At 35.9% G+C, this 72,089-nt stretch overlaps 1 protein-coding gene and 1 non-coding gene across 7 annotated transcripts; one reads left to right on the top strand and one right to left on the bottom strand.

Annotated features, from left to right (window-relative positions):
- Positions 1 to 18,100: 18,100 nt before the first annotated feature.
- Positions 18,101 to 18,206, top strand: LOC140893961 (small nucleolar RNA R71). The gene has a single exon (XR_012153519.1). It is a non-coding gene; the product is annotated as a small nucleolar RNA R71 (small nucleolar RNA).
- Positions 18,207 to 28,533: 10,327 nt separating this feature from the next.
- LOC140892479 (6-phosphofructo-2-kinase/fructose-2,6-bisphosphatase) lies at positions 28,534 to 44,008 on the bottom strand. Of its 6 annotated transcripts, none has more exons than XM_073301381.1 (23): positions 43,687 to 44,006; positions 43,482 to 43,545; positions 43,105 to 43,400; positions 42,387 to 42,605; positions 39,875 to 40,084; positions 39,687 to 39,782; positions 39,363 to 39,461; positions 39,230 to 39,259; positions 38,136 to 38,189; positions 37,079 to 37,132; positions 36,930 to 37,007; positions 35,957 to 36,048; positions 35,827 to 35,884; positions 35,660 to 35,734; positions 34,327 to 34,374; positions 33,997 to 34,094; positions 31,712 to 31,787; positions 31,185 to 31,247; positions 30,977 to 31,068; positions 29,883 to 29,951; positions 29,726 to 29,789; positions 29,579 to 29,644; positions 28,534 to 28,927 (listed from the first exon to the last, which is right to left on the bottom strand). In XM_073301381.1, exons 1-23 carry the CDS (start codon positions 43,870 to 43,872, stop codon positions 28,853 to 28,855), a joined length of 2,262 nt encoding a protein of 753 aa, XP_073157482.1. In that variant the 5' UTR covers positions 43,873 to 44,006; the 3' UTR covers positions 28,534 to 28,852. The 6 variants fall into 6 exon arrangements, 5 of the variants coding, with proteins under 5 accessions (XP_073157482.1, XP_073157483.1, XP_073157485.1 ...); XM_073301382.1 differs by having other exon boundaries at positions 43,482 to 43,609; positions 43,687 to 43,823; XR_012152840.1 differs by lacking the exons at positions 28,534 to 28,927; positions 29,579 to 29,644 and adding an exon at positions 30,641 to 30,729 and having other exon boundaries at positions 29,725 to 29,789; positions 43,687 to 44,008.
- Between the last annotated feature and the right edge of the window lie 28,081 nt (positions 44,009 to 72,089).

Raw genomic sequence — 72,089 nt, 5'->3', positions numbered from 1 at the left:
AAGAAAGTAGCATGCGAATGGATTCTAGTTTAGCAATAGGCGCATAAGTTTCATCATAATTTATGTCTTCTTCTTGACTATATCCTTTTGCTACAAGTCTAGATTTATTTCTAGTGATAGTACCATGCTCATCAAGTTTATTCCTAAAAACCCATTTAGTACCAATAATAGATCTATCATGCGGCCTAGGAACAAGAAACCATACATCATTCCGTTTAAATTCATTTAATTCATCTTGCATAGCAATAATCCAAGAATCACCTAATAATGCATCATCAACACATTTAGGTTCAACAAGAGAAACAAAGGCAAGATGATTGCAAATATTGTTAAGAGAAGAACGAGTGGTTACTCCCTTTTAAGGACTTCCGATGATAAGATCCATTGGGTGATCTTTGTGAAGCGTCCATTCCTTCGAAATTGGTGTTTCCTCAACAGAAACATCTATATCATTTAGTCTTGAGGAGACCAGCTCTTCTTCGAGTAAATCTACGTCATCAATGTTAATACGAGAAACTATAGGCATAGATTCATCAAAAATTACATGCATGGATTCTTCGACAAGTAAGGTGCGCTTATTAAATACTCTATAAGCCTTACTCATAGTAGAATACCCAAGAAAAATACCTTTGTCGGATTTGGGATCAAATTTGCCAAGGTCGTCCTTACCATTATTATGGATATAGCATTTAGATCAAAAAGCCCGAAAATATGAAATGTTAGGCTTTATCCCTCTCCATAATTCATATGGAGTTTTCTTGAGAATGGGTCTTATTGATACACGATTGATGATGTAACATCCAGAGTTCATTGCTTCAACCCAAAAATATTTTGGTAGAGAATACTCACATATCATGGTCCTTGCAATCTCTACAAGTGTCCTATTTTTCCTCTCAACGACCCCGTTTTGTTGAGGAGTCCTAGGACAAGAAAAATTATTACCGATGCCTTTTTCTTCACAAAAATTTGTAAAATTTTCATTTTGAAATTCAGTCCCGTGGTCACTATGGATCTGTTTGATAGAAAGATTTTTCTCATTCTCAACTCGTTTGACAAGTTTTAAAATAATCAAAGGCATCATTTTTGTGGGCTAAAAACAATGTCCATGTGTAACGTGAGAAATCATCCACAATGACAAATGCATAAAGTTTCCCTCCTAGGCTAGCGTTCCTCGAGGGACCACATAAATCTAGGTGGAGAAGTTCAAGGGGCATAGAAGTTGATATAAATTTTTTGCTTTTGAAATATTCTCTTGTATGTTTGCCAAGTTGGCACGCATCACAAATAGAATCTAATTTTAAATTAAATTTTGGCATACCAACGACTAAATCAAATTTCAAAAGTTTTTTATGGTACTAGGACCAACATGACTTAGTCGTCTATGCCAAAGAATGTTATCATCAACATTCAAAGATACAAGGCTTTTGATGTTTGATAAAGATAAATTATTTAAAGAAACCTTGTATACATTTTCACTTCTATATCCTTTGAAATTTATGGATTTGTCAGTCGTGAGTGATATAGTGCAGTGTTGGGGAGTGAATTTGACTTCATAACCTCTATCGCACAATTGACTTATGCTTAGTAGATTATGTTTAAGACCTTTCACTAGGAGTACATCATCAATCAAGCAAGATTTAGATATACCTATTGAGCCGATTCCTTCAATTACTCCTTTGTTTTTGTTTCCAAAGGTGGCAGTTCCCTTCTCCTTTGGTTTGACGGATTGGAGTATTTCCTTGTTCCCGGTCATATGTCTAGAACATCCACTATCTATATACCATATGCTAGGAAGAATATTTTTCCTATTTTCCCGCAAGAATTGATTTTGGTACCCTTTAGTTCTTTTGGGTCCACAGTGTTAGAAAGAGAGATACAACATGGACTTTTAAGAGTTCAGTATCCCATAGCAACATCATCGCCATTTTTCAAGAGTGCTCCCAGTAGTAGGTAGGGCTATGGCCTCTTTAAAAACCTATTTCCTTGGACAGAGCAGCATTCATCAGGAAGACCAGTCGCAAGTCAAGGCAGTTTAAACCGGTCTATGATGAACTTCCTTAGATCATGATCTCATAATGCCGACTAATGAGTTGTTAAGTACTCTTAGGCCTCCATTTCATATAGCTCTTTTGATCATATTAAAATTTTAAAGATCTACATTTATGTCTAACATGACCAATTTTACAACACTAAGAGCATGTAGGAGGTGATCTCATTTTAGCTTTAGAAATAAGACTAGTAAAGTCTATTGATTTCTTTTCATACCCTAAACCGCCTCTATCAAAGCTACATTTTTGCATGCTTAGTAAGTTATTCAATTTATTGCTACTAACATTGAATTTGTCAAATGATTTTTTTAAGTGAGCTATTTTATCCTTTAATCTTAGGTTTTCATGCTTCTTAGATTCTAATTCATTTTTAAGGTTTTTATTTTCCTTTCTAAGAGATTTTGTCATATCATACATGAGTTGATATGCATGAAATAGTTCATCATAGGAAGATACCTCGTCATCATCGTCAGAGACGATGTCATCATCCTTAGCCATGAGGCATATCTTGGCTTTCTCATCATCGTCATCGCTATCGCTCCAAGTGGCTATGAGTGTTTTCTTCTTGCCTTTGTCATTTTTCTTCTTGAGAGGGCATTCATTTCCATAATGCCCTTGTTTTTGACAGCAGTATCATGTCACTTCCTTGTCCATCTTCTTGAATTTATTTCCTCGCATGAATCTTTTGAATTTTCTTGCAAAGAGCACCATGTCATCATCATCATCATCTTCAAATTGGCTAGATAAGGCAATCCCCTTTGCCTTGATCTTTTCATCTTCTTTCTTTGCTTTTTTTCTTGTGGATACTTCAAACTCATGGGTTTTTAGGGTCCCATAAAGTTGTTCAAGATCATAGGATGCGGTGTCACCTTTGTTGGATTCGATGATGGCCGTTCTCTTTGCATCCCACTCCTTGGGTAGGACGCATAGAGCTCTCCTCCATACTTGCTTGGATGGATATTGTTCTCCAAGTTGAGCTAACTCATTGATGATTTGAGTGAGCCTTCGGAAAATGGTGTCAACATCCTCATTGACTTCCATCTCAAATGTGTAAGGCCCTGAAATTTATTATTTTATTATTAGAAGAGTTGATTATTATTTATTTTGGAATTAGTGGAGATTAATTGAGCCGGGATTGAATTGATTTAATTTGGAGTTTCAGGGATCGAATTGCAAATTGGTCGGTTGACTAGTCTATGGGAGTGTTATATTATTATTATCTATCTTATCTCACCATCACTCCTCTCCTTCCTCCATGATCCCACATGCCAACCGAGACCGAAAGAAGCCATGGACGATTCTCCAAGCTTTTCCTTCCTCTGATTCGCACAATCCGACCGTCAGATTTTTGTTTTGTGTTGAGATTCATGATCACCGCAACAAGGTCTTCGTTTTGCCGTAAGTTTTGCTACGATCTATGAACTTTGATTTTTGTTGGGTTGTCAGAAATTGATGATTTTTTAGTATGTCGTTCTTGAGCTAGCATAGACCGTGTATTCGAAGTCGGTTCGGAAAAAGAACAAAGTTTGGATTTTATATGATTTTTGGAGCATAATTTTGAAAATGGGTTTTGTGATTTTGGCTTGGATTGAATGATATGAGGGGTTGTGAATGGTTTTGAGTTGATGAATATTGAGTTGAGATTTTTGGTTTGACCTTTTATAGCCGTTATGCAATCGAAATCGAGTTTTGGATTATCGTTTGTATTGTTTCGATTTGATTTCCGGGTTTGTTTGAGTTGATGAATTGATAGCGAATCCGTATGTTCTACATTTTTCAGATTTGGGTTGAAGATTCGGGTTTGGAACAAACTTGAGAGTTGAACCAATTCGAGAGTTGAAGACGGTATAGTATTGAACTTCCTATAATGGTTTGTTTTGATTTGATTCGATATTGATTGAGCTCGTTGTCATTTTCAGATTTGAATCCCCGACGAACTTGAAAAGGTAAAAGACGACATTGAATTGAAGAGGGTTGAATACTCGAGTTCGATTGATTCTTGAGTCCCAAAAATCATATACTGCATGTTTATTTGTTGGTGTGAACTTGATTGATTTATTTGTTTACACTTGCATTCATATTGAGCCAAATATTCAATTCGTTTTGAAACTAGACGATTTAGGGAGCTATATTGAAGTGGCCTTGGATTTCGAGTTTTTCCAAGTGCTAGAATACTTCTTATAGTTGCTCTGAAGTTTAGGGGTTTGAGTTGTGCGACATCCACCCCGAATAGGAGTGTAGGTGGGTTGTTTGTAATGACTTGACCCCGGGATCCCAACCGAGTACCGATTGATATTTCGATTATCTAACTTGATAATCTCGAGTTTTGAAGTCATGCATACATCCACCCTCATTTGATTTATTGATAATTGATACATTTCAATATGAGGTGTTTAATTGATATTGTATGTATGTCTCTTTTACTTAGAAATTATATTTTTAACCGGGTTATCCGGCTGTTGTTTTTGTTTGTATGTGTAATTGACTACATGAGGATCAGGAGCTGGACTGAGTCGTCTGGGTTAGCTCGGGGAGAGAATGATAGAAGTGAGACACCGTGTTGTAGGATTGAGTCTGTTGAACCTGTATTATTTTGATTATTCGAATGAACCCTATCGTCGAACTTGATATGTTGTATTTTTGGCAGAACCTTGAATATTGTATGTTCTAAATATTGATATGCATGTGTTCTTGAGTTTAGATTTGATTGGAGTTGCTTTTGGAGTTGTTCCCAGGATTCTACACTTTTTCTGCCCGATTGGCCTATGAAAGAAGCCTGGAGGGCTCGGGTATTTTTGCCCGCGCGCGCGCGAGCAATTCCTCTCGTGCGGGCGCGAGCATCCTGCGAGGCCTCTGGCCGCGTTGCCTGCGCGTGCGCGAGGCGATAGCTCGCGCGCGTGCGAGGCTTTTATTTAAAAAAAAATTTGGCATGCCTTTTTTTTTTTGCTTCGATTGTTTAAACCCGAGTATAGAAGATTAGAAACGGGGTCTCACATTAAGTGGTATCAGAGCGATAAGATTCTTGGAATTGAACTAGAGTGAGCGGGGTAGATCGAGTCCGCATGAATTGAATTCTCGCATGTGATTGATTTATTTAAATGATTATTTTAAATACGTGCGAGCATGATTTATTGATTTTTGAATTAATTGAATTACATGAGTTGTCATTTAATCTATAAAGCATGGATTACGTGATATATTTATCTGCCTTGTGCTATTATCTGTTCTCGTATATCCTTGAGATTCATGAATACTCAGAGCAGAGTTTTGGACACCGAGGTTATGAGATTGAGATTGAGTTTGAGATATTGTGTCCTAACCCTTTGATATCAGATGGCACCTCGACGATATGTGCGAAGAAATCAACCACCTTTGGTTCCTCCTTCTAGTGAGAATCTGCCGCCGGTAGTGTCTCCTTTGAATGATCAGGGTAGTACTGGAGTAGATCAGATGGATGCTACCGCAACCCCTATGGAGACTCTATTGAAGAGATTTCGATCGTTCCGACCGCCGACCTTGACGGGTACCGAGAACTCCGTCGATTGTGAAAGTTGGCTAGAGGACATTGATCAGCTCTTTGATTCCCTCGACTATACCGACGACCGCAGAATCAGGTTAGTCATTCACCAGCTACAGGGTGTTGCTAAGAATTTGTGGACTACAACCAAGAGAGCAAATGAGAATCGAGGCACCGTTGTCACTTGGAATTTGTTCAATACTGAGTTCTATAAGTGATTCTTCCCTGTGTCATACCAAAAGGAAAAGGGTGCCGAATTTGCGAATTTGAAGCAAGGGAACTTGAGTATCAAAGATTATGTGAGCAAATTTGACAGTCTCTTGAGGTTCGCACCTCGCATCGCAGATAACGAAGAAGCCAAGGCCGATCATTTCATCGACGGCTTGAACCAGGAGATTTTCACTTTGGTCAATACCGGGAGACCCAATAACTTCGCAGATGCTATGGATCAGGCTAAGGGAGCCGAAGCTGGACTTTTGATGCAGCGAGGAAATCAGATAGCTCCTCAACAGCAGCTGAGATCTTTTCAGAATCAGCCTGTTCAGTTTCAGCCTCAGCAGTCTCAGTATCAGTACCAACCTTCTCAGCAGTCGAATCAGTCTCAGAGGGTTGATGGAGGTAACAGTGGCAAAAACAGGCGAGATCAATATCGACCGAAAGGGAAGCAATTGAAGAAGTCTGGGAGCAGTTCATCGAGTTCCAGTGGCTCTATACAGTTCAGATATGGACAGAGATCAGGGTTTTCAGGAGCATTGTGCAGTAAGTGTGGATGCCATCACCCAAGTGATCAGTGTCGAGGCATGTTTGGTAGTTGCAATATCTGCCAGCAGCCGGGTCACTTTGCTAGAGTCTGTCCTTAGCGGGGATCCAATAGAGCTCAGAGCGGCAGTTCTTCTCGACCGCTAGCTCAGCCCGAGAGATCAGCTTCTGCAGTCCATTCTTAGCCCCAGCAGCAGTCTCGTCAGGGAGGTAAATAAATGCGTAAAATAAATAAAGCGATAAATGAGATAGAATATGTTTATGGAAGTTCGACGATAAATCGTCTACGTCTCGCCTTCTTGGTTAAGATCGATTAACCAAGGATCCACTAGCACTTCAACGTTTTGGCCTTGATGGCTCCAAGGATAGCCGTACAACTCAACACGATCACCGCGTCGATACAACTCGAACACTTGGCCTTAAGGGCTCCAAGGATAGCCTCAACACAACACACTTGACATCACACTCAAGTGTTTACAACAATTGTACAACACACTTATCTTCACACTCAAGTGTTTACAACAATCACACAACCAACTCACAAATGAGTTTTACAAACAACTCTCGATTTTTGAATATGTCACACAAACACTTTGATATAGAGAAGATTGCTTGCAAAGGAGAGAAAAAATGAGTTGGGATATCTCCAAATGACCTTGGAAAGCCTCTATTATTATTTGTCAAGGATTTGAATCTGATTTTGGTGCATGGAGCGTGTGTTGGGAAGTCAAGGAGTAGACAAAAAAGTGTTTGGCGCTGCTGCCTGCTTCCACCCAGCACTGAGCGGATTTTGTGGAAAAATCATATCTCACAATCTAACCGTTGGATTGATATGAAATTTTGACTGAAGCTTTAAAACATCATAATCTTCATTCTGAATCATGGAGATTTGATTTGAACAAGTCAAACATTTCCAGTAATTTTCGTAAGTTGCTTCATCATGTTTTTGCTTCTTGTTCTGCGCGACACATTTGAAAAAGTTATATCTCTCAATTTATTCGTTGGATTGATCTGAAATTTGGACATAAGGTGTATAACCTCCGGATCTTGAGTTTGATAGGTGGAGATTTTATTTGGATGTTTCAACCATTCCCCGTTATTTTCTTAAGTTAATATTTATGGTTTCGTTCCTTGCAGAAGTAGGTACTGTGCAACATATTTGGAAAAATCATATCTCTAAATATGGCCATTGGATTTCTCTCAAATTTGGAAAGATGGTTTAACATCCTCATCTAAATTATGACTGGTACAGATCTGGTTTGGAGTCATATAAAATTTCCAGTAATTTTTGGAAGTTGTTGCTTCATACTTTTGGCTTCTTCTTGTCCTTTTCTTCATATCCTCATAACAATGTTTCATGGCATCCACATAACATTGTGTCCATTATATGAGCAATATGATACTTCATAAATACATTGATAGCTTCAAAATAACTTCCAATAATTTATTTGTCAATAAATCTAATCTGCAAAATCTCACTTTAAATGGTTAGTAACAATTAACCGAGTTTTGTAATCATCAAAACATAATATTATGAGACTTGTTAATGCATTAAAAACATTAATCTCACAACATGATATTTGTATGCATTTAAGGCGTGACAGAGACGCCTGCCAGCATGCTTGTATTGATGCTTGGAAGAGGCAGATAGAATATTGCACGTTCAAGATCAGCAGATACCAAGATAGGTATGACGGTCGAGTTGTATAGGGTATCATAGACACAATGTAAAAGTTTCATATGTATTTGGATTTTAAATACTGTATTAAGGTTGTTGTAAACAGTATTTCAATTGTAACTATTGAATCATTTGTATTAGCGATTCCAGACGATTGTTGTATTGGGAAATATTATCATTGTGCATCTTTCGGTGGAAATTGAATCGGTTAATTGTTTCTATTACATGGGATTACAATAAAAATCGTACAAAATTGGGACCAGTGATTCTGATATCTTAATCTTTGAGAATTTTTTTGAGGTTAATCTAGTGCTTAGTTGATCAGTGTTCAGCTACACTGTCTTGCTGGGTAATGACATGTTTCCCAGTTGGTTAGTTCTAGTTGTTTCCCTAGGATGACTGACCAAAAATTTTGGTTATGAATAAATCTAGCAATCGCACTAGGCCAAATAATAGTATATGGACAATGAGTCCAAGTATCGATCTAATAGATACTGTAGTTAATGCTCAAGATTCAAATATTTTACTTAATCTAGAATAAATAAATAAAAGGGATTTGATTCATTCAATTCAAATTCGGCTAATAAATAAATTAACAAAAAAAATTAAATTTAACACAAACTCAACTAAAACTTGGATTATAAATTCAATTAAAATAGATAACTGTTGCGTGTTTTTTGCTCGCAAGCGCACGATGTCAAGTTATAATATAGGAATTAAGTCCAAGTCGATCCCACGAAGAATGAATAAATGATATTATATCAAATATTTGCAACTAATAAAATCATAATCCTATGTAGAGCTACGAAAATGGTTTGATTTTTATAAAACTAAAATTTGCAAGAACAAAACTAAATAACCACGAGTTCACGAGAGAAATTCAATAAGCGATGAATGCTAGAGGTTCGACTTCACTTGACTGTCCACTACAATTTATTTCTAATGATTGTTCAATTATTAATTCTTCTAGTTTATTAGTCAAGAATCCCTATTATTTTCTACTACCTCTCTTGAGTGTCAAGCAGAAATTCGTATTCAATAACAAACTCAATATCTCAATCAAAATTCAATTATAAAATCCGATAAAAAGCACAAGAATTCTTCTAATGACTTCTATGGAGTTATATGCCTCTCGAACAGTATAAACACCATAGATGTATTTTCCTATGTCGTATTCAAAATCTCCTCTCTCGAGTGATAAATTCTAAATAAAATATCATTCAATCTATGGCCAGTAAATTGAAAGCATTAAGATCAGAAAAACACAAATAAACTGTGCGAAGAAATTTAAATATATAAATCAAAATATCTCAATCATGGTTTCCAGTCAAGATCCGTCTACCTCTAGACTAAGAAATTAGTTCATAACGCAATTCAAAATCAAATAAGACATGTTTTTCCAACAATCCATAAAATAAGAAAAGTAGAGTTCAAAGAAAAACTAGAACGGATTAGAATGAAGCTTTTCCGTCGCCGGATGCCACCGTCTTCAGTCTTCGTACCAAATTCTCGAGCTCTTATGCACTTCAAAACTCTCAATAGTCATCTTATGCTCTGGAAAACTCTCTAAAACCTCGTATCCTCCAGAATAAGTCATAAAATCCCTTTTAAAACTCGATTAAAGACTTTCCATATTTTTGGAGACTGCGCAGCGCTGGAGCGCAAATTATTTGGCGCTGGGGCGCTCAAGTTTCGTATTTTATTTTTCAACGAAAGACGTCTGGCGCTGGAGCGCTCAAAAGACGGTGCTGGGGCGCTCCGGACATGATTTTACGGGTGCTGGAGCGCTGGAAAACTAGAGCTGGGGCGCTACTTGTTCTTTCATTTCACCATCTGCGCAGCATTTTTGTAAAAATTATAACTTAAGTTCTAGCCGTCGGATCGAGCTGAAATTTTGACATCAACTTTAAAACATCCTAAACTTCAATTTTACGGGGGAAATCGAATTTAGATGTCTGTAACATTCCCAGTAATTTTCTGAAGTTTGATGTCCCGTAATTCGGCTTTCCGCTTCTTCTTGCTACTTTTCTTCAAATCCTTGCAACTCACAAAAACAACAACAAATACACATAATATTCACTCGATACATCACAAAATCCAAGTCAAATCATATATAATTAAGTGCATAAAATTCACTTATCAAATCCCCCCAAACATAGACTTTTGCTAGTCCCGAGCAAAATAGTAATGAGAAATATAGTCGACCTCCGAATTTATACATTCCAAGATTCAATACACATATCGGCTAATTTTCTCAAGAGTTCTCGTGTGTGTGTGTGATTATCCAATCTTGTCTACCCACCTAACTTTCAATCAAATCATGCAATCAGTAAGCCTCAAAGAATCATTAACCCCGCTCTCTAGTTTCAACACACTCTCTACCAAGTTCAACCGTTACTCACAAAGATCAACAAGACTTATCAGGTAGTTCTATTAGGCAATCACTTTTTATAGCAGAGAAGTATCCAATATAGATATTCAATGTAAGCATATAGGATTCAAGTAAAGGAAATTGGATATTTATAATTTTCTGCGGTATTGAGTAGGCTAGGTTTATCAGTTGCAGGGCATTGTCTGACATTTGTCTGACTCCTCTACTCCATACATTCTACACCTTTTTGCATTTTCTTTGGACTCTAATTTCAATCCATTTTCAATGCCTCCCCTCACCTTACTTTCTCCATATTTTTCTATCTTTTCTTTCTTTTTTTTTTCTTTCTTTTTCATCCAATTGGATTTTTTGCTTTTCTTTTTCTTTTCGGCCTTCTTTCAGTTTTGGATTTCTTTTTTTATCGCAAGGCTACAAATGAAAGACTAACAAATCAAAGGCTTGCAGGCTCAAAAACAAAGTTGCCTAAATCATTTTTCTGTTTGTAAAAATCTACCTCAGTTTCGAGTATGTATCACCAAAGTTAAGAATCAAATCAGCTAATATTCTCACAAAATCCACACAATTTTCTCTACTTATCAGGAGTATCGATAGTCAAGGCTATAGTGCAGAAAAAGTGAGAACTCAAGATCCAATGTCGCCAACACTAGATTATATTTTCATTTTCTTTTTTTCAACTTCATCGTCATAGGCCATTTTTCTTTTTCTTTTCTCATTTTACACATTTTTGTTTTTGTTTTCTCAAATAAACAACCACACAAACGAACACAGACAACATAAAAAAAATGACAAACTGAACAATAAAACTGACACAAAACAAAACAAGCAAAAACATAATACGAACGAGAAAACTAAAAACACAGATGCAGGAACTAGTGACTAATTTAGCATGCAACAACCCATCAAACTCGCAACTCAACTTCGCTTCAGCTTCAACAACAATCCATTCAACAAACAGCTCAACAAAACTCATCTAAAACAACAAACAACATCCCCCCAAACTCAGATATGTGCAATGTCCTCAATGTGCAATATCAATAAAAACAAGGAACAAACACATACCTACGACAATGACCATCAGTGGTCATCGTCCATGTCGTCATCCCGAGGGGGCCAAGTAGGAGGTGGGTGAAACTGCGGATCCTCACTGGAGCCAGGAAAGCGCTGGGCTAGAGTCGTCGTGAAATTCACCATATAATCCATGAAAATATCAGTCCGACGACAATGAAGGTCTAGCCGCTGCACCACTCGCGTCAATCGCTCATCAAAATGCTCATACGCTCCAGTAAGTAGTAGTGGTGGTGGCTGGCTGCTACTTGCATGGAGATCCCGAGGCGCTGCTGCTCGCGGAGGTGGCGGTACATTCTCACGTGTAGTCCCAGTAATCGGTCCTTGGACCTTAAAAAGCTCTTTCTCGGCACCCCATGTAACCCCAGCATGTGCACAAAGGGCAGTGATCAATGATGGGTGCGGCAATCCTCCAGTAATAGCGCCCCTAACTGCTGCAAGAATGGATTCTTGAATGATATTTCCCAAGTTTATCGTCTTCCCAGTGACGATACAGTAAGTCAAGACAGCCCATTTTTTCGTCACCTCAGAAGTGTGACCTGTGGGCAAAACACGAGCAGCCACCAAGAAAAACCAAGACCTCGCATCTTGCTTCATTTTCCCAGACGGAAAATGCACCACCTTCTCATCTTTCATCTTCCACTGCGCCCCTTCCTCACACAGGGTCGCTAGAATCTCATCATAGTCTATCTCACCGGCCTGGAACTCCGAATAGTCATCCATATCAAGAGATGGCATATGGAGGAGGGTGTTAATAGAATGTCCATCAAATGCCACTCGCTTACCTCGCACTAGAACATGGTATTGCTCATGCTTGCATTTCAGATTGGCATAAAATTCCCGGACTAAAGAAATCACAGCATCACCGGGAGGTTGGACAAAACTCGTCCATATTCGCTCATCAGCTGCATGTCGCACATCCCACAATGGTAGAGGGGAATTAGGATCAAAAACTCGTTCTCTAACCATGCTCTTGCTCACCATGAGAGGATAATTCTTGGCGGCCTCTTCATCCCAAAACCGATGAGCATCGAAAGTACCGGACGAAGATGCCCCCTGCTTTTGTTTCTTTCTTGGTGCCATTACAATCCAATTAATCTTCCAAGCCGCAAATTTCAGAAACTAATCTCAACAATTCCATCAATTTACCTTGAACCTTGCAATATCTCTGAGTCGAAGGTCAAGTGAACGAGCGAAGTGATTCAAAGAGAATACGACCAACAAAGATTCCCCTGTCTCCGTTAAATCAAACCTGAGCTGCTACAGCCGAAAATTGGATGGAATCCCTTTTTGCGTGGAACCCTAGTTGCGAAAATATTGGAACTCGGATGACTAAAATTCGAACAAGATGCTAGGAAAGGATGAATACGTGCGATTGATGGTGTGGCCGAGATATTCAGGGGAAAAAAAATTTCGATTTGCCGGGGTGGATCGCGTGGAGGCTAAGATGGAAAAGGTGGGGTATGAATGAATGAACTCTGCGATCCCCTTTTATTTTTCAAATATTCTGCGATAGCGCTGGAGCGCTAGGTTCAAAGCGCTGAAGTGCCCGTTTTTTTTTCAGAGAGAGCGCTGGAGCGCTAAAGAAGTAGCGCTGGGGCGCTAAACCTTCGACTTTGCACGTATAGAGAAGCGCTGGAGCGCCTGGAGGATAGCGCTGGAGCGCTAAATCCTCGACTTTTCTAAAAAACAAATTTCAACGTAAGAACAGCGCTGGAGCGCCGCATAGAGAGCGCTGGAGCGCCAAATTCTTGAATTTCATACTCCAAAATATGATTTTGTGAAGAAAATAACCTGCAATAAACTCCGAATTAGGACCAAAATTAATAAAATAAATACAAATAACTGAAATTCAATAAAAGTAACTAAAAAAAATAAAATAAAATAAAATAAAACGAAATTTAAAAATTTGGGTTGCCTCCCAAAGAGCGCTTGGTTTAACGTCGTCAGCCCGACATTCCTGGTGTTGTTACGCATGCAGGTTTGATCAAAGAAACTTTCTCCATGTTCCGCACTTCATTACCAAAGTAATGTTTCAACCTCTGCCCATTGACTTGGAATGTCTGACCATCTTGACAGCTCAGTTCAATGGCTCCATATGGATGCACTTTAACCACGGTGAACGGACCAGACCAACGAGATTTCAACTTACCTGGAAATAATCTAAGATGAGAATTAAACAATAATACATGCTGTCCAGGCTCAAATTCTCTTTTTAACAATAGTTTGTCATGCCACTTTTTGGTCTGTTCTTTGTAGAGCTTGGCATTTTCGTATGAATGATTACGAAACTCCTCGATCTCATGCAATTGCAACAATCGCTCTTCGCCAGCAGCTTTCATATCAAAATTCAACTTTTTCACCGCCCAATATGCTCGATGCTCTAACTCCACTGGCAGATGACATGCTTTACCAAAGACCAACCTGTATGGCGACATGCCAATAGGAGTTTTGAACGCGGTCCGGTATGCCCATAGTGCATCGTCCAACTTGATTGCCCAATCCTTCCGGTTTGTATTGACCGTCTTTTCCAGAATTTGCTTGATTTCCCGGTTGGATATTTCAGTTTGACCATTTATTTGCGGATGGTATGCACATGTCACTTTATGCCGAACACCATATTTTGTCAGTAATGAATTAAAGATTTTATTGCAAAAATGCGTACCTTCATCACTGATAATGGCCCTTGGAGTTTCAAACCTCGTGAAAATATGTTTCTGCACAAACTGCACCACTACACGAGCATCATTAGTGGATGTGACGATTGCTTTCACCCATTTCGAGACATAATCAACAGCCAATAAAATGTAAGATTGCCCAAAAGATATAGAAAATGGTCCCATAAAATCAATTCCTCACACATCAAATAATTCAACTTCTAAAATATTGGTGAGAGGTAATTCATGACGCCTCGATATATTTCCCATCCTTTGACATCTATCACATGATTTTACCAAGGTATAACTGTCTTTGAATAAATTTGACCAGTAAAAACCAGACTGAAGTACCTTGGCGGCTGTCCGTGTGGCTCCAAAGTGACCACCATACGGTGCAGAATGACATTGTTCCAAAATTTCTTTTGCTTCAGCTTCCTCTACACATCTTCTTATCACTTGGTCCGAACACTTCTTGTACACAAACGGATCATCCCACAGATAAAATTTGACATCATGGAAAAATTTCTTTCTTTGGTGATGATTAAGATCTGGAGGCAAAACACCACAAGAAAGAAAATTAGAAAAATCAGCAAACCAAGGAAGTTTAGAAGTTACCTCAAAAAGATGTTCATCAGGAAATTGCTCCTTGATGAGGTCATGTTCAACTCTTCCTTCTAACTCCAAGAGAGACAGATGATCCGCCACTAAATTCTCACTCCCTTTCTTGTCTCTAATTTCAAAGTCAAACTCTTGTAGTAAGAGTATCCACCGAATCAATCTCGGCTTGGCATCCTTCTTGGCAAAGAGATAACGAATAGCTGCATGGTCAGTGTAAACAATTACTTTTGAGCCAATGAGATAGGACCTGAATTTGTCAAAAGAAAACACCACAGCCAACATCTCTTTTTCAGTAGTAGTGTAATTTTGTTGGGCTCCGTCAAGAGTGCGGCTGGCATAGTAAATTGCCCGAAACATTTTATCTCTTCTTTGTCCCAAAACTGCTCCCACAGCATAATCGCTAGCATCACACATCACTTCAAACGGCTCTTTCCAGTCCGGAACAATCATAATAGGCGCAGAAATTAATGCCTCCTTGATCTTTATGAATGCCTGCAAACACGCATCATCAAAAATAAAAGATGTATCTTTTTCTAATAAATTACACAAAGGCTTAGTAATTTTAGAAAAATCTCTGATAAAACGACGATAGAACCCAGCGTGTCCCAAGAAACTTCTAATGGCTTTCACATTATTTGGCGGTGGAAGCTTTTCAATCGCAACCACTTTTGCTCGATCCACCTCAAGCCCATTAGATGACACTTTATGCCCAAGTATGATGCCTTCTTGCACCATGAAGTGACATTTTTCCCAGTTAAGCACTAGATTTTTCTTTTGGCAACGCTGCAAAACAAGGGTCAGATTGTGCAAACAATGATCAAAAGAAGACCCAAACACAGAAAAATCATCCATAAAAATTTTCATCACTTCTTCCACCATGTCAGAAAAAATTGCCATTATGCACCGCTGAAAAGTAGCCGGTGCATTACACAAACCAAATGGCATTCTCCTAAAATCATAAGTAACATAGGGACATGTGAAAGTTGTTTTCTCTTGATCCTCTGGCGCTATAGCAATTTGATTGTAGCCAGAATAGCTATCTAAAAACAGTAATGTTTATAACCTGCCAACCTGTCAAGCATCTGATCAATAAAAGGAAGAGGAAAATGATCTTTTCTAGTAGTCTTATTCAACCTTCTATAATCAATGCAAACTCTCCAACCAGTAACAGTACGAGTCGAAATCAACTCATTTTTCTCATTTTTTACCATAGTGGTACCTCCTTTTTTCGGCACAACCTGTACTGGCGACACCCAAGAACTGTCAGATATAGCATAAATAATACCAGCATTCAATAATTTCAACACCTCAGCTTTTACTACTTCTTTCATCGTAGGATTTAACCTCCTTTGATGATCAACATAATGACTATACGACTCCTCCATTAAAATCTTATGCATGCAAATATTGGGACTAATTCCCTTGATATCAGAAATAGACCAACCCAAAGCAGATTTAAATTTTCTCAAGACTCTTAATAATTTATCCTTTTCATCATGAGTAAGAGAAGATGAAATAATTACCGGGTTAGTCGAATTTTCTCCCAAAAATGCATAAAATAAATGACCAGGCAGTTCTTTCAATTCAAGAGTAGAAACTGGTACCTCTTTTTCGACTTCCTCAGACAATGCTTTAATTTTGTCGTGGCCATCTTTTCCTTTGGCAAACTTTCAAGAGCAAAAAATTGCTCTCTAAGTTCCCAATCATCATCATCCACTTGATTTATGAAATTAATCAAGCACCTAGCCAATGCGTCCTCCAATTCCATTCCTGCACAAAAATTATTCTCATAAGAATTTGATAAATCAATGTGATTATAAGAATGTACCTCATCTTGGTATTTCATGGTTTTATAGATATTGAAAGTGACAGCTTCACCACCAACTCGTAGAGTTAATTCACCCTCCTGCACATCTATTAACGCTCTGCCAGTTGCCAAGAATGGTCTCCCCAAAATTAGAGGGACATCTTGATCTTCTTCCATATCAAGCACTACAAAGTCAGCAGGAAAAATAAACTTATCTACTTTTACCAAGGCATCTTCCACAACTCCTCGAGGATATGTCAAAGAACGATCAGCCAACTGCAGAGTAATCGTGGTTGGTTTCACCTCGCCAAGCTCCAAAGACCTGAAAATAGATAAAGGCATTAAATTAATACTTGAACCTAAATCACATAATGCCCTATTAACAGTCGCACCACCAATAATACAAGGAATAGTGAAAGTCCATGGATCTTTCAATTTCTGTGGCAATTTCTTTTGCAGGGCTGCACTCCTCTGTCAACTTCACTGTTTCGAACTCTTCAAGCTTTCTCTTCCTCGCCATCACATCCTTCATGAATTTAGCATAATGTGGCATTTGCTCCAAAGCATCAGCGAATGGAATATTTATATGAATTTTCTTGAAAATGTCAAGAAACTTAGAAAATTTTTCATCCAACGCTTTCTTCTTGAACCGCTGAGGATATGGCAGAACAGATTTTTGCACATGCGGTTTCTCAGGCACAATTGCAGACTTGCTGGAATTTTTGCTATCAGAATTTTTGGACTCCACCACAATCTCTTCAACTTCCTCATCATCCACTGCCTTCGGATTATCTGTTCCAAGTTCCTTGCCACTTCTAAGAATAACAGTCTTGCATTGCTCTCTAGGATTAACCTCGGTATTGCTAGGAAACACACCTCTCTGCTGATTATTCAATGCATTCGCCAATTATCCAATTTGCGTTTCAAGATTTTTTATAGAAGCGCTCACATTGGTCAAGAGTTTCTCCATACTATCCAGCTTACTCTCATTCCTCTTAAATCTTGTGGAAGACTCTGAAATAAAATTATGCACCAAATCTTCCAAAGATGCCTTACCCTCACCATTCTGAGTATTGAACCCCGGTGGAGGATTCAACACATTCTTATTGTTTGCATAGGAAAAATTCTCATGATTACGCAAACTAGGATGATACTGATTGGGTACAGGATTACCTCGATAATTGTTGTAATTCCTGTTGTTCACATATTGCGCTTCCTCCACACTCTCAAATCCATCAGCAGAATTTACTGCAGTCGCCAGTGATGTTGTCTCAGTAGAACTTTGATTCCCTTTGGTCAGTGCAGCCAACTGTGTAGAAATAGTAGCCATCTGAGCAGTTAAAGCAGTGAATGCATCAACATCATGAATTCCAGCAGGCTTTCTTATTGCAGATCTCTCACTTGGCCACTGATAACTGTTAACAGTCATTTGCTCAAGCATCTCATAAGCCTGTTCAGGAAATTTAGAAAATATTGAACCTCCAGCTGCAGCATCCACAGAAATACGAGTTGGCCCATTCAAACCATTGTAGAATAATTCGATCTGTTCCCAATCTGGAAAATTATGGTTTGGACACTTCCTAAGCAACTCCTTGTACCGCTCCCAGGCTTCATACAATTGCTCAAAATCTTGCTGTTTGAATGTAGTGATCTCTATTTTCAACTGAGCAGACTTAGCAGGTGGGAAATACTTAGCCAGAAATTTAGAAGCCATATCATCCCATGTAGTGATACTCCCAAGAGGTAGTGATTGCAACCAACTACGAGCATTGTCCCTAAGAGAAAACGGGAACAATCGTAGTTTGATGGTGTCTTCAATAACACCATGAATCTTCACTGTGTCAGCAATCTCCAGAAAAGTACGCAAATGCAGATTTGGATCTTCAGTAGCTGCACCCCTAAACTGATTCTGCTGCACCATATTAATCAGATCTGGCTTCAACTCAAAATTATTCGCCGTGATGTTCTGCCGAGCTATCCCAGAATAATAAGTATTGATTACCGGTCGAAAGCGATCTCTGATCGGCACCAGAGCATTATTGACATCTCTTTCCCTTTCTTCAGCCATTTGTTGCAACTCTTCTCTTCTAGCTTTTCGCAAAGCTTTAGCAGTTTTTTCGATTTCCGGATCAAAGAGCAGTGACTCGTAACTTTGGCTTTTTTGCATAAACTGCATAGACAGGAAAAAATTAAAATTAGAACCAACAAAAGAAATAAAATGCTCTTAATCAAAATTAATACTAATTAGCACAATTTAATATAAATCAAATAAAATTCACTCCCCGATAACGGCGCCAAAAACTTGTTGCGTGTTTTTTGCTCGCAAGCGCACGATGTCAAGTTATAATATAGGAATTAAGTCCAAGTCGATCCCACGGAGAATGAATAAATGATATTATATCAAATATTTGCAACTAATAAAATCATAATCCTATGTAGAGCTACGAAAATGATTTGATTTTTATAAAACTAAAATTTGCAAGGACAAAACTAAATAACCACGAGTTCACGAGAGTAAAATTCAATAAGCGATGAATGCTAGAGGTTCGACTTCCCTTGACTGTCCACCACAATTTATTTCTAATGATTGTTCAATTATTAATTCTTCTAATTTATTAGTCAAGAATCCCTATTATTTTCTACTACTTCTCTCGAGTGTCAAGCAGAAATTCGTATTCAATAACAAACTCAATATCTCAATCAAAGTTCAATTATTAAATCCGATAAAAAGCACAAGAATTCTTCTAATGACTTCTATGGAGTTATATGCCTCTCAAACAGTATAAACACCATAGATGTATTTACCTATGTCGTATTCAAAATCTCCTCTCTCGAGTGATAGATTCTAAATAAAATATCATTCAATCTATGGCCAGTAAATTGTAAGCATTAACATCAGGAAAACAAAAATAAATTGTGCGAAGAAATTTAAATATATAAATCAAAATATCTCAATCATGGTTTCTAGTCAAGATCCGTCTACCTCTAGACTAAGAAATTAGTTCATAACGCAATTCAAAATCAAATAAGAAATGTTTTTCCAACAATCCATAAACTAAGAAAAGTAGAGTTCAAAGAGAAACTAGAACGAATTAGAATGAAGCTTCTCCGTCGCCGGATACCGCCGTCTTCAGTCTTCGTACCAAATTCTCGAGATCTTATGCACTTCAAAACTATCAATAGCCGTCTTATGCTCTGGAAAACTCTCTAAAACCTCGTATCCTCCAGAATAAGTCATAAAATCCCTTTTAAAGCTCGATTAAAGACTTTCTATATTTTTGGAGACTGCGCAGCGCTGGAGCGCTAATTATTCGGCGCTGGGGCGCTCAAGTTTCGTATTTTATTTTTCAACGAAAGACGTCTGGCGCTGGAGCGCTCAAAAGACGGTGCTGGGGCGCTCTGGACATGATTTTACGGGCGCTGGAGTGCTGGAAAACTTGAGCTGGGGCGCTACTTGTTCTTCCATTTCACCATCTGCGCAGCATTTTGGTAAAAATCATAACTTAAGTTCTAGCCGTCGGATCGAGCTGAAATTTTGACAGCAATTTAAAACATCCTAAACTTCAATTTGAACGGTGAAGATCGGATTTAGATGTCTGTAACATTCCCAGTAATTTTCTGAAGTTTGCTATCCCGTAATTCGGCTTTCCGCTTTTTCTTGCTACTTTTCTTCAAATCCTTGCAACTCACAAAAACAACAACAAATACGCATAATATTCGCTCGATACATCACAAAATCCAAGTCAAATCATATATAAATTAAGTGCATAAAATGCACTTATCAATAACCAAGACACACGAAGGTATCGAACTAGTTTTTGCATCCACGTGGCACAGACTGAAAATTATGTTTATTCCAATCACGGTGAATTTTCCTATATTATTCAGCAATATATTTTTAGAATTGATAAACCTATTCATGTTGGACAGATTAACTATTTCTAATTAATTCTAATCAAACTTAAACGCATTCAATATTTATGAAAATTCAGTTTTCACCTAAAACCGCATACTGAAACCAAATATTATTTCTAGTCGGTTTAAACATATGTTGATTGATATCTTTGAAACTATATTTAATCATGTTGAGTCGAGTCTCCTTCGAGATAGCCTTTGTAGTAGGGTCGCTCAGCCCTATATTTCTTGTTATATTGTGAGACACCGGGAGACGTCGTGTTTACGGGGACTGACGCTACAGTGATCTTGACGAGTGTGTGGATGTACCCAACAGAGTTGACCCAAGATGATAATACATACTCATTGGCGCCTATACTGAGCAGAAATTGTGATAACCAGTACCCAATCATTTGCATGAATCATACTAGGTTTGTATACTCATTCTTATCGCATTGAGTGTAGTCGCTCACATCCAGTGTTTTGTTTCTTGGATACCATATTCGACGGGGCAAGTCTCAGGAAGGACGACATCGATGGCTTCAGATAGTTTTGAGAGTTGGTGTTGTGGATGCAGTGAGTTTTCGTTAGTTCAGTAGTTTTATCATGGTCCAAGATAGTTTCAATTTATCAATAATAGTAATATTTAGTTGTTCTCTGAAACTGCTAGTGTTTGTTTTGGTATTTGATTGCATAACATATATTGATAGCCCACTAGCAATTAATATGGATGACAACTTAGTGAGCAAACAATTGAAAGATTGTGCTTTAAGAGGCCTAATTGAGGAACAGGAGAACCAGCTTACACCAAGAAAAGAGGAGGACAAATAAGAAGGAATCAGAACCGAACCAGAAGAATCCAGAAGAAGAAGAAAACCCAATTGGATGCACTATTACGTCATGTGAGGGAGAGTCATGCTTTTGTGGTTTCAATAATCAGTTATGTTCTTGTTAGTTTGCTTCCTTTCGGTTGTAATCATGAGTATAAAAGAGGGAGATGTGAGCAATTGTAAAGCATCGAGAATTTTACAGCAATATATAAAAGTTACTAGAGTTTGGCACAGACTCCAAGTGTGCATGTTTGTATCATTTGGTGCTCTCGTTCTCTCACGATACAAAATGAAGAGATCGTCGAAGCCATGCGGCAGTTGGAAATCGATTTCGAAACTCATTATGAATCCCATTTGATGACTTATACCAAGGTGTTTGAGCAATACATGGGTTCTAGGGATCAACGATTTGGCCAATTGCACCAGATGGTCCAAGATCTTTCGCAGGAACAAGCACCCACAGTGAACTCTCTCCGTTCTGAAGGGGAAAGCAGCAAGAAGGGGGAGGTTTTGGGGCTGATCTCTATGACCAGCTGAGAGGCTGGGGATGGTTGTCACAGAGTCTTGCCGATTCAATGGCAAAGGGGTACATGACTGGATCTACAAGGTGGAGAAATACTTTACCTTACACTACACCCCTCCTGCGATTCGCCTACAGGTGGTAGCCTTTCATTTAGAGTAGGAATCCAGCTCTTGGTACCAGTGGATGGACCGGAATGGTGCCCTTCTTACGTGGTATCACTTTGAGAAGGGGATCAGGGGACATTTTGGGGTGTCGGTATATGACTACCCATTGGGTAAAATTGCGAAGATGCTGCAGATAGGGAGTGTGAACCAATATCGCACTGAGTTGAATGTTTGATGAATAGGATCAAAGGGTTGAAGAAGCTCTTTTTCTAAAAATTTTTTATATGGGGCCTCAAACCCGAGATTCGAAGGGAGCTGCTAATCCATCCACCAAGAATCTCACCGAGGCCATGAACAAAGCTCAAGTATTTGAAGACAAGAATGTTGATCTCAAAGGGATATTGCAGACAGGAGGCATGACTGGTAGCTCAGCGGTCCCTCTGCCTCCAACATTTAACAGGTCACTAGGACAGAAAATGGGTCTCGGGGTGATACCCAAACGCCACCCCAAAGCTTCTTATCAAACGACGCATAGTCGCCGAAATGAAAGAAATAATATAAAAAGCGTTCGGCTTCAATTGTGACGAGAAGTTAACGCAAACCATCTCTGCAAAAATCGAGTTATGGTTTTACTGGGAGACGACTGAGATGATTACCCGGTAGGAGTGGATGTCTATGGGGAAAAATCATTACCAGAGGTTGATGAAGGATTCACTGGGGTTAGTTTGCATACACCGACTGGCTCAGCCAACCCACGCATCTTCCGCATTACGGCAAAATTTCAACAAATTCCAGTCGAAGTATTAATCGACACCAAAAACCACAATAATTTTATGCAATAAGGGCTGGTCGAGAGGCTGGGGATGGTTGTCACAGAGTCTTGCCGATTCCGAGTCTACATGGGCAGTGGGCAGTATTTGTGCTCTCAAGTGCCTTTAGTCTTGCAAGGACATGAGTATTGCATTGATCTTTATGTGCTGCCAATTTGGGGTTAGACATTGTACTGGGGATGCAATGGCTTCAGACATTGGGCCTTTGTTTACATGACCATGGGGCCCTCACTATGGAGTTTACATGGAAGGGGGAGAAGGTCTGCTTAGTAGGTAACAAACTTTCTCCATCCACATGCATCTCGTACAACAGACTGTGTGTGCTCTTGTAACGAGATTCCATTAGTGAAGTGCCCTCTACACCCTTATTGAAGTTCGAAGTAATACACCAGCAAGAGGAGGAGAACCAAGTGTAAAGCTAAGCGATGGGAAAGGGTTGGTTCCAGCAGAAGGGAAGGCTCTCTTGAAAAATTATCAAGCGGTCTTTCAAACTTTTAAGAATGTATGTTTAGTAGCTTTTTCAAGTTTTGGGACGTTACACTCGTAGTCCCTATGTGAAGGCTGTTGTTTTGGTTTACAGGGCACAAGTAGTGACCTTCAGGACTCAGTTCGGCTTTGTTAAATTTTTTGATGTACACCTGCAAGAACTCATCCCTTGTCTGCTTCACCTCAAATAAGCTAAAAATGGTCTTCTTGTACCTCTTACTGTTACTGAAGTGGTGCAAGAAGACCTCTTTGAATTCTCCAAAGGATCGATGCTGCGAGGCTTCAATTTCTCAAACCACCTCTGGGCCAAATATACCAGGGTGGTCAGTAAGGCCTTGCACTTAAGAATGTCTTCGTAACGATGTAACATAGCTATATTCTTGAACCAGACCAGATGCTCCTCGGGGTCAGTGCTCCCATAATATTCTCGGACCTTAACGTATTTATAATGTGCAAGTAGGGGCTCATTCATCATTTCATGTGAGAATGGACAGCCTTGAGCTTTCACCCGCTGTATCCGCAGTTTTCTTAGTTCCTCGGCCACAATCAAGGCTTTGGAACCTGTATGGAAACTCTCATCTTGTTCTGGCTCTCCTCCTCGAGGCCTTTTCGAGGGTTGAGACTGGCCCCAATCTTCCCCCTCTTCCAGGATAGGACTTCTATCTCGTATGTTCTTCCTTGCCAATGTTTTTTCATGGCAGAGGCCACCAGCTGCGCATGCTCCACCATGGTCAAAGTAATCATCTCATATGGGCCTCCATTGAGCTGATCTTCCAGGTAGCCCTCTTTAGCTTAGATTTTTTTCGATAGAGTTTTACTGTTAAGATTTTAATAAGGTAGCACTTGAATCACGATGAAGATAAATATGATAAAATAATATTTGCAAATATTTGATTATATTATTTTCTCCTATACATAAATTTATTGAGTTCAATAAAAATTACACTTAAGTATTGAGTCTTATGAATTGTTTCTATTAGTCTTTCTTTGTTATGGTTTATAACAATTCTCTCTTATTCTATAAAATATATATATATATATATATATATATATATATATATATTAGGAAAAAAATCACTTGTTATGCACGTAATATCAGGTTGTTTTTAGTCAATTCAATCAAATATAATGTTAATGTTTGAATATTTGCATTTCACAGTTAATATGCAATTAAATTTACTTATCCTGGTCAAATATGAATAGAAAATTATATCAGTTAATATTGAGTTCTCTACAATATAATATGATGAAATAATATTTTATTATATATAAAATTATACAACTACATATAGTTTACAATTAAATCGTTATTTTTTAAAATCTAAATTTATTAAATTAATGAAGTATATTTGTAAATAAATGAAAACTACAAAATAAATAATAAATTAAACCAAGTGAAACATTTAAAAGTAGAACAATTATGTTTTATATATTAACCCTATTAACTTTTCAATACTATTTTAATCTACACCAATGATTTTGTTATATATACGTATGAGTGAATAAATCATAAAAATCAAAAAGACAATTGTTCTCTAAAATTCAATTTATACGTAATCTGATGCGGATATATTGAAAATTATTTATACATTTAATTATTTTTTTCCAACTTAAATCCCTAATAATAATTTCAATTAATGGACCCCGATAATTATATACATAACATGGTAAAAGGATATGTGAAAAATTATTTTTACATTATCCTTTCCGTCCAATTTAAATACTAATGATAATTTTAAATTATGTACTTATAACCATAGAGGGGTATGAGTAATAATGAGTCTCTATAACTTAAATTGATTATTGTATTACATTTCATACATTAATTTTTTAATTGGTAAAAAAAATGAAAGACAACGAAACACTTTTTTAAAATGACAAAATTTAGGAGGAGGATATAGTAAGAATTTAATATGTTAGTTAACATAATTAAAGTTAGTATCTTAAAAGTTACTAATAATTTATAATTAAATCATCATTTTGTAACAAAACTTTATTAAACAAATGTAGTATATTCGCAATCAAATGAACACTAAAAAATAAATAATAAATTAAACCAAGTGAAATATTTACAAGTAGAACAATTATATATTATATATTTAATTATATTTACTTTTTAATATCACTTTAATCTATGTTTAAAGGTTAATTTATGCATAATATGGAGGATCGCAAAAGGAATTAAATTTTTTTATACAATTAAAATTTTTATTCTACTTAAATTATAATAATAATTTTAATAAATGATCAATTAATTTTATACATAACATGACAAAGAGGTATGAGAAAAATTAAATCATTTTTAAGTTAACCTTTTTCCATCTAATTTAAATACTAAAAATAATTTCAAGTATAGACTTATAATCATAGAAATGTATGAGTAATAATGAAATCTTTACTAAATATTATACTTGATAGATTTACTTTTTTAATTGGTAGAAAAATGATTTTTAATTGGTAGAAAAACGAAAGAGAACGAATTTTTTTAAAAAATTATAAATTAAGAATGAAGATTAAAATAAAAATAAAAATTAAACTTATTAATTAATGTTGGGTACAATAATTGTTTCTGCTTGGTAGAGCGATCGAACCATGGTATTTGGGCTGCTGTGCGGTTTAAAAGATTTGTGTTGCACCATTACCACTAGCTATAGCTTTTGGTAAAGCGGCAAACACTCGATCCTACAATTAACATGAAATAATACTTAATTTTTTATGTTTATTTATATTTTTACTTATGTTAATTTATTTATATTTGCTCTTAACTCTTTAAAATAAATAATAAGTAAAAAAATAAGTAAGATTTGTATCCACTTAAATTAACATGTCATTAGGTGTCAAAAATTTTGAGAAAAATCTTATAATAAGAAAGCATAATATTTAGCTACTATTAGAAATATAATACATCTCAAAATTATTGTCTACAAAATTATTGATCATTAATTAATTAATAAAATAATTAGGAAAAACTTTCGGTTATTTTTACTTTAAATCATTTGTATCATTAGTAGTCAATGACCTTTTATTTTTATTATGGAGTATACATAGTCTATCAATAATTAATTTTGGGATGATAATTGAATATAAATAAAAAAAATTTAATACATCTTCATCACTCATGATGCTATAAATCACTCATTACGGTTTGACTAAAATCTTAATCTCCTTTTTCCCCTTGTTTTTTATCTCATTTTTTTTATAATTGCCCATAAATATTTTTTGATCCATACCATTTGAGGACAAAATTATAAATTCATAATGAAAAAACTTTGCTCACCATTCATACTTTTATAGTAGAGATAGATTTCCACCTATCAAAAAGTAAAATATTTCACTATAAAAATATTGTGTCCAAATATTGTGTGTGAAATTTTATATTATATAGTATACGTAGTCTATCAATAATTAATTTTGAGATGATAATTGAATATAAATAAAAAATTAAATACATCTTCATTACTCTTGATGCAATAAATCACTCATTAAGGTTTGACTAAAATAATCTCTTTTTTGCCCTAGTTTTTTACCTCGTTTTCCTATAATTGCCCACAAATATTTTTTGATCCATACACAATTTGAGTGCAAAGTTATAAATTGATAATGAAAAAATTTTATTCATCATTCATATTTTTGTAGTAGAGAGATAGATATATTTATGGAATTTTATAAGTTATGACCCAACATTTTGGGGGCACAACGGTTGCCTCGAGTTTTTTTTTTTTTTTTGACATGGGAACCCGCAGCCGCTATTTTTGGTGCGCAGTGGATAAACCTCGGACTAACGCAATAGCTTGCAAACTATATTAGCCAGATAAACCACACTAGGCAAGTGTGACAAGCTAATCCAAGAAGGTGTTGGTAAGGGGAATCGAACTTCTGACATCTGGTCAAGAGTTCACCTACTCTACAAACTTGGACACTCCCTTAGGGTGCCTCGAGTTTTTTTAAAAAAAATATATATTCCTTGCTATTTTAATTCTGGTCGTTACGAATTATACGTGTAATATAACAAATTTTAATTATTTACGTAGTTCTCAACATGAATCTAATATTTCGTCTACTAGTATCATTCATTTTTTGTTCACAGTATTGTTTATGATATACGATAAGTAATTTACTAATTTTAGATAGACCGATATAAAACTGATTAAATAGGAAAATGATTTTATATTTTCCTCTAATTATAGTAGTTTTGTTCACGATATAATAATTTTTTACATCAGTTATTGGCAACTAAAACAATATTGATGTGGTAGCATTTTTTAGATAGAGTCTGAGACAATCAGACAAACAAATTCACAAGACATCCAACAGAGTAATGATAATCTGTTTTACTTAGGTAGCATTTGAGAGAGCTTCTCGAAAATACTTTTCGATTTTTCAGTGTTAAAAAAAAGTGCTTTTTAGAAACTCTCTCAAACACTACCTTAATATAATTTACTTTGGTCAATAGGATTTGCTAGGGGTTTTCTTCTCCGAGTTTTAAAATAATTAGATGAAAGTAAAGCAAGATTATCATTTATCAAATGATGGAGTCCAAATAACATTCCTCTTGTTTAATATTATTTCTTTGAGAGTTTCTTTTTTATAATAACTATATTGAATTTTCATTAGGTACCGTATGAACATCGTTTGTATAGCTTTGCAAAGTATAATAGGAAGAGCTTCTTCCCAACTACAACTAGTCCTAACTGTCAATACATGTTGTGCTATTACATGAGCCACACCATTAGTCGAACGAGGAGAAAAGAAACCCGTGGTTGCTGTTGCCAAAATTTGCGAATACTAGCGATGATAGACGCCTCAGGTGCTCAAGGCTAGCATTCACGACATTGATGGCATCCGATTCCACAATCACTGCCCTCCAAAACAGCACAAAACTCCGCTAACTGCGGATGGAATTGACCTGTTAGTAAGTGCCCCAAGGCAAAAATAACCACTCCATGTGCGTCCCTCCCCACAATACCAACACCAGAGAGATTAAGCAACCTGATTCGGTGTAACCCGATCGGGGAGAGGATTGCTAAAAAGATAGCTTCCCCATAGGTTAACACTAGCTAATATATATCTTGCAGAGACAGATCGCTCCTCAAAAACCCAATTTATTGCGAGCATTCCATAACCCCCAAACAACCATAGCAAAAGTGCCCAAATCTTGCACCTCCCCTTGTTCCACAACCCAACAAAACAAATCAAAGTTCTTTGCGGGTTTTGGTCATGAATATTTGATGTGATAATAAATCGTGTCCTTTTATTTGACGATTTTCCAATATGGGTTTGTAACCCTTGCTTCCGCAAATTATCGTGTAGGAGATAAGCTTGATATTATGTGGATAGAAAGCTACAGTTTACTTTAGTTCAGCCAACTAAAACAAACTATTTTATCAGTATCACGTTATATGAGTATTGAACATTAGAACTCAATCTATACAAATTTTGTGGTTTCCCACTCAATTTTATTGCTTTGAAGTGGGATCGTTACAAATTATTTTGCTGATATATTAGTGCCATTGATGCTAAAACTCCTTTCATGCTCTATACTTGGTTATGGAAACAATTCACCTGAACTACATTAGTGCCAGTCATAATCCTTCAATTCGTGTACCCGGTCATGAGTTGCCGATACTGGTACTGCACTGGATTATCACATGATCTTGTACCTTTTCTCCTGGACTCCAGTGACTCCCATCTGTATCTCTATAATCGTATGGAGCGGCATCTGCCAAGATTAAAGATCAAATCTGTGCTCAACAATTAGATATAAAAAACGGGGGTTTTGCAGTTCTATTCCCTTGTTATGGTTGTACCCAAAAGTTTTTTTGAGTTGCACTATGTTGAAAGCTGAAATCAGATGATACCAAAAATTTGAAAAAAGAAAAAGAAAAATCGATCTCTAGCAGACTTTACATCTGCTAATGGATACAACCTCCAGCAAGCAAAGAAGGCATTTGAACCGTTCACACAAAAATGAAATCACGCAGCAGGCTGAGTGGTGCAAATATTTTGTACTCAATTTATTTCTCATATGATAATACAATTCAATCATGGTGAGGCCCCAGACTCCACATGCATGTTACCAACCATATAGATGAAGTACAAATATATTCAGCCTGCTTGTATCCTAAAAAGACACGGAGTTGTTTGTAGTTATGTATCACAATTCCAAATTCAAACTTCTGTTCTTTGATTCTATTCATTTCAAGAAATGACCAAAATGGCTGTTCACTTGGAATAATTAGCTCATAATGAGAGAGAGGATTCCAATACTGCATCATAGATCATGTGGATTACTTGATTCGAGTAAAATAAATAGAAAATACACTACTCGGTTTCTACCTCATTACAATGAAGATAATTAAGGATCATATACCTCTATGTGGGGAATCTCTTTCAATGGCCTGTCTGCAAAGTATGCATACAGAGCCCTCAACACCGCCTATATAAGATTTTTAAAAATTAGCTTTTGAATTACAAAGCATTTTTTTGGAGAAAGGTAAATTCAGTTTAAATGTATAACCTGGTGAGCAACCACGACGACAGGAGCTCTTTGTCGTTCAAGTTCAATGATCACGGGTTCTAACCTGAAAGAACATCAAAAAGGCAAATAAAAGTGAGCATTATAAAGTTTGGACCCTCCCAAAACAAATATTTCATTGGAATTGCAGAATACAAACCTTTGTATAACATCGAGATACGATTCCCCACGAGGATATCTGTACCTCAACTTATCCTTTTTCCGTGACCTATAACCAATGGAAACTGGTTAATCCCAGGACAGCTGAGCAGGAGATGATGAAAAGATATTAAAATAAAAAAGAAACACAAAATGTGATTCAAGTAATTGAGTGACAAGCATAATGAATGCATAAGATGGGGGAAAAAGTGGATGCCAAAACAAACTCATTTCTTCAATAAAAAAATTTGGAATTCATGAACAATCCATTATATTTTATTTAGTGATAAAGCACATTAATTCCGTCCGGATGCAGCACATGCTACACATTTTGGGTTCAATTCATTCCAATTCGGTTGTTTAATTTCCACTGCATGTGGGCACACACACGAAAAAGGTACGTGGAAATTGAATGCGATGTTTCCTAGTTAATTAAGTTATCAAATTCAGTTTACTATTTGTGAGGGCTCTATGTTTCTATTTATCAGCTAAACCCTGAATTCTCCAGGACTTGCCTTGCGAAATTCCTTTCAGATTCATGTGTTTTGATCAAGTCTCAGGGGTAAGCAGTGGGATTTACTAGCTTGAAAAATCAAATAAAAGCAACGAAAATGCTATATAAAGGGAGAGTGAAAAGAATTTTCTGATAGTCATAGATGAGCGTTTAAAGAATTAGGGAATCTAGAGGGACATGTGCTTTTGTAAATATTAACTTAAAAAGAATACATAATGGAGGAATATATTGGAGGAGACACGTACCAAACAAGGGAAACAATGGCTCGCATGTTGAGCTACTAAAGTCAAAGGTGAGGGAGGGCATGTTGCTATATTACGGTAGATACCATCACCTAAATGATCAATCAAGTATATGTGACATGATGTAGTTAGACAGTCCCCCGGAAAAATTCATGTAAAAATCAAGGCATCCTCCATAAAAATCATGTACTATCACCTAAATGATCAATCACCTATATGTTGTGACATGTTGATGTAGTTTGACAGTCCCCAAGAGAAATTCATGCAAAAATTTATGACTACCAGGAAAGAAATTCTGAAAAAACGTAAAAAAATTAATCCTTTAAAACTGAAGTATACTCGTATTCCTCGGGCATATTTTTCTTTATTTCTTCATATGTCATCCCGTCACAGACACCGGCATTAATTTCATCAAGTGCACGCCATTGTATCTACAAAGTAAGATAATGAAAAGAATCGCCCAGATGTCAGTTTAAAGAGACCATAGAATATCAACAGCCAATGTTGGACTTTGTTTGGCCAAGTAAACGGGCAGTATCATACAAACCTTTGGGAATCCAACTATAGGGCTTGCTGTTAAAATTGTTCTTTGCAACGTGCTAGTCCATATCTAAGATGTGAGAAATAAAAGTCAAACGAATAACTACATCTTAATAGCTGACGAACAGCAGATCTAGACAGAATAATACTTTTTTTCCTGTAAATGTACGAACACAAGCTCTGTGCATAATTATGTTTGCATAATTATGTTTTGTTGAGAGGAAGCCGTAGTTCTTAATCTTATCAAAAATCAAATATGAACATAGAATCAAATTTAATGCAATCAAAAGTGTGATAAGATATAACTCTATTGTAAGATTTAATTGAGAAAGTCATACCTCATGTATCCCTACTATATTATCTAACCTATACGATGGGATTTTGATGGTCATACTCAGATAGATTTATAAAGAATTTTCTTGTTTAGGTAATTGCATTGCTGATGTAGAGTTGTATCTCTCTCTCTTAGCTGGCATGCTAATTCAACAAATTTAAAACAAATTCAACTAAATTTCAGAAATTGGAGAAACTTACGGATGCTGCCCTTTCACTTTTCAGACGTTTTTCAACAAAATTGGCAAGTTTCTTCGCATAAAGCTCCCCAGAATCACTGATAAAAGACAATTAACATCACAAAAAGGGCAATAACATGAATCACAACAAATAAGCCTAATTAAAGCACTTTGCATTGATAAACTCAAATAAAATACAAGAAAAATCAGTCTCGGACGGACAACATTTGAGTTTTAAATTTTAAAATATGATGTAGCATCGTAGAAGAGACGCGTCTAGGTCCAACAACATTCCAATAGAATTTAACCTTCACAACGCTCTCTTTTCAAAACCACAATCTCACTTCGAGGCGGTCACCGCCCCCATCATTAAAGCAATGCACTTCAGTTTTAATTTTTTTCCCTTTTTTTATTAAAGAATTATCTCTTCCTGCAGGCATGAACTTGCGATAAAAACTGTTAATTAAAGGAAGCCTAATCAAAGCAGGTAAACAAGAAGATCTGACTGAGTGAGCAAACTTTATTCATCAGAGAATGTGTTTATAGGCTATAGCCATGAGAGTAGTTCACTAAAGGTACACCAACATATATGGTTTTATATTGACTGTTCTTTACATCAAAATTAAATTTTTATATATCCATGCTCATATATATAAGATCTTAACTTCAAATAATAAAATTGTTTAATATCAGCAATCTTGGCATATCAGTTTTACATGTATCATGCCCTCCCACATTTTTGTCCTCGCTTACACAAAAATCCTATATCATATAAACATCTTACATATTTTTGTATCCACCAACACCTACGGATTCTAAAAAGAAAGGAATACTGAAATGGCATAAATATATATATATTATATATATATAAAGAGAGAGAAATTTTCAGCTGCCCAACCATGTTTCTCCACTTGGTTCGCGACCACTAAAACTCGGTAGTGGGTTTTAGTGGTTTTTAGTGGTTTTTGTTTTATTTTTCGCATCACTAAAACCCACTACCGGGTTTTCGCGGTCGCGGACCAAGTGGAAAAACATGGTTGGGCAGCTAAAAATTCATATATATATATATATATATATAGAAATTTTCAGCTGCCCAACCAATGATGTCCAACTCATCCCGACAACTAAAACCCGGTAGTGGGTTTTAGTGATACGAAATTTTTTTAAAAAAAACAACTAAAACCCGGTAGTGGGTTTTAGTGGTCAGGGACGAGTTGGACAGGAATGGTTGGGTAGCTGAAAATTACTCATATATATATATATATATATATATATATGATCCTGTTGAGTCTTTTAATTTATTTATGTGTAGAGTACAAAGCATACTAACTATAATTTACGATATCAATTATGATGTACAAGATAAATGATGTACTGAATTTAAATGATGCCAGATGGGTCTCCAAATACAAAGAAACGAAGGGGTTGAATCAATTTGGATGGGAGGGCACGCAGTGAAAAACCTAAACGAACATTAGTTTCCTCTCAGTAGTTCATTCTCACTGGATTCTACAGTATCCTACCTGAATTATGCTAAAAGTCTTTAGCAGGAAAAGTCAAAGATAAGTAAAAAGGCTCAGTCCATAAGAAGGGTGGAAAAGTTCTTTAGTTATCCAAGGGGACATTTTGCATCTTTCACTTTGGAGATTTCTTTGACCTTCTCTGGTGAGTGTTAAAGGAGATTCAGATTGAGTGATGAAATGTCATGATTGATACTTGCATTATAAGCACTAGAATTTTAGCGCATATACTTCGATGGAATATTATACATCAAATATTTACAAATTAGGATGTTATGATGAAAATGGTAAAGATGGGAAACTACATACGAATATTCATTTTTCGCAGGGAATGAACCTCTCTTCGACCATAGAATAATGCCAGTCTTGCCTTATCAAAAGCAGCGAGACAATTTTAATATTAGGAAGAAGCTGTTCATTTATAATATCTAGTCTCCTATTGAATATGGGTGGCGCCGTGGCGCAGTTTTTTGTTTTGAGCCTGTGAAGGCACCGAAATGATCGCTGATCATTACCTGCCCTCCAATTATTTTTATGTGAAACTGACAGTATTTGGTTATTTAAACTAATTTTTGAGTTGTAGAATGTGCTTCAAGAAAAATATTGCTAAAAAATACATCGAAGGTGCAGAATCTATCAGAAAGTGATTGGTTACCAGAAAACGAAAAATTCTACAAGAATTTGGAGGCATGCAAAGTTAACAATATCTCATACTACAACCATCTTGAATTGGAGTGCAGACAAATCATATTAAGAAAAATATTTCATATTTCATAAAAGAGGGAACCTTATCACACTGTCACCACCAATTCGGCCTCTAACATTGTAACGGCTCTCCCCATGCCTAGTAAGAAAAATTGGGCGTGGTGTGAGATGTGTATTCACCTGCAACATCGCAGGAAGATTATTTGAATTCATGACCATAGTGTACAATAATATCCCTCAAACCTCACACCTATTGTCCTATCACAAATACTTTCCAAATTAAACATAACAAACAAATAGATAATAGATAATGAAATATAGCAGATGAGTTGGATACAATAGTATTCTGTCCATAGCATCATGATAAAACACAAAAGAGACGCGTTTCAAGAGAAGACAGATTAAAACATACCAAGAAGAATACTATCCGCCCAGGAAGATATCCACTAATGTTGTTCACCTGTTAAATAAATCAGACTGACATCAACTCTACAATTATACATTTAAGAAAAAGAAAAGTATTTCGTTAAAAAGGAGAGGCCCAGAAAAATTACAGAAAATGTACTCTTAAGCATTGTTCTAAAAAACGAGATTAAACGGGATTAAACGTGATGAAAACGGTAAAAACGGGAAAAAACGGTCAACTCTAAGTTGACCATATTAAACGTGATTAAACGTGTTTAATCGAGATTAAACGTGATTTTTGTAAAAAAAATTATTATTTTTATTTTTTAAATAAATTATATCAATTTAAAAATCTCAAAATAAAACCATTTTCTTCAAAATCAAATAAAAATCCGGCTATATATTTTTCAAAACCTTTTTTTTTCAAAATTCTTGTGTTCTGGGTAATGTTTAAAATTTTTGATTCGGTCTAGCTATAGATATTGCTAAAAATTATAGTTTTGATATTTTTTTTGCTTTTAAAAATTTTAGAAATTGTGTTACTATTAAATTTATTATATATATGTGTTATTTCGCCTATATATTGGTAATATATAATTAAAATTTTAATAAAAGCTTGAAACGTTTTTCCACGTTTAAACTTGTATTAAACACGTTTAAACTTGTGAAACTTGATCTCGACGTTTCGCCGCGTTTCGCGTTTTTTAGAACCTAGCTCTTAAGTTACTTAAAAAACAATAGCCTGAAAATAAAGATGAAACATCATATTGAAAGACAAAACAGTCATCTTTTTCACCATAAAAATAAAACAGAGAACGAAAATAAGTGCCCACACTTATTCACAGATAAAAGTACACTTCAACAATATGTAGTTGGATTAAATCCACCACAAATTAGAAAGTTATCTCCATGAAGTAGTTAAGACTAATTCACCATAAATGACAATCAGTTGAACTTACAAAACGAGTGGAAATAATTTTCTCCTCACTTTAGTCAAAGTTACAATTTATATAGGCCAGAATCTTCCTTAGATTTACGGAAAAATCAGGAAAGAAAACTACCCTTGAACAAAGGACCAACGGTAGAAAAGTGAATACTATGCATTAGGCACACTGACGAAGTGAATGAAACCATCATTCCAGTTCGAGACAGGATCCTATCAATACATTTTTTTAAATTTACATAGGCTGAAAAGGACTTCGAGCATCATTTTGTTAAAGTAGAAATAGTTCATTCGTTTCTGTTTATGATAATTAGATCAAATATTAGTTACTCGGTCACATTACCCATGAGAGAAAGATGGCAAACAAATTCTAGTAAAAGAGAGACCGGATCATTACCTGAATTTGTCCACCGTGGCCACTGACCATATCAATCATTTTGATATAGGAGCCTTCCTCTACTGGTTCATAAAACTGCAGAAAAGGAAAGGTACAGATCATAGCATTCATCACAGAAAACTTTAATAATAAAGAGAGGGCAAAAAAAGCATGTTTGAAGGATCCACCTTTTCATAATTTTCAAGTCTGACTTTAAAGTCATGATATCCTGCTTCATAATCTGGCCTGAAATGTATCACAAATCACAATATATGAGTATAATGCACATAAAAACAAGAAAAATTTTCGTACTCGTACTCTTCTGCATAGTCTGGGCTCTGTTGAACTTTGAGGCGTATATTTCTCTCAATTATTTGCCGATCATTACATAATGTCTCCAAAAAAATAATCTGCAAGAACATTTGGCATTTTCAGATTCCGACGAAAATAGTAATTTATTTAATGCACACTCTGGAAAGCCAGAGAGTGCTGATATTGTACTGTGGTGTTCGATTTGGTATTTAATTTGCAGTTCAGTATTTAGGTGGAAAATAAATTTGAGTTCTAGATAAATTGGAAAGTTCTTAACAATTTGACTTGGCAGACATTTTTGTTGTGCTCTAAGTTTTGAGAACTCTTTTAAGAATTGAGGTTTGGAACTGAAACTGCGAAATAAAAAAGAAGTCATTCCATCACCAGCTATGTTTCTCAATTACACAGCACCAGGTTGGTAGGCCCATAAGCAGCCTTCTAAAAGGGCAAGGCAACCAAATAAAGGTAATATTGGATTAACCAGTAGAAGAAGAGAATCATTGAATTGACAACTCGAGGTCCATGAGTTGAAAACTTAGCTCCGTACTCATTTTGAAAGAAAACAACAATCATCTGTTTAAAACATGTTGATTTCTCTGGTAAGTTACTTTTTCCTACTTGGGTCAAAGACTGACAACAATAGAGTCGTGGAATAAATATGAATAACTGGTCCATGGACTCTAAGCCTGGAGCCGAAGTTCGATCCTTTATACAAAAAACAGAAGACTGCATTTCTCCAGTTTCCTTCACAGGTAATAACCTCGGATTTGGGCCCCCGTTCACAGCCTCGAAACACTCAAAGGTAAAATTTGAAGAGGTAAGCGTTAAAAGAAGAAGTTCCGCGGATGGATATAATACAACAATTTTTTGCCATGTATGTCAACCACATCAGTACACATACAAAAGATTTTGATGAAAAAGAGTTGAAATTAAAGTTACTAACAAATGCATTCATACGGACATCCAGAACTTAGTGTACCTTGCATTTGCCTTCAGCCATTTTCATTAGCATGTTCCTTCTTTTCCTGGTACTGTTAGTGGCATCAAATATACCTACCTAAACAAAACCCGAAAAAGCATTAAAAGGAAGAAATATCAAGTGCACCACAACAAACTGAAATGACTGACCTGGCCACCCTCTTGCATCCAAGATATCATATCTTCCATTGCAAGTGCTGCTACCTAGTAGCAGGTCATGAATTAAAACTTTGAGCAAAGAAAAAAGTTCGTTTAGTTTATAATTATCATGAAGAAAACACAAACAAGTTCAAAATATGCACTTTGTTATTGATGAAAATGCAAATGGAAAAACACACACACACGCAGACTTCTTGAAAGAACATACACTTTGGAGGATTGATAAAAGTTACAACACAAGAACATTATTATATTATTATTGTCATAAAAATATATAGCCCATGGATATGCATTTTATATGAATATAATTCATCATTCAATGCAGTCTTTTTGGTCTTGGTACAGAAGCAAGCTTTCATGCTCTTGCCTTAGAAGTAGCATATGGTGTGATACTAGTTGTAGCATGTTAAGGCCTCAGATTATATTAATGTCTAATAGGTTGCATACTAACATGCAATGAGAAGATAAATGTACAGACATTAAAAAACTGAAGGCTGCGACCACATTGTGATAAAATTAGCATGCGCTAAAGTGCAAACGATAGCGAGTATGGTGTCTCATTGAATATTAACAGCTACAATGTGATACTTGGAAAATAACACGGAGAGAGTGGAATCAAAACATCTCAAGTTTCATTCTCTACATTTATCTATCAATCAAAGCTGTGCAATAGAGGGGAGGGGAGGAATGAAAAAAACAGAAGCGGTTAAAAAGTACTCTTTTGACTTTTCCAGTTATTTATATGCATGGGACATGGGTGAATTGAGAAAACCGACAAAATAATAGAAAATATTTGGAATATAAATCTCAATTAAGGCAAAAGAGCGTTCTTTTTAAATAACAGAATGACCAATATTATCAAATATCAGCAAACAATATCGAGCAGGAGAAGAAAATTTCAAATATGTTTTTTTTGTTTTATGTTACTTAGCTCATGTGAGGATATAGAGATGATATTAGCTGGTAGTGGTAAATCAAATCTGCTACTAACCCAACACGCACTAACATGCAATTACAATTTTAAATGCAATAATCCTATGAAGTTTACCTCATTCCGAGCTTCCAGACCTTCTGGATTGTCACCTCTAAAAAAATCCGCCGTCTGCACCAATAAAGTCGTCAGAGTAAAGGTAAATAGATGTAAAATGATCAAATAAAGATTGGTTTCTTCTCTGTTAACATTTTATTGCCATACACATGTCCTAGTTCTGTGTCTGAGGCACAAGAGTACACATTTCGTATTTGGATGTCTTTCACCGGAGCCCGTTGATCTTGTTTTTAGACTATTGAAGCAAATATAATAACCATTTTAGTTTATAGAAATCTAGTATTTGTTCTGTTAAAAATTCGAAAAAATGTTCAACATTAAATTTTTAGATCATGAAAAAACAAATATCATAGAAATGACCTAAAATTTCTCCACTCGATTTAAGAATCTGTGAGTTTATATTTTTTTACTATTGCTTGAATTTAAATATAAATAAATAAATATTTATTTTATTAGATTTTTATCGGTATATTAAATATATTTTAGTCGTGTATATGATTATTTATTGAGTATATTTTATTACTATATATAATTTCTATATCAATTTTTTTCTAAAAAAAGGATAATGATTTGATATAGATAGAATATAATTTTATTAAAAATATATTATATTTGAATAAATAATTTATTAATGAGTAAAGTATAAATATATTATAAAAATATTAAGATACTTAATATTAATGAGTAAAGTTTATTTTCTATTTTTCTTTACATACAAACTATTGATACACTTTAAATAGACAGAAATAACTTAGAATAATATCCCACCAAATCTGTGAGATATTTTATTCCTATCAAAGAAAATCAAATCATTTCTTGAATAAATCTTTCCTAAATAAACTTCTCATCAAAAATGTATTTTAGTAGAATTTTTACTAAAAATATTTGGATTTAAACAATTTTATTAAAGGATAAAATTGACTTTTTAGTTGGATAATGTACCAATTAAGCATTGTCAATAGTTCACGTATCAATTTGACATTTTATCAATAGTTCGTATATCAATATGAATTTTACTCATTTTTTAAAGGAAACCTTAACCCCATATCTTTTTTGGGAAATAAGAGAGAAGAAATTTCACCAATTGACAGTACCTGATTAGTTCCATGCTTTAGTCGCCGATACTGAATAAGAAAAACACATAATTCAAGCAGATTTCCCTCATTAGATGATTCCATGAGAAGAATGGGAGGAATTAAAAACAATAACAAAGAAAAAAAACATTACCTTCCCAACATTGAAGTGTTTAGTGTCATGGCCCAACCAACGAAGATACCGAGTAAGTTTAGCAGCGGTAAATGTTTTGCCACGAGCTGGCAATCCAACCTGTAGCAGGAAAATTCAAACGAGATTTCATTTCTAATCAGTAAAATTCAGGGCATCGAGCTGACAACTTCAAAACAAGCACACAACGAAATCCTCCAAGTTTCTCTGATTTGAACATTTTAAATAGGAGAAGAAATGTTTAGCTCAATCACACCAAGATTGAAAGGCACTGAAAAGTGAAAATGGAACTTGACTGAGTATCAACAAGGTATTTAAGGAATGTACAAGGACAATGGCCAGGTGTCTATCCTCCTTCGGTCCAAGCATCTGATCTGCAACAGCTGCCGCTGCAACTGCTCCTGCAGCTGCTGGCATAGAGTTCTACCGACAAACAATGAGTTAGAGTAAGTAAGTTCTGATGAGGAATCAAAGAAACACTTTATCAGTTTTCTATATAGAAGGTTGCTACAAACCTTGGATTCTGAATCATGTTTGAGATCAACCATGAATGTTGTTGCACTTGCTGACTTTACAAGTCTTGGAGATCCTACCCCTCTATCCACAAAGAGTCCCCTGTGACCTTCTTGTTTTTGCAAAGGTGAAAAGGTTCCAACTGACTTTGACTCGACCAGACTAGATCCTGTAGGGAATTTTGCCAGGTCTGGTACTACGACTTCCATTCCCTAATAGAAAAATAACAGGTTACAATCCAAATAAAAACAATTCTGTGGAAGAAAAGGGATGCAATATATTGGGAGTATATGATATTCTCCATTGAAAAAGAGTATAATTACAACAACTACTGCATATCTCATGGACAAACCTAACTTCAAAAGGAAGTGAGAATGCATAGTCTGAAGGAGCTCAATACGGTGGAATTTTGCAAACTAACAGGACTTTGGGAGCACAGGAAAAGTACAGTGTTGTATGTTCTCCAGCAGTTTCAGATAAGTTTTCTAGTTTTCAAGGATTGAATGTTTCAAACATTGTATTAAGAAGTTGTGGATTATCATCTCCGGAGCCACTGATTATAGCACATGCCCTTTATTAAGCTTCATACTTTCACCCCTTATCCGAAAAGTAAGAAGAGAATAACGAAGGATATTGTGCCTCTAAAAAGGAGACAGTACATTATCTGACCTATAAAGTTTCAAAATAAATCATGTGTGCCATTTTTATATACCAATAAAGATATTATTTGATTACATCATTTTAAGTGAAGGCATCCATCATTTTGTATTTTCAAAACTATTTTGCCATCTTTGTTGAAAAGGTTACAAAATCAACGCTTTCATTGTGTAGTTTGTGAATTTGTAAACATAAAAACATACCCTGTCCAATCAGAAATAAAAGATTTTTTCCACTCCATGTGATTTGAATCACACTCATATATTTCAGGGACCTTTTCCAACGTAAAACGTGTCTGGCTCATGATGGTTTGTTTTGTTTATATGCACCATTTTCCCTCGAATCTTTATTATAAAGTCGAAATCTGATTTAAGCACTATCCTTCCAAATTTTCATAGAATGATTTAAGATCAATTTGGGTTTAAAATGAAAAAGGTTTACTACAATCAATTTTTATCTCCTTAGTTTCTATGAAGGCATTGCACATGTATCCACAGACATTACTATCCCACAACAAAATGGAGTCGTGGAAAGAAACAATGGTCATTGACTCTTTTATTAGCAACAGCTCGAGTTTTTCTCCTCCATAAAAATATTCCGAAGTGCCGCACAGCTGGAAGATCACAATTGCCCCTATGATCACTACCTACCTACAAATAGCAACTGAAATCCTCTCTAAAGTATATCCTAGCATTAGAACCACAAATACTCGCACTCTTAAAATAGTTGGATGCATTCATTCGTTCATGTTCATAAAGAGAACAGGGATTACATCGTAGAGCTATTAAGTGCATATTTATCAGATATTCTTCAACATAACAATTTTCGTTTCACCCAATGTCACTTCAAGGATTAAAAACCATATAGAACCACAAATACTCTCGCTCTTACAATACTTGGATGCATTGCAATTGTTCATGTTCATAAAGAGAAAAATTACATCCTAGAGCTATTAAGTGCATATTTATCAGATATTCTTCAACATGACAATTTTCATTTCTGCCAATGTCACTTTGAGGATTAAAAACCATACCCTACTGCATCTTATCTTCAGGGGAAGACAATATTATCTACAAAAGCTAAATAATGTGTGAATCCCAAGAGTTAGCAAAAAATAACCAAAACACAACCAAATTCTTCATATATAGAAGTTGCTCAAAGATTTAAGACAATTGAACTACATTTTGAATGTAAAAGACCTCGGTTATTAATTAGAAATGTTACAGACTTACTTTTTTTTGTGTTTTAGCCGACTCATCAATTGAGATGATTCAGTTTTCGATTGAAAGTAAATTTCGTATAATTTAAAATATTTTGTTCTGTTAAGTATTTAGGTCTCAGCAATTCCTCCAGTCGAGACCTCTCTTCCGTAAATTTTTAGCTATCCTATTTAAAACTTGCATGGTACTTGACAAATTTTTGGGAGTTTAGAAGTGAGAAATTCCGTTTTATTATTTTTTTTTGTTCGCAAATAAAATTCTAAATAAAATAAGAACCATGTGAAAGCAGTGACCACACGGGTAACTTGTTTCTTCTGTTCAAGGATTCTGGTTGGAATTTAGTCATTGGGAATTACAAGAAATGATGTAGAGGAACACAAAGCTCTGAAAAAATATCTAGCTAGAGAATCGGAGATGTACGAACTTGGAAGATTGAAGTACTACATGGAAATTGAAGGAGCCCATTCCACTGGTCGCTATACAAATCTTGTAATCTCATGTATTGTGCTTAATCTCATCTAACGATATAAGTTTTTCCCCAAGAGCTTTTATAAAGAGCAAACACTACACAAAAGTCTAACAATAAGAAGAAAAACATATGAATCATATAATATATAGGTAAAGAGAATAATAAAACCATGGAAGTTCCAGGCCTATCAGCAGCAGTGCCAGTATCCCTTTGGTGATTTAATGTACTGCTGGAACCATCACTTTTAGAAAATATCCCGACACGACCAAGTGATCTGGGAGTTTCTGTCATGTTAGCTGCATAAACCAGACCAGAATTTGCAGATGTTATTGGAGCTGGGACAACATAGTGCTCAAGATCGAGCTCCAAACTGGCTGAAGATCCATTCTGTATTGGAGTATAGTAAATAAAATGATTATTGCTAAACTATAAGCTATTCAACCTAAGAATCTAATCCCTAGGAACATACAAAAGCTACAGTTAAGCGAAATCTAATCGATAACAGCAGAAAAGCAGGAAAAATCAGTTGATAGCAACAAAAAGATAAAAGTGGTATTTTTCAATACTTCTTACCCTTACGTACGAGCTTCTGCCAACTTTATTACCAGTCCAAAGAAAATAAAGTTCTTAGGTCACCCAAACAACTTGCTTCCTCAGTTACCACTATCATTTGATTGGATGTATATAAAACAAGTTTTCAGATAACACAACTTTATTCGCTGGAACAGAAGATAATTGAGGAATAAAACAGTAAGTGGAAGACAATAAGAGATAATAAGCAAACAGCTTAGAGCAAAGCATCTGCCTAAAAGGCAAAAGCATTCGAGTAGCAGGTCACAGGAAAAAGGAAACATCGCTAAACAAGTTGAATTATTCTCTTTATCACCTCAGCGCTGGTTTCAGCAGCTGAATTTATACTGACATCCGGGATTCCCCGAACAGATGAGGGTTGAAAATTCTCCTGATATACTCTCCAGCTGGCTGCGAGATCAAATGGAGATACCCTATCCGCTTTAATGAATACTTTGTACTCAAGAATCTCATCACCAGTCAATTTAAGCACAGCCGACCTCCTATCCCCATGTAATATACCCCCTGTCAATTGCCTGTTTAGACCTTCCTCCACAATACAGGGGCTGTTGCTATACTTGGGCTTCAACAAAAACTTAAAATCCAATGTCTCTGTTAATGACAAAAAAAATTAAAATCTGAATAAAACATTGAAAAATGGAGAAACGAGGTCCCAGACAAGGAATAAATTACCATGGTTGGAGGGTACAACAAAACTTAATTCCCACATAGAAGTCGATTCACGTTCCAGAGAGAGCTGTTCATGATTTTACAGAGGTGAATTAAATCAACCAACCCAAAAGGGAGCACAATACGAGCAACTGAAAACAAATTTCGACAGAATTCGTGTGAAAATACATCAGACTGAAAAAGAAATCAAGGGCAATGACAAACATACAGCTTTGGAGGGATCCCAGGAGCCGACGAGCGGCACGGAGCCGTAGACATGGGGTATGAGCTCGCCTTTGAGCTTGTAATTCTCCATTTTGAGGGAAACGAACAGTTGGCCGCCACCTTGGTCTTCTCTCTCTTCGCTGCCATGGGCGCTGCTGCTATCTGGGTTCTTGGACGCACCAGTCCCCATGTCAAGGTGAATGTGAATCTTCTCCCAAATTTAATGGCGATAAGAATTTGAGTCGTGGATATCAATATTCTGCTATTCTATTAACTTTGATGCATCCGGATTCTGGTTGGATAATGGGACGGGCCAGGTGGGCCCGGATCCTAAGAAACCCAACTCTATCTAGTTTTGTTGATTGATTAAGTTCGTAGGGGACTTATATAAAATTCTCATTTCATTTTAGGGTTGTAAACATGTGTTGGAGAACCGTTATCTTGTATCTTGTGGCTAAGGCATAGCTGAAGTTTAAAATTTTTATTTTCCAATTCAAAATTTGCTTGGACACACGAAAAATTAAGAAAAAGTTTGCGTTGAAATGGAATGAAGAAGATGACGACTCGATTTCTTATTAGACTTGAGGGTTGCCGAAATCCTTTTGAGCACAGAGGAGGTAATTTTCGAAAAATTGCATGCAAGATGGAGGAAAGGGTTTCGAAAAATTTCTTGCTTGCAATATATGTCTTTTCAAAAAATGCATATAATAATAATCATCATCATGCTCGAAATTTTGTTTGCGCAATATATTGTGATTTTTGAAAATCGTATGTACATGTATATCAAGTCTTTCTATTTTTCAAGTTGTATAATATGGTATCAAGAATATTTCCTTATAATATTAATTAATATCATATATTATAAAACCTAATGGGCTTTATTCTAGTCCAGCTAGAATATTATTTTATTATCAAAGTTCAACTTTAAATTTAAATTTGCATGATGGGCTTGTACTCCTACAATTTACCACGATAATCCACTTGGACAATCGCCAAGGCTTCACGGGCATAGACCACGCTTCCCTCTCGTCTTAAATAGCCTTATACAATCTTTAACATCTGATATAATCCATCACAGATGAAGTCAATCATCATGAAGTAGTCCTCTTATTCGAGTTGAAGTCTTAAAACAACATCCCATCCAAGTTCTTGGATGACTCCTAACACAGGGAACCCTAATCGCAACTCTGATGACAACCCCTAGTCATCGCTGGTAGAAATATGTCCACCTATTAGATCCACACGTCTAGTAGTATCCCAAAGGTTAAAACCTATCTTCTCAGAGTACACATTCGTCAATGAAACTCTCCAAGACTAGTTCTCATAGCAGAACACTCAAACCATATTTCAGAAAAAATCAGACGATATCTAGCCAATGATATCAAACCTGATATCCAATCCAAGGTCATACCCTGTTGTGACTGCTACCAAATCCCTAGACTGAGTAGTATTTCTATCGCCATCTCCTGAAGCACAAAGGCTCCCAGGTAACGATGGCATAGGGTCGCGCCCCATCACGTCTAGTCATGGTCATAGTCCAAACCTCTCGGCATATACTGGACCTGGTATCCCAATGAAAACCCATCATCACAAGTCTCAACCTAACGAAGGTCAGACAACCTACTGTTCTAAGGAAACAACCTAGAACAAAGCTCAATGTTCTAGACCGAACAATACCCTTAATGCCTCAAGATGAGTCCACTCATCCCTAGCACTATTTTAGTTTTCTAACTAACTAGGTCAATCCTAGGAAAATGCCTAGACTAACCGCAAGTCAAACAGTCACAGTCGGCCCACTCAAATTCCATGAGCTACAATATTTGAACACTAATCAACTAAAACCAAGCCAACCTTAGCAAAATCACTTGCAATCACTCACGAATGGCTGAATTAATAATACACGTATCATTGTTTCAAATTATGTACAATTCCTTTATTACAATCCCATGTAATACACACAGTATTCAAAATACAATGAAATATACAAACGTACTTGAAATGATACAACCAAAGTATGATGATTCATTACCACTGAAATACTGTTTACAACTACAACAATACAGTATTTAAATAATCGTACTAGTCTTCGTTTCTTGAGCATGAAGCTTCTAATCGACACACGCATCAATGCAAGTGTACTCGTGCTCGACTCTCCCGGTATCTCGTCCTGCCAAGACTTTCGGAGAAATTAACTCGAGCTCGCTAACCAGCTATGCTCTGCATCAGTGCCTGTCAGTCGAATTTTTCTGCTCACGATCTACCGTCAGCTTTCTTCTTGTATCCAAATCATACTTTTGAACATGAAGTTTCCCGTTGTGCCTACCGAAACCATTGATACAAGCATACCGGCAAAACCACATTCTGCATGAGTTTAAAAACCTTACGCTCGAGACCTGTCATGCCTTAGACACTCGAGGCATTCCTTGATGAAGTTCTATCTGAAAATATCTCCAACTACGACTGAAGAATCTTCAGAGTAGTGTCATCATGGTACGGACTGTACAGATGCAAACATCAAGTAAGTCCCCACCAATCCTCTGCCACTGCCTCTGGCATCCGGTACTCGATCCAAAGCTAGGATCCACATGAGTAGAAATCTCGAAAGCTCGGACACGATCCATTGCTCCTGTCCGCACTTTCTGGAATCCCACAAGACAAATCTTCAAAAATCCTGCCGATGATGATAGTCTTCAGGCAATCTAATCGCCGCATCATCACCTCTTCCAAGGTCTCATCCATCCTAAAAGGATAACCCAAAGTCTTAATACTATATCTCAAGTCTCTTGCATGCCGCTCTGATACCAATAAATGTAGCGACCCAACCCGGATCCACTACCTAATCAGAGTTAAGAGCATAATTAAACATGCATTAAATAAATTGCTGCGGAAGATTTAAATAAAAGCAGACCGGCAGAGTACAACCGCTTAAACAAATTCGATTATACAACACAATCGAATAAATAATCCTAAAGGGCAAAAACCTAAAGCTAATCCTGCTGTCTTCACTGGTCACTGGCTACTCCAAGCTCCTGGTGCTCAATCCTGCACCTACACCTGCCCCGTCGAATGGGGTGTCCAGATACACAAAAAATACTGGAAGTGAGCTCTAAGTTCAATACGAAAGCATGGGTAAAACATACAAATATGATGCATGCAAATGACAGGGTATCCATGTCTGAGATAACTGTATACAACTGCTCAGTAATGGCGCCTAGGACATGAGTGGTACAACCCAGGGATCAAACCTTGCGTACACTGCTCATTCCTAACGGATGTAGACCGTGTCTTCCAAATGGCAGTGACGGCTAACCCGTCGGTCGCGGGGCGCTCGACATCAACCGTCCGAACAGGGCTGAGCGACCCTACATGACTCATCTCAAAAGATGGAAAGGCACAATATGTTATGCACATGCTGCATAATAATATGACACACAAATGCAACATATAAGCATGAAAAACCCGCTGGCTATCTCAGTCAGTACTTACGTACCTAGGTTTCAAGCCTATCATCAACTTTACAATGCAAATACCCATGCATCATTTAATAAGCTCTAAAAGCCTTAACTAAGCTATTGCATGCTTCTAAATATTTTTAGGAAGCCAAAGTTATACCTGCATTCGTCGTCAGCCCTTTGCTGTCGCTGGCCTCAAAACTAAGCCACAGCTTCGCTACGACGCCTGGATCGCTATGCCACTTCCGGATTCTCCATAGGAGGCCTAGATCTCCCTAGATCTGAGTTAGAAGGCTAAGGAATTGAGAGAGAAGAGAGGAGAGAGGTGCGAGGAAATGAGTTCTCGGACCCTCTATTTATAGACAAAGTTCGGGTCGTCCGAACTTAACTTCGAATCCTCCGAACTGGTTCGGATCCCCCATTCCTGACTTCGGAGCCTCCGATCCTTACTTCAGATCCCCCGAAGTCCCATCAGTGATGTCATCGATTACGTATAATTTTTGGACAGCTGGCCATGCAGTTCGGAGCCTCCGATCTCAGGTTCGGATCCTCCGAACCAGTTCGGAGCCTCCTAACCCGGTTCGGATCCTCCGAACCCTCGGAACCTTCCTGGCCACTTTTGAGTGTCCTGGATCCATTTCTGGACTCCGTTAACCCATTTGACATTTTCTTAATCATGTTTTGCTTAATCTAAACATGATTACATGATTAATTAATCATTAATCGTTAATTTTGGATACGGGTCACTACAACTACAATCTTGTAAAGGATAGAGTAAGAAAACAGATCAAGACACTTGAAAGATATGGATATGCAGATCTGATATCATATGATCTAAGTGTATCAGAAACTTTGAGTAACAATGAACAAAATGATTACAGAGAAGCAGTGAGTTGCCAGCATAAGGAAAAATGGAAAGAAGCCATGCTCGAAGAAATAAACTCACTCAAAAGGAATGATACATGGAAGCTGGTGGAGCTACTGACCGCTTAATTCGGTGTTCACTAGAAAGTGAACTAGGTCAAGTAATAGTAAAGTGGACAAAGAGTCCAAGTATTGATTCCACAGGGACTGTTGTCAATTTTCAAGAATTAATTATTTTATTTAATCTAGAAAAAATCATAAAAGGATTAAGATTATTTAAATAAAAATAAAGTTACTAAAAAGAAATAATAATTAAAATAGCTAAAAGGTGATTTTAATTAAAATGAGACAATCAAGACACACGCAAGTACCGAACAAATCATGTAACATTTAGCCGATTCAGGACTCGGATTTAATCTTAGATTACGGGAATTCTCCTAACTTGTTCAAAGGTCTATTTCTAGAACAATCAAACCTACTCAAATATTGACGGATTATTCTTTCGTAATTTTAATCAAATTTTAATGCATTAAATATTTGTGAAAATTCAGTTTTCACCTACACCGCACACTGAAATCGAATTCTATTTCTAGTCGGTTTTACCATGTGTTGATTATCAAAATGATCGAAATCAATACCTCCTCTGTCGACTTGAAATTGATTAACATGCGAGCAAACAGTTGATCAGACTATCCACAAGACAAATATGAATCTAACAATCAATAAAATAAAATAAAATCTGAAAAAATCCCAAACAAACATCCAAGTTTTCTACATAAATTTATTCGGCCCAATCACGCCGTCTTGGTTGAAAACAAACTACTCAATAATTAAAATTATAATTCAATAAATAAAAATAAAGAAGAACAAAAGAAGAAAAAGTGTAGAAATCTTCTCCCAAGCTTTGAAGCCGCCTCCCTTGTGTTGTCTGCGTTCGGAACCCTTAATCTGATGAATAGATTCGTATTTATATGCCCAAGGGTCTTCAAAAGATAGTATCCTTCCCGAGCAAGAGTTTTCAAAAATATAAATTTTGTACGCTCCGCTCGCTCGAGCGAGCACCAGATTCTCGCTCGAGCGAGGTCAATTTTCTGCTGCGCGCAACGATATTGAAAAATTCATATCTTGAGTTCTAGCCGTCGGATTAACCTAAAATTTGGACAGCACCTTAAAAACATCTTGAACTTCATTTTGCACGGTGAAGATCAGATTTGGATCTATCTAAAATAAAATATGATTTTTGAATCATGGCTGATCTATAATTCATTATTCATAAATCCATTTTCCTACAAAATTAATCCGGAGAGTGAAATGCACATATAAGTTAAAAATCACATAAAAACACACATTAAACAATTTGAGACCATACGAATTCATGCAAAATAGACATAAAATAATGCATACAAAATGCACTTATCAATACCCCCATACTTAAATCTTGCTCGACCTCGAGCAAGAAATGCAAAAACAATATGCAAACACAAACATAAGTAAGAATGAATCATGAACAACATAGCCTCCGACAAGTTTCAACTTCAACAACTAAAAATCACAAAATTCTGATTGTTCACAATATACTGTCAGTTTAACGTAAACGTGTGTGTGTGTCATGTCATTACAGTTTTGTGCAACTTCAAAAGAATCTATCCTAAGAATGCTTAGTGACCTATGACAATTCAATGCAAGTGTCACAATCCAGCACTCTTTCATCCTAACAATCCCAAACAAAAACATATACTTTCTTGAGATTAATTACACATTGATAATTGCATTTTGTGTGCATTATTTCGTGATAGATTTTTGTCTATTTTGTGTGAATTCATATTTTTTTATGTGTTTTTATGTGTTTTAGTGCATGTGTGTGTATTTCACTCCTCGGCTTAATTTTGTAGGAAAATGAATTTTTGAAGAGTGAATTACGGAGCAGCTTTGGTCGAAAAATCAAATTTAATTTTACAGAGTTCAAAATCTGATCTGTACCATTCAAAATTAAATTCAAGATGTTTTGAAGCTGATGTACAAATTTCAGCTTGATCAGACGACTAGAACTCGAGATATGAATTTTTTAAAATCGTCGCTTGCAGCAGAATTTTTGTACTGCGCGCGCGTGAGAATCAAGCTCGCGCGCGCGCGAATTGGAGTTACAGACCTCTATTTTTTTGTTCTGCGCGCACGCGAGACCTATTCCGCTCACGCGCGCGTGTTTTAGTATCATATTTGTTCCGAAAATTCCTTGTTTTGAAAGGAAATTAATTGGTAGGCGTTCCAGATCATATATATAGAAGATACAACATATTTTTGAGGGTTCGGAAGTTCCAGAGTGCAGACAACACAAGGGAGGCGGCTACAAGGCTTGGGAGAGAATATTTCTTCTTTTCTTCTTCTTATTTTTATTTTTGAATTATTGTTTTTAATTATTGAGTAGTTTATTTTTAACCAAGATGACGTGATTGGGCCAAACAAATTTATGTACAAAACTTGGATGCTTGTTTGGGATTTTTCAGAGTTGATTTTATTTTAATGATTTTCAGATTTATATTTGTCTTGTGAATAGTCTGATCAACTGTTTACTTGCATGTTAATCGATTCCAAGTCGACAGAGGAGGTATTGATTTCGATCACTCTGATAATCAACATATTGTAAAACTGACTAGAAATAGAATTCGGTTTCAGTATGCGGTTTGGGTGTAAACTGAATTTTCATAAATATTTAATGCATTCAAATTTGATTAGAATTATGAAAGTTCATCAATATTTGAATAGGTTTGATTGTTCTAGAAATAGTCATTTGAACAAATTAGGAGAATTCCCGTGAATTAAGATTAAATCTGAGTCCTGAATCAACTACATGTTACATGATTTGTTCGGTACCTACGTGTGTCTTGGTTGTCTCGTTTTAATTAATTTTATCTTCAGTTATTTTTATTCTTATTTCTTAAGCAGTTTTTTTTATATTCTTATTTTTTTTAATTCAAAATATTTTCTATAATTTTGTCTAGATTAAGTAAAATAATTAAATCTTGAGAATTGACAACAGTCCCTGTGGGATCGATACTTGGACTCTCTGTCCACTTTACTATTACTTGACCTGGTGCGCTTGCCAGTAGATTTTTATCAAACCAATTTAGCCGGTCAAGTTTTTGGCGCTGTTGCCGGGGACTGTTTAGTTAATATTAGGATAGATTATTTGCTTGAGACTAGACTTTTTTTTCCCTTCTATCTTTTCGTTCTTTTCATTATTTTTAATTTTAATTTTGATTTTTTCTTTTGCTTGTGAGGTACTTGGAGATGGATTATCGACAGGTGTTCACAAGATTTGGCCAACAATACTCAGAGCCATTCTATGCTGTTTGGAAGAGATTCAATGAATTGGCGAACAAATTTCGATGCCATGAGTTTTCGAGCTACACCCTAACTCAGATTTTTTATGGTGGTTTGGATGTGACAACAAGACATTGGGTGGATTATGGAGCTTTGACCACTGGCAGTCACCTGTTCAGAAGAGATGAAGACAGTGCTATACACTTGTTAAATGATATGGCGGATTTCGACTACCATTGACATTGTGATCCTTCATTGCAAGGTTGGAGTCACAAATATCCTCCAGAATTCAACTCCACAAATTTTGCGAACCAACCACCGGAGCATCAAGAAGAGTGTGTAGGGTATTTTGAAGATCATGTGGCTCAGTTGGAGAATTTTGTGAAAAGGCAGGAAGAGACAAACCAGTTTTTCGAAAGCCGCATCAAATTTTTGAGTCTTTTGGATGAACAGATTGTGCTTCATAGAGAACCAGTTTCTGAGATCTGCCAAGAGCGTGAAGTAATTGAGCCAGAGCAAGAGGAAATAATTTTTGAGGAATCTTCTTGTGAGGATGAATCAAAAGTGACAATGGAGGAGGAAGAAACATACAAGGCTACATATTTTACCTCGTCAATGGTCGTTCCATGTACACCGTTAGAAGATTCTTTCTTGCCATTGACGCCGACTCCACAATATTCCATTCTCTATGAGCTTCAGCCTAGATTCGGAGTCTCCTTCCAAAAGAAAAATTTCAGACCAAGTGTTGTTGGACCGATGAGCTTACAAAGTATATATCACGCCAAGCTTGAGGGCGTAGGAAATCAAGACCCATACGTAGATTCGTATGATTCTTACTATGGGCGGCAGCCGCTCTTTGATGGTTTCTTCTGCAGTCGGGTTGTAGACTATAAACTTAGCGCTGACTGGGAGGCAACCCAGTGTTCTCTTTTCATTATTTTTTTTCTTGTTTTTTTTTATTTTTATTATCTTTTGCTAATCTAATGCCTTACCTGTCGCCTTTATATGTGCAGTATATTGCCCCGCCACCAGAAGTTGTTGTTGGACTTTTTCAAAGGAGGAAAAGGACGAATACAAAACCAGGGGAGTGTTATTTTTGTTTTCATTATGTGTTTGTTATGCATTTTGTTCATTGTTCTGAAGCATTGAGGGCAATGCTTTGGATAAGTATGGGGGGTAGATTAGTTTTGTTTGTTTTGTTGTTTTGCATTCATATGGTTTAGTTTATTGCATATAGTTCGTATTCATGCATATCATTATGTTTTGTGTTTATGTTGTGTGAATAAGTAGAATGATGACTATTGGCCGATGATGATAGAGTTGTCGAGACAAAAATTTTTTTTTAGAAAATGCTGCTTTTGATTGAACATGAGAAGCTGTTGGTTGACTCGTGAATCATTTTTAAGCACGCATGTTAGACTAGTGTAGTGTAGCGATGTAATTGATGAAGTTCGTGTTTGCTTGATCATTGCACGGCAATAGGTGCTTGTTGATCATGACAGTGTCTTTGGATTCTTGATGATTGTTAGACATTGCATGTGTGATCTTGGGTGTACCTATAAAATTTTTTAAAAAACTTTTGTTGAAAATTAAGTTAACTCCATCCGGGTTACGAGCAGAGATTGAAATCCTAATCTCTTGTTCTTGATTAAATATGCGGATTCCATGGGGTTAATAATTTTGAAATTTTAAAATAACAATTCCATCTGGGCTTGGACAATGATTGAAATCCTAATCTTTGTCCCATAGCTAAGTTTGTGGGTTAAATGGGATTGATGCTCCATCCGGGCTATAGACGAGGGGATTGAAATTCGAATCCTATCTTAGTTATAGCTAAGTTTGCCGGTAATTATTGGGGCTTATAAAAAATACCAGGTGCAAAATTCGGAGGTACGTAATTACTCTCAAGAAAGTGCATGTTTTTGTTTGAGATTGTTGAGGTGACGGAGTGCTGGATTGTGATACTTGCATTGAATTGTCATAGGTCGCTAAACATTATTAGGACAAATTCTTTTGAAGTTGCATGAAACTGGAATGACATGACACACACACACGTTTACGTTAAACTGACAGTGTATTGTGAACAATCAGAAGTTTTTGTGGTTTTTAGTTGCTGAAGTTGAAACTTATCGGAGACTATGTTATTCATGATTCATTCTTACTTATATCGTTGTTTGCATAGTGTTTTTGCATTTTTTGCTCGAGGGCGAGCAAGGTTTAAGTATGGGGGTGTTGATAAGTGCATTTTGTGTGCATTATTTCGTGATAGGTTTTTGTCTATTTTGTGTGCATTCATATTTTTTATGTGTTTTTATGTGTTTTAGTGCATGTGTGTGTATTTCACTCATCATCTTAATTTTGTAGGAAAATGAATTTTTGAAGTGTGAATTACGGAGCAACTTTGGTCGAAAAATCAAATTTAATTTTACAGAGATCCAAATCCAATCTCCACCGTTCAGAATTAAGTTCAAGAGCTGCTGTCCAAACTTCATCTCGATCTGACGGCTAGAACTCGAGATATGAATTTTTCAAAATCGTCGCTCGCAGCAGAATTTTTGTACTACGCGCGCGAGAGAATCAAGCTCGCACGCACGCAAATCGGAGTTACAGACCTCTATTTTTTTGTTCTGCGCGCGCGTGTTATGGTGTCATATATGTTCCAAAAATTCCTTGTTTTGAAAGAAAATTAATTGGTAGGAGTTTCAGACCATATATATAGAAGATATAACATATTTTTGAGGGTTTGGAAGTTCCAGAGCGCAGACAACGCAAGGGAGGCGGCTACAAGGCTTGGGAGAGAAGATTTCTTCTTTTTTTCTTCTTATTTTTATTTTTGAATTATTGTTTTTAATTATTGAGTAGTTTATTTTCAACCAAGACGGCGTGATTGGGCCAAACAAATTTATGTAGAAAACTTGGATGTTTGTTTGAGATTTTTCAGAGTTGATTTTATTTTATTGATTTTCAGATTTATATTTGTCTTGTGAATAGTCTGATCAACTGTTTGCTTGCATGTTAATCGATTCCAAGTTGACAGAGGAGGTATTGATTTCGATCACTCTGATAATCAACATATTTTAAAACTGACTAGAAATAGAATTCGGTTTCAGTATGCGGTTTGGGTGTAAACTGAATTTTCATAAATATTTAATGCATTCAAATTTGATTAGAATTACGAAAGATTAGTTCATCAATATTTGAATATGTTTGATTGTTCTAGAAATTGTCCTTTGAACAAATTAGGAGAATTCCCGTGAATTAAGATTAAATCTGAGTCCTGAATCAACTACATGTTACATGATTTGTTCGGTACCTACGTGTGTCTTGGTTGTCTCGTTTTAATTAATTTTATTTTCAGTTATTTTTATTCTTATTTCTTAAGCAGTTTTTATTTTATATTCTTATTTTTTTTTAATTCAAAATATTTTCTATTATTTTGTCTAGATTAAGTAAAATAATTAAATCTTGAGAATTGACAACAGTCCCTGTGGGATCGATACTTGGACTCTCTGTCCACTTTACTATTACTTGACCTGATGCGCTTGCCAGTAGATTTTTATCAAACCGATTTAGCCGGTCACACACCTTCGGATTTTGCACCCGATTTTCTTAAACCTCAATAATTACCCACAAACTTAACTATAACTATGATAGGATTAGAATTTCAATCCCCTTATCAATAGCCCGGATGGAGGTACAATCCCATTAAACTCGCAAACTTATCCATGGAAAATTGATTAGAATTTCAATCATTTTCCAAGCCCGGATGGAACTGTTATTTTTAAAAAATTCAAATTTTTTTAAACCACACGGAATCCGCATAATTAGTCAAGAACAAGGATTAGGATTTCAATCCCTTACTCGTAACCCAGATGGAGTTAACTTAAGTTTCAACCAAAATATTTAAAAAAATTTCTAGGTGCGCCCAAGATCATACATGCAATGTCATAAAATCATCAAGAATCCAAAGACACTATCATGATCAACAAACACCTATGCCGTGCAATGGTCAAGCAGACATGAACTTCATCAATTACCTCGCTACACTATACCGGTATAACATGCGTGCTTAAAAATGATTCACGATTCAACCAACGACTTCTCATGTTCAATCAAAAGCAAAACTTTCTAAAAAAAACAATTTTTTTTCACAACTCTATCATCATCGGCCAACATTATCATTCTACTTATTCATACAACACACACACAAAACACAATGATATGCATTATTACAAACTATATGAAAAAAAAACTAGACCATATGAATGCAAAACACAATGATGAACGACACAAAACTAAATAACACCCCCTTATACTTATCCAAAGCATTGACCTCAATGCTCTAGAAACACAAACAAAGAACAAATGCAAGACGAACAACAAAAACATAATGAAACTGAAAACTAAAACTCCCCTGGTTAATTCGCTGGCATCTCCATCATTTTCTTCCTCTTCACACTCTAGCAGTGATATCTTTTGAGGTGACAGTAGCAGACTGGGTGAATCGGCATTCACGGCAAACTAGCATGGGAAAGAAAAAAAACCAAATAGAAATAAAAAAAACAAAAAATTGAACTAAAGATCAAAGGAAAGAAAACAGGGTTGCCTCCCAGTCAGCGCTAAGTTTATAGTCTATAGCCCGACTATGCAGAAGAAACCATCAAAGAGTGGCTGCTGCCCATAGTAGGAATCATACGACTCTACGTATGGGTCTTGATTTCCTTCGCCCTCAAGCTTGGCGTGATATATGCAGTTTAAGATTGTTGGTCCAGCAATACTCGGCATGAATTTTCTCTTTTGGAAGGAGACTCCGAATCTAGGCTGAAGCTCATAGAGGATGCAATATTGTGGAGTTGGCGTCAATGACAAGAAAAGATCTTCAACTGGTGTACATGTAAAGACCACTGACGAGGTCAAATCTTTCTCCTTGGAAATTTCTTCCTCCTCTACTGTCACTTTTGGCTCCTCTTCACATGAAGATTCTTCAAAAAATATTTCTTCTTGCTCTAGCTCAATTATTTCATTCTCTTGGCAGATCTCAAAAATTGGTTCTCTAAGAAGCGCAATCAGTTCATCCAAAATACTCAAAAACTTGATGTGGCTTTCTAAGAACTGATTTGTCTTTGTCTGCCATCGCACCATGTTCTCCAACTGAGCCACATGATCCTCAAAATGCCCTACACACTCTTCTTGATTTGTGGAGTTGAATTGTGGAGGATATTGGTGACTCCAACCCTGCAGTGAAGGATCACAATGCCAATGGAAGTCAAAATCTGCCATATCATTTAACAAGTGCATCGCACTGTCGTAATCTCTATTGAACTAGTGACTGCCAGTGGCCAAAGCTCCATAATCTACCCAATGTCTTGTTAGCTCATACAAACCACCATAACAAATTGGAACTAGAGTATAGTTTGAAAAATCATGGCATCGAAATCTGTTCGCCAAATCATTGAATCTCCCCCAAGCATCATAGAAAGGCTCCGAGTATTGTTGGCCAAACCTTGTGAACATCTGTCGATGATCCATCTCCAAGTATCTCAAAAGTAAGAAACAACAAAATTAATAATAAATAATAAATAACTAACAATAATAAAATATCTTGTCTCAAGAAAATAATCTATCCTAATATTAATTAAACAGTCCCCGACAACGGCGCCAAAAACTTGACCGCTCAATTCTGTGTTTACTAGCAAGTGAACTAGGTCAAATAATAGTAAAGTAGACAAAGATTCCAAGTATCGATCCCACAAGGACTGTTGTCAATTCTCAAGAATTAATTATTTTACTTAATCTAGACAAAGTCATAAAAGGATTAAGATTATTTAAATAAAAATAAAGTTACTAAAAATAAATATTAATTAAAATAGCTAAAATGTGAATTTAATTAAAATGATACAACCAAGACACACGCAGGCACCGAACAAATCATGTAACATGTAGCCGATTCAGGACTCAAATTTAATCTTAGATTACGGAAATTCTCCTAACTTGTTCAAAGGTCTATTTTTAGAACAATCAAACCTATTCAAATATTGACGGATTAATATTTCATAACTCTAATCGAATTTGAATGCATTAAATATTTGTGAAAATTTAGTTTTCACTAAACCGCACACTGAAATCGAATTCTATTTCTAGTCGGTTTTACCATGTGTTGATTATCAAAGTGATCGAAATCAATACCTCCTCTGTCGACTTGGAATCGATTAACATGCGAGCAAACAGTTGATCAGACTATCCACATGACAAATATGAATCTAACAATCAATAAAATAAAATAAAGTCTGAAAAATCCCAAACAAACATTCAAGTTTTCTACATAAATTTGTTCGGTCCAATCACGCCGTCTTGGTTGAAAACAAACTACTCAATAATTGAAATTATAATTCAATAAATAAAAATAAAGAAGAACAGAAGAAGAAAAAGTTTAGAAATCTTCTCCCAAGCTTTGAAGCTGCCTCCCTTGTGTTGTCTGCGTTCCGAACCTTTAATCTGATGAATAGTTTCGTATTTATATGCCCAAGGGTCTTCAAAAGATAGTATCCTTCACGAGCAAGAGTTTCCAAAAATATAAATTCTGTACGCTCCGCTCGCTCGAGCGAGCAACTTTCTGATCCGAAGGAAATTTGGCCCATCTCGCTCGCTCGAGCGAGCACCAGATTCTCGCTCGAGCGAGCTCAATTTTCTACTGCGCGCAAAGATTTTGAAAAAATTATATCTTAAGTTCTAGCCGTCGGATCGACCTAAAATTTGGACAGCAGCTTAAAAAAATCTTGAATTCATTTTGAATGGTGGAGATCAGATTTGGATCTATCTAAAATAAAATATGATTTTTGAATCATGGCTGATCTATAATTCATTATTCATAAATTCATTTTCCTACAAAATTAACCCGGAGAGTGAAATGCACATATAAGTTAAAAATCACATAAAAACACACATCAAACAATATGAGACCATACGAATGCATGCAAAATAGACATAAAATAATGCATACAAAATGCAATTATTAGCTACCTAAGGATAGAAAAGTAGTAGGTAGCAGATGGATATTCAAGATTAAGGAAGGTATACCAGGAATTGAAAGCACCAGATTCAAGGCAATATTGGTAGCCAAAGGATTTACACAAAAACAGGGTATAGATTTTAATGAGGTCTTCTCACCTGTTGTCAAACATACATCCATTAGAATTCTCTTGGCATTGACAACAATTAAGAATATGGAACTAGAGCAAATGGATGTACGAACGGCCTTCTTACATGGAAACTTAGATGAGACCATCTTCATGAAACAGCCTAAAGGTTTTGAAATACCGGGTCAAGAAAATAAGGTGTGTCTACTACAGAAGTCCCTTTATGGATTGAAGCAATAATCAAGACAATGGTACAAGCGCTTTGACGGTTTCATGATATGTAATTCATTCAAAAGAAGTGAATATGATACCTGTGTGTACTTTAAGATGAGTCCAGGTACCTGCACAATCTACTTCCTACTTTATGTTGATGATATGCTCATATCATGTGAGAGTATGAGTGAGATTGAGGAGCTCAAAGATAAACTTAAAGCTGAGTTTGAAATTAAGGATCTAGGTCCAGCACAAAGGATACTTGGAATGCAAATTGTAAGGGACAAAAACATAAGTATGTTGTATGTTTCACAAGAAGATTACCTTAAAAGGGTCGTGACTAAATTTGGTATGAAGGAATCAAGGGGGGTGGGGTTATGGCACCTTTGGCTGCTCCCTTTCAGGCTGTAAAATGATCAATGTCCAAAGAAACTTGAAGAACAGTCATACATGGAGCATATCCCATACTCAAATGCCACAGGAAGTTTAATGTATGCTATGGTCTGTTGATAAGTGCAATTTATACTTAATTTATATGTGTTTTGATTTGGCTTTTGTGATGAATCGAGTGGATTTTATGCGTGTTAGTTGTTTTTGTGAGTTGCAAGGATTGGAGCAAAAGTAACCAGAAGAAGCGGAATGATGAAATATGAAGCAGCAAATTCAGAAATTTACTGGGTATTATTGAGACATTTAAATCCCATCTCCATCATTCAAAATTAAGTTTAGGATGTTTTGAAGCTGCTGACAAAATTTCAGCTTGATCCGATGGTTAGATTGTGATATATGAATTTTTGAAAATTATCGCGCGTTGTAAAATAGTACATGCGAGAGGCATGCGCACCCGCGCTGTCTGGGACGTGAAAAGAAGTGATAATTTGAAGCTCATGCACGCCAGCGCCCTTCTACTGCGCCCGCGCAATCGCAAAAGTTAGTTTTTTTTTTTCGGGAAGGAAACCTTAGGACTTTCGTGGGCTTTTATTTATTGGATTGGAAGAACATATAAAAGAGACTTGGATGCACGTAATTGAAGGAGGAGCTGCACAAGAGAAGCTGCACAAGAGACGCACAAATTTGAGAGAATTGAGAGGAGAAGAAGAGGCACCCAAACAACATAACCACACACAACTACACTTTTAAAATAGGCTTGGGACGCAGATTTGAGAAGTGGGAGCGAACGACAAGGGATAATCGAATCACAAGACAGAGGAAATTCATCTAGGGACGGAGAATAAACTCTACTCTGTGATTTTTATTATCTGTCTTGATTTATTATGAGATTTTTTAATATGTCTATGTGTTTAATTATTTCATTATAAAATTATTGGTTGTTTTTAGAGATTGAAGGATGTTGATTGAAGTTTCATGTTTTGACTATTATTTTACCTACTATTATTTATTCTTAACAATTTATTTGTTTACTCCTGTTTTGATTGTCATTCCATTACTTGATCACTAATTGAATTATTATATTTATTTGAAATCTGGCACTCAGGAGAGAAGATTTTGAATAGGCTCATAGGAAAACACAACGTAGGATTTTTGTAGAGTTCGTGAGGCCTACAAGTTCCTTTGAGGCCATTGAAAGAGAACCATAGAACTATATTAAATTATTTTATTGTTTGATTTCTGATAGGGATATCGAAATTAGCATTAGAATAATAACATTTACTCGGCACTCGAGAGAGACGGTAAATAACAATTAAGGGTTCTTCGCCTATAAATTGGAATAGATGATATAATCAATTGATATGATTTGGATGAATGAAAATCGAGTGATATCTTGTATGTAGAACCCGTCTCTGATCGTGTACCCAAAGCCATCCTTGAAATTTTGGATTCTTTCTTTTATTTTAGTTTATTAAATTTTAAACTTTGATTTTTTAAACAAATTTGAGATTATTTTAATTACAGTATTTAGTGTGAATATAAATTTTCAATCCTCGTGAGAACAATACGCTACTCACAATTTATTAAAACTTGACACCGTGCACTTGCGAGTACAAAAATACGCAACAAGTTTTTGGCGCCGTTGCCGGGAATTGATTCAATTTATTGTGCACTAATACTGTTACCAAGTGATCTTGATTTTGATTTAGAATTATAATTATTTTTTATTTCTATTTATTATTATCATTATTTTTGGATTAATTTATTTTGTTTTATCTATGTCTGCAGTTTATTCATAGATCTTAATGTTTTGAAAGTGCAGACGCAGTCGGGCTGAGGACTATAAACTAAGCGTTATTTGGGAGGCAACCCAAGAGTTTTTAGTATTATTTATTTATTTTGTTTATTTGATTTTTATGTATATACTTCTTAAATTTTTGTACCTTGACATTTTTTTATATGATGTGTTGAGATGAATTTTGGTGGTGTTACCCCTACTATACCCCAATTCTCTACAAATAACGATGAAAAGGATGACGACTACTGATGGTCGTTGTCACAGGTACGTGCATTCCTATGTTATTTCATTTGTTTATTGTACATCGAGGACAATGCGCAATTAAATTTTAGGGGGTGTTTAAAAATTTTAAAAATTGAAATTTTTTTATGAGTTAGTTTGAGTTAAAGACATGATGCTGTAGTTATGTTGGCCGATGATGAAAATAATTTTTTTGTGCTGAAAGGTCAATGTTAGCTATATTTAATGTTGAGTTCTCACCCATATGCACTATGCTTTGATTTTTTAGACCCTAGTGATTAGAGAAGCTTTATGATTTTGTGACTGGATTGGATGATTTGATTCTTAACTTTGGTGATTTATACTTGAAGTCGAGGTAGACTTCTACGAGCTTAGAAATGATTTAGACAATTTTATTGAGTAGCTAAAAAGTTTCAAAAGTAACAAAGAAATTTTTTTTTACAACTCCATCGGGGCCTCGAAAGGGATTGAAATCCTAATCACCAATCCATGGCTAAATTTGCGGACAAAATGAGGTTGATGCTCCATCCGGGCTATAGACGAGGGGATTGAAATACGAATCATATCTTTAGTTATAGGTAAGTTTGCGGATAATTTATGGGGGTAAAATAAACCCGGGTGCAAAATCCGACATTATGAAAAATCTTTGATATACCTTGAAAATTCCTTTCGATCTTATTAAGTAGAAGTTGAACTTCGTAGAGAGTGTTTTGAAACTAGGGAGCGGAATTGATGAATCTATGAAACAAACTTGTTGCATTAGTGTATCGAAAGCGAGGAGGATAGACAAGATTGAAAAATCACACACACACACATTAGAACTCTTGAGAAAATTAGCGGACATGTGTATGAAATCTTGGAATATAAAATTCGGAGGTCGATTACATTACTCGTTATTATTTTGCTCGGGACTAGAAAAACTCTAAGTTTGGAGGACTTTGATAAGTGCAATTTATGCACTTAATTTATATGTGTTTTGATTTGGCTTTTGTGATGTATCGAGTGGATTTATTCGTGTTAGTTGTTGTTTTTGTGAGTTGCAAGGATTGGAGCAAAAGTAACAAGAAGAAGCGGAAGGATGAAATACGGAGCAGAAAATTCAGAAAATTATTGGGAATTATTGTGTCATTTAAATCCAATCTCCATCGTTCATAATGAATTTAGGATGTTTTGAAGCTGCTGTCAAAATTTTAGCTCGATCCGACGGTTAGATTGTGAGATATGAATTTTTGAAAATTGTTGCACGCTGCAAAATAGCACATGCAAGAGGCATGCGCGCCTGCGCCTCTCAACAGGCGCGCCTGCACTGTCCTCGATGTGAAAAGAAGTGCCAATTCAAAGCTCATGCACGCCCGCGCCTTCTACTGCGTGCCTGTGCCATTGCGAAAGTTAGATTTTTTGATTTTTCGGGAAGGAAACATTAGGACTTCATGGGCTTTTATTTATTGGATTGAAAGCACATATAAAAGGAACTTGGATGCACATAATTGCAGGACGAGCCACACAAGAGACACACAAATTTGAGAGAATTGAGAGGAGAAGAAGCGATACCCAAACAACAGAACCACACACAACTACACTTTTAAAGTAGGCTTGGGGCACGAATTTGAGACGTGGGAGCGAACGACAAGGGATAATCGAATCACAAGACAGAGAAAATTAATCTGGGGATGGAGAATCAACTCTACTCCATGATTTTTATTATCTGCCTTGATTTATTATGAGATTTTTGAATATGTCTATGTGTTTAATTATTTCATTATAAAATTATTGGTTGTTTCTAGAGATTGAAGGATGTTGATTGGAGTTTCATGTTTTGACTATTATTTTGCCTACTATTATTTATTCTTAACAATTTATTTGTGTATTCCTATTTTGATTGTCTTTCATTTACTTGATCACTATTGAATTGTTATATTTATTTGAAATCTGGCACTCAGGAGAGGAGATTTTGAATAGGCTCATAGGAAAACACAATGTAGGATTTTTGTAGAGTTCGGGAGGCCTACAAGTTCCTTTGAGGTCATCGAAAGAGAACCATAGAACTTTATTAAATTATTTTATTGTTTTATTTCTGATAGGGATATCTAAATTAGCATTAAAATAATAACATTTACTCGACGCTCGGGAGAGGCAGTAAATAATAATTAAGGGTTCTTGGCCAATAAATTAGAATATATGATATAATCAATTGATATGATTTGCATGAATGAAAATTGAGTGATATCTTGTATCTAGAACCCGTCTCAGATCGTGTACCCAAAGCCATCCTTGAAATTCTGGATTCTTTCTTTTATTTTAGTTTATTAAATTTTAAACTTTGATTTTTTAATCAAAGTTGAGATTATTTTAATTACAGTATTTAGTGTGAATATAAATTTTCAATTCTCGTGGGAACGATATTCTACTCACACGTTAATAAAATTTGACACCGTGCACTTGCGGGCACAAAAATACGCAACATCTGTACTAGACCAGATCTTGCATATGCTACTATCATGGTGAGTAGGTTTATGATCAAACCAGGTAAAACACATTGGAATGCTGTCAAGTGGATATTAAGATATGTGAAGGGAAGTATATCTACTGGATTAGTGTATGGAAAGACAAAGGACAAACAGAAAGGGTTGATTGGATATGTCGATGCACATTATGCAGGTGATATCGACAAGAGAAGATCAATAAGTGGATGCACATTGATTTTCAATGGATGTGTATTCAGCTGGAAAGCGGCATTGCAAGCCATAGTGGCCGTATCAACCACGGATGCAGAATATGTAGCTATTACTGATGCAGCTAAGGAAGGGGTTTGGCTCAAAGGGATTATATCAGAATTTCTTGGAAATTCAGTAGGAGTCAAGATCTACACGGATAGACAAAGTGCCCTACATTTGACCAAGAATCATATGCATCACAAAAGGACAAAGCACAGACATCAGATTGTAATTTATAAGAGATCTGGTGGAGCATGGAGAGGTTGAGATGGAAAAGATACCAACCGAAGAAAATCCTGCTGATATGCTAACTAAGTCAGTTCCCAATACTAATTTCCAACAAGTGCACTATCAATTGTGGAGTGCCAATGCAGGAGATAGAAGTTGTCATAACCACCTAATTAACCAAGAAGCAATTGTGAGCAACTATAATAAGCAACATGAAACCATGTAGAGAAGATATCGATCTTCTTCCCCTTAGTAGAGCGGATGATATTGCTTGAGAAGAGTTAGTAGTGTTCTTGAGTTTTGTATCTCGTTTATGCATGTGAATTTTTATCTTTCCGATTGCCATTAATCAAGCATTGGAGATTGTAAATCAAACACTTCTTGTACACCTTTTGGTATAGTGATTGAGCCTTGGGCAAGTGGATGTAGGATTCATTTTGATCCGAACCACTATATATCATGTGTGTTCTTCCTTTCGATTACTTGATTCGTTCTTTACTAGGGATTTGATTGACCTACCTGCAATTATTTCTTGATTGTATCGGAAATTGATTCATAACAATAAAAAAATAAAAATAAAAGGTGAATGTACAATTAACAATTTGGTTTGAATGTAGATTTGATGATCGAGTCAATTCAACATTTAACTTTTTCTATTTATTATTGTAGATAAGTTTAAGTAAGGATATTTGGTTTTCTCTATTGTGTCCTCTTGAATTAATTACTATACATTTATTTTATTGATTATTAGGAAGAACTTAATCAATAATCATCCCTCTTTCAATGAATGTTCTACAACATCATGCCAAGTGAAGCATTTTTGGTTTGTAGTAAAAATGTATGAAATTATTGAAATTATCCGACATCACAAGCCTTTTTATGTACTAGCTAATAAATCTTCCTGCTTAGTTAGAATACCACTTTAGAAGGTATGCCCTTGTTTTATTAGTTCCAGTTCCAAAAGCGAAAAACTAATCTTTAAGCATGCCATTATTAACTTATTTGGGTTGATATTATTATTATCATGTTTTTTATTGTTTATCCTCACATTGAGTTATTATTCTTTCATATAATGTTAAAACTATAATTTAGTAAGTTTTCATGAAGAAAATGATTTAGATCTGAATATTTTAGTATAGTGTACACATATCAAGATAACATGACAAATCGTGAGAGAGCTCCATCATATATTTTATGCAGGAAATGGGTCGAGTTCCAAATGTTATGAGTAAGGCTCCTAGTACACTAATATGTGTCCTGATTATCATGACTCATGCCTCTAAATTTTTGGGGCTAACATGTAGAACTCGAACAAAAACTACGACATATTGAGAAGAGAAAAACATACTAATTAAAAATTGAAGAACAAAAAAGGCAAAATTGAAGAAACTTAACCCCAAAAAGCCCATATTACCAAGGAGAGGAGAATTTTGGTATATTAGTTTGTGTCCCACATCTGTTGGCTAAATAACCTGAGAGCCTTTTATATTGAAAAGGGCAAACATCCCATCTTGTGCTAGTTTTTGAGGTGAGTTAGGTCCAAGTCAATTTCTTAACATGGTATCAGAGCCCGTGTTTCACCGTTATGTGTTGAACGGCCCATAGTTGGCCTTACTCTTCTCATAGTTGGCCACCCGTTAATATCTACGCTCCAGTCGTTTCATTCTTGGGTGTGAGAAGGGTGTGTTGGTGTCTTAGTTTGTGTTTCGGAGCCCTTTATATTGACAAGGACAAACATCCCCTCTTGAGCTAGCTTTTGAGGTAAGTTATGTCCAAGTCAATTTCTTAACAGAGAACTTACCATTTTTCCAAGGTGGCTCAGTTCATGGTTTTTTTTGTTTCTTCGTCGCCTACAATCACTAAAAATCGTGTATCTGTCCATGATTTCCAGTGGTTACTGGCTTCAGTAGTTAGGGGTTTGAGATTTGTTGCCCATTTGAGATGGGTAGAGGACAAATGAGAATGAAGAAGAAAGGAAACCAAACGAGGGCAAATATGTTGACTGAAAAATGAAACCTTGCCAAAGAATAGGGTAGAAATTCATCGCACAAATTTATCTTCCCTGATATACTATCGAACTTTTCTTCGATTTTTTGGAAGAGTTTTTCTGTAGAGCCAAGATGAGTGGCGAAGAAAAAGAGAGAGTTAAAGGAGCACGAACGGCAGGATTGAGTAGGATTAGATGCTTTGCGATTTTTGTATGGCAGATAAAAATGGTGAAAAAGATGGAGGGGAATGGGGTTGAGGGTGGATCCGAATTAAAGGGGAAAAGGTAATTAAATTAAATTAAGTAAATGTGTCAAATCTTATATTAGGGAGTGCAAAATAATAATTTTAGTGTGTCAGAGTGTAGTGCCTAAAATTCAATTTACTAAATCGCATCATTAAATTAAATAAATATTATGATTATTGTTTTTAAGTTTAATTGATTTAAATTTTTTATTTGATTTATGTGATATTAAAAAGTTTATTTATTTATCTAAATGATTTTATTGTACAACTTATTTGCTTTAATGATTTTAAAGGTTTAAGCTTGCTTGTTTAAATGATTTTAATTATCGAGCTTATTTATTTAAAATAACTTAAGTTTATCGATTAGTTATTTAAATTATTTTAAATATCTAGATTATTTATTTAAGTGATTTTGATTGCCCAATGTTTTTTAAAAATGTTTAATCCACTTGTGTATTTATTTAAATTACTTTTAAACGTTCATTTAGTTTATTTAAATTATTTTAATCGCTTCATTTATTATTTAAATATTTTATTATCGTTGTAACATCAAAAAGTTTAAAGCCCGGGGCAAGTGAGAATTAAATTATTTCTTTCAATTCTTGGCTCTTCAAACATAGGGATTGTAAGGAGATTGGTATAAGTAGAGCAAGAGTTGTAATATTTGTAGTATTACTTTTATAGGTAAAATAACAACTTTATGAAAGCCTACACTAATAACTACAATACACACACGTATACATACACACACTTATATGTTCCTAGACCTAAAACAAAATAGAATTAAAACCCTAGCCCCCCCCCAAACACCTCCTAGCCGCCTTCTTCACCTCTCTCACCTCAAAACCATCGGCCTCTTCTCCTTTAAGCTAGCTGCTGCCGCCGCCGCCGTCCACCACCTCCATCGGCCGGAGCTCGAGCCTAGGAAGGATAAGCAATCCATTCTTCACGTTTTCCATCCTCCTTCAACTCTTTTTCTTGTGTTTTTGAAGTTTTAAGGCAAGTATAAAGTTTTCTTTTGACCACCAAGAAAAAATATATTGTTGTATGAATTGTTAATGTTGTTATTTCGATTTTTTCCAAAATTTCAAGCTAGGTTTTTGGGTTTTATTCAAAATTCAGTAGGTGTTCTTTCTTTAATTCGAAAATGTCATGTATATTTGGCGTTGGATGGAATGAAGTTATGTGTTGTATTTAAGTTGAGACTTGGAAGAGCTATGCATTAAATTTCGAAAAAAGTGGACTTTTATGCATCGTTGAAGTGTTTTTCTATTAAAATCACTAGGGAAATGCTGAGATTTCGGAATTTATATGTGTTTATGGCGTTGAAATGAAGCTTGATGTGTGTGTTGAATGATTCTTGTAAGGGCTTGTCCAATCCGAAATTTTCAGCTTGTGTCTCGTTGGGTTTTTGCCTCATTTCTGAATTTTGATGCATTGATGATTAGAGGCTTCCCTAGATATGAGTTTTGAGCTTGTTTTTGGTATGTTATATTGGTGTTCTTATGATGGTTAGAGTTGGTTTAGAGGCTGGTCATTTGAAGAGTTGCAAAAGCTATGTTTTGGTTGTTGGTCGTTAGTTTTGTTGGGTTAGTTCGGGTCTTGGATGGGCTGGTCAAACCATGGGCTGTTTCGGGAGTTATGCTGGTCCTAGGGATGGTCCATGGTGTGCGTGTAGGGGCTGGTTGAGGGTCGGTTGAGGTTAAGGGGTGCAAATTGGTGATTTGCTCTTGGATGTGTTGTGCAGAATTTTGGTGCCCATGCGCATGGTCTGTGGCTCATCAGTTCAGATGGATGGTTAATCTGGCCGCTTGGGCTGAATTTGGACTTGTCCTAGATCGAGCCTAGGATTTTAGGGTTGTGTCTGTTCAAGTTGGAGTTGTTTCGGATAAGAGATGGTCAAGTTAAGGGCAATTTAGCATCGAGTGGTTGGGGCAGCATTTTACGGGTTTAAGGGGGGCTGTCCTAGTGCTGAGGATTAAGGGTTGGTCTAGTGAACTTTTGAGGTTAAGGACTGGACATTGGGTTAATATAGGGAGTGTAGGAGATGTTGGTTCAAGCGGGAGTCCATTAGGTTAAGGATGGGTTAGGCTAAGGGCCATACAGGCTGATCGCCCGTAACGAGCCTAAGGAGGGATAAGTCTAAGGGCAGGGGAAGTTCATATGCTAGGAGCAGCCACTTAATCATCATTCCTTGATTTAAAGAATGTTTTCATCCTCTAAAATTGTGTATTCGATTGTGTTGCTTCAATCATTTGAGTTGAGTAAAGTTTTATACAAGTCGAGTACAAGACCTTTGCCAAGTTAAGTGAAAATTTGTGTTGATGCTGAGTAAAATAAAAGTTCGAAGTTGAGGCAAGAAAATATTTTGAATGAGGAGACTTTATTGTGACAATAGACGTGCAATGTTGGGTCGGGGGATGCCTTGGCTCACTTGCCAAATCAGAGGTTTTGGGAGGGGCGAGGAGACATCTTGTTTTCCCTACCCATAGAAGGGCACTGTGGTGTCGGGAGAAATCTCAATGTCATTGCCATAGAGGGGCAATGTGGGGCCGGGAGAAATCTTGGTATCCTTGCCAAGAGGGGCAATATGGGACCGGGAGAAATATCGATGTCCTTGCAATAGAGGGGAAATGTGGTGTCGAGAGAAATCTCGGCGTCCTTGCCGGCATAGTAATGTAGCAATTGATTGATCAAACCAGAGGGTCACAATCGAGGATCTAAATTCACAGAGGAAAGTTAAAGTTAAAGTTTATGAAATTTCATGTTTAAAGGCATGAGGAAAGTTAAAGTCCAAGTGTGAGTAAAGTTAAAGTTTCAAGCGTGAGTTTGAGTTAAATTTAAGTGAGTTCATTGCATATGATTTCATTAAAGTTCTTAGTCTCATCTACATTTAATTTCAAGCATTTTTGCGAGGAAATCTTTCAAATTATTTTGAGTACAAATATTTTAAAGTATTGTGCATGTATTATGTATCCTTTGTTACTCCATGTCTTATACTAGTTGAGCCTTTAGGGTCACTACTTTGCTTGGTGCAGGTTAGGTTTTCGATGAGATCGAGAGGCATGACTCTTGAGTGGAATGCGATGCGGGCTTGGCACATCCCTCCGACCTATGCTAGTCTTCTGCAGATGTTATTTAAACAGATAATTTTGATGTCTTGTATTTTTTATATTGGTTAGATGTAAATTTAAGAACTTCTAGATTTGTTTTGTTGGCATGTAAACTATTTAACTGTTAAACTTTGGATGTTTGTAATTTAGAACATCTTTCATCAGGTTCCTGTTCGTTTCTCGTTTTGAACTTTTTGTCTTGTTGGTTGTATCTTTAGTGTTTTGATAGAGACATGTGGATTTTAACAGTTATAAAAAAGTCATGCCGATTTTTTTTGAAAAATCCACATTTTCTATTTAAGTTTTATTTAATTTAGATGTTAGGGTTGTTTCAGTTGGTATTAGAGCATGATCTTGGTTTGAGTTTGTGCCTACTACCGGTTGCAAGAAGCTCGAGAAGTCTCGCTTCAAAGTCTGGAAGTTTTAATGAATTTTATATGTTAATCGTATTTGAATTACTACTTTAAATGTTTTGATGTCATCCATTTTAAAATATTTTCAAAGTTAGATGTTTAAAATTATCTAAATGTGTAGTTTAGTGTTTGTTTTGTTTAAAATTTATTTTAATAGTTTAAAGTGTACCATTTCAATGTCTTTAAAAAGAATGTTGACTTCAAGTGTAGTAGAACTGGTGTATCAATATTCCTTCTAGTCTTAGACAAGGCGTAGAAATTATTGGGGACGCTATGTGGCGTTAGTAATCGTAATGAGAAGTGGGGGTTTTTCGAAGATTATTAACTTGCCATCAGGAGATATTAATTGTGGTGCTACTATTATAAGTTATTTTCTTATAATGGATTTTAGTCGGATACAAGTAAGTGAATAGTTTGTTTAGAAATTGATAGATGTATGTTTTGTCAGTTAAGTTAATGAATCGAAACTCGTGCGAAGACTTGGAATACATACTTTGTATTATATTATGAATAGCCTGAGTTTTACTCTTGTTACATGGACAAATATGATTTTGGACAATAGTGGATCGGTTACTAATTAGCCTTTCTATTATATGAACTATTATTCCGATCATTATTTTTTTTTCCTCTTTTATGCTCATATCCATAGCAACATATAATTTCGAATATCCGAAATCTATTTGCGCATCCTTTGTTCATTTATGGATTCGTATGACATCAATCAACGTTGTATTTTACTACTTTGACATTGGTTGAACTTTTAATAAGACCTTGTTCGCATTTCACACTTCTTGAAATTTTGCTTTGGTTATAGAGCCACATGTTGAAGTGAGTAAGTTTCACTTTGTATTTTAATGGTGATCTACTTATGTTGTGTGGTTGGCATCTGATTATGCCTTGGGACCGTTGTTCCCTGATTATTGATTTGTGTGGATTTCTCATGATTGAAGTCACACTGATTGCCCTTGTTTGCGTTTTGATTGTTTGGGCATGATGTCATTACCTATGGATGAGTGATCACCATATTTGTTATCTTGTTGGCTCATATTCATTGTTCTTGGAGCCTCCATTATTATTCACTCACCCCTAGAATCGAATTATGAGTGAGTTGTTTTCACTTATCTAGATTTTTACTCCAACCCGTTTGTTTGTAATGCTTGCACTATTTCATTTCGTATTGAGCAACATTACTTTTATGTTTGTTTCTTTTCATGGTCCATCAAATGAGGATTTGGGTGAATTATAGTTTCAATTATCATTTCGATTTCTTGTGTAGAGAATTGTCTCGTAACCGCATGATAAGTGTTTAGACCGTTGAGATTTAGTATTAATACTAGATAAAATCCTAAATTATCGTTGTGTTTCGAGGAATGATGACTATCAATTATATCAAGTTCTAGCGAAAAGACTGCTAGTTAGTAAATCAGTTGAATGTGTTGTTTCATTATAACGAGATCGTTAAGAGTAAACAGACGATTTTGGTAAGCTGAATGGTTGTGTTAATGATCCGATTAGGATTTGGAACATATTCGAGAGTGAATATTCCCCATCTAGAATCGATAATTTGGGTGATCAGTCACGAGATAGGGAAACAGAGCTCCCATAGAGAACTTTTGGGTACTTTACGTTTGCATTCCAAGATTTTGTGAATGTCATCCGGTATGACTATTGCACCAACTGTGTGTACAGAATGATGAATAAAATATTCAGGAAGTTCTTCTGGATAAGCTGTAGATTTATGTATCAATGAAATACTATTGTAGTGACCCTGCATGGAATCACCTACTAACTGGCAACTAATAGCATGCATTAAACTTAATACAGCAAAATACTTAACAGAGTAAAAACGTGCGGAAACTTAACCATAATTTACATATCAGCTTAGTAACATAATCCAGGCTTAAATCTGTAGTGATACAACTAAATCGAAGAACTTAAAAGTAAACATTATACAGCTAAAACAAATCCTGCTGTATAAATTCCCCTGAAAAGCTCCGGCTCCCTAGTCCTGCCTCGAACTACCGGCTCCGTCCATCCTGCGACCTGCCCCATGGAATAGGGTGTCCAAGATAACAATTAGGACGTGAGTGCTAACGCCCAGTACATAGACATGAGTAAACATATGTATATAATGCATGCCATAATTTACATATCAGCTTAGTAACATAATCCAGGCTTAAATCTATAGTGATACAACCAAATCGAAGAACTTAAAAGTAAACATTATACAGCTAAAACAAATCCTGCTGTATAAATTCCCCTGAAAAGCTCCGTCCATCCTGCGACCTGCCCT

Source organism: Henckelia pumila, chromosome 3 (assembly GCF_033568475.1).
Source record: "Henckelia pumila isolate YLH828 chromosome 3, ASM3356847v2, whole genome shotgun sequence".
Taxonomy (NCBI): domain Eukaryota; kingdom Viridiplantae; phylum Streptophyta; class Magnoliopsida; order Lamiales; family Gesneriaceae; genus Henckelia; species Henckelia pumila.
This window is presented reverse-complemented; position numbering and strand designations above follow the sequence as displayed.

Coding starts and splice junctions, on each gene's coding strand:
- LOC140892479 (XM_073301381.1), bottom strand. CDS start 43,872: ATGGGGACTGGTGCGTCCAAGAACCCAGATAGCAGCAGCGCCCATGGC. Junction 29,952..30,976: donor AATATGCCCGAGGAATACGA/GTATACTTCAGT, acceptor CATTGGTTATAG/GTCACGGAAAAAGGATAAGT. Junction 29,790..29,882: donor TATCTCGATGTTATACAAAG/GTTTGTATTCTG, acceptor ATGTTCTTTCAG/GTTAGAACCCGTGATCATTG.